Source organism: Plecotus auritus, assembly GCF_963455305.1.
Source record: "Plecotus auritus genome assembly, chromosome: 7".
Classification (NCBI taxonomy): Eukaryota; Metazoa; Chordata; class Mammalia; order Chiroptera; family Vespertilionidae; genus Plecotus; species Plecotus auritus.
The window spans coordinates 14,394,407-14,455,354 of record NC_137774.1 but is presented as its reverse complement, the minus strand read 5'-3'; the positions used below and the strand labels follow the sequence as shown (position 1 = coordinate 14,455,354).

Below are 60,948 nucleotides of genomic sequence, written 5' to 3'. Positions count from 1 at the left end.
TCTCAGAGAACAGGAAAAGATGGGTCTGAGCAGGAAGAAGTGGTCCCAAGTGGGGAGGTTTATGTAGGATTACTCATAGTATTCACTTATAGATAATTATCCACAAAAAAAGAAGGGAGCAAAGGTAATACTTAAAGGTCTTAGTATAAGATAACTATTACAACAAAAATATAAACATTTCTAAATACAAAACATATAGTAAGAGAGAGACAAAGGCAGACAGATTACACCAATAAAATAGGTTACACAGTGAAAAATCATCTAGCTAATAAAGAGGAAATAATATGATAAATCACAATTAAAAGCAGTTCTTATCTTTTGAAGATACATACAGAAATAATCTATAATAATAAAAGTGTAATATGCTAATTAGACCGGATGTCCTTCCGGACGACCTTCCGGATGAAGCCAGAGCTGCGATGGAAGCCCGTGTCCCCGGTGCCAGAGGGAAGCTGGTGCTGGCAGCCAGGGAAGGAAGGCCTACTCTTGCACGAATTTTGTGCATCAGGCCTCTAGTATGTAATACAATAATGTCTGCAATTTTCTTCAAAATAGCATGAGATGAGGGGAAATGAATGGGACTATGAAAGAAGAATGATTACACATTAACAGTGGTTGAAGCTCGGTGATGGGCATGTGGTGTATCATTATACTATTCTGTCTGCTTTGTATGTGTTTACATTTTCCCATAATAAAAAGTTTAAAAATAAACCATTTGTCCTTACAAACAAAGCTCTATTAATTAATCTTGGATTAAAATAGAACGTGTCAAATTTCTCCCAGGTCCCGCCCTGACAGGTTTGGCTCAGTGGATAGAGTGTCGGCCTGCGGACTGAAAGGTCCCAGGTTCGATTCCGGTCAAGGGCATGTACCTTGGTTGTGGGCACATCCCCAGTAGGGGGTGTGCAGGAGGCAGCTGATCGATGTTTCTCTCTCATCGATGTTTCTAACTCTCTATCCCTCTCCCTTCCTCTCTGTAAAAAATCAATAAAATATATTTTAAAAAAAAAAATTCTCCCAGGTCCGGAAGGGACTGTGCCCCAGAGTGTGTACCTCAGTGAGAAAGTCCTCGTGAAATAAAATAGTACATTTCCCAACTCCTTAGCCAACATTCCCATTCTGATCTACTCACAATTTCCACACAGCCTGTCCAAACAGCTCGTGCTGCACCTATGCCTCACACACTGAGATTTGGTTAAATGATTATTTGGAGGAAGAAGGTGGAAATAAGCTAACCTTCTGTGTAAACTGGGCTGGGAGAGTTGTTAAGTGCAAGAGTGGACTGGTTTTTATTGGCTTATTAGTGCTATGGGTATCATTTTTTGTTTTCTCAATCATTTTGCAAGGAGTGCATATGAGTTCCAAGAGAATGAGGCTTTTGGTTCTTTTCACCGAAAGGCCCTTTGTGGGATCTGTGATTTTTTCCCTCAAAGTCAAGGGCTCATTTGGGATTAAGAAATAAACTTTGGCCTGATCAGCATGGCTCAGATATTGAGCATCAACCTATGAACCAGGAAGTCATGGCTTGATTCCTATAGGGGCACTTGCCCAGGTTGTGGGCTCAGTCCCCGTGGAGGGCATGCGGGAGGCAACCCATCAATGGTTCTCACTCATCATTGATGTTTCTATCTCTCTCTCCCTTGCCCCTCCTAGCTCTGAAATAAATAAAACTATATATTTTTAAAAAGAGTGTAACATTGGGCAAGTCATTTAGCTACTTGGACCCTCTGTCTCTTAATCTGTAAAATTTATAAAAAATTCTGCTACTGAGATGATATTATAGAGTTGTGGTGAGTGTAAAGTGAGCTACTACGTGTGCAAGGGCCTGTGCATGGTGAGTGTTAATTATCCTCCCCTAACATATGTCTCCAAAATCTGGGTGTCCACAGAGTCTGACAAGTCTGTATGCCTACAGAACCTCTATAGACTTCAGGACTAACTAAAGGGCAGAAACGTAAGTGGACGTTGTGGGATGCCATCCTCAAGTATCTTTGCAGGGGAAGGTCCTACCTTGGCATTCAGAATGGCAGATAGTAGGTGAAATTGTTTGAGAACATGTTATGGGTGTGCTCATGAACCCCCATAAATGACCAAGAGAGACATAAGCATGGTGGGATTTGGGATATGGATGACCAGCCAGTAAAAGAAGGTATCAAAGCTAACATGCCCTCATTCCAATGCACAGGCTGGTGAGGCCATGGGCCACTGGGGTTAGAAGGCTAAGTGGGGTGATCCAGGTGGAAAAGTGACAGAGAGCGCTGGGTGATGGAGCTTGTAGGGTCAGCCCAGACCACCATTTTTCTCAGGGCTTCTTTGAAAGACCGAGGCTTATCCTCCCCCTCAGGAAAACTCTGAATCAAAGACTCCACCCACAGAGCCTATGTCCCAACTTATCCTAACTCCTAGTCACTCCAGGGCAGCAGCCGGTACATCCCAGCACACGCCACTCAAAGCCCCACATCCCAAGGGCCAGGTTTGCTCTCCTAGTGGTAGGCATCCAGTCCTGCTACATGTCGGTGTGTTGCCTTAGAATAGGGTATCTTCACAGGTGTTTCTGCTCCTTCTCCTTCTGAGTCTTGCCCTAATGAAGGCTGCTACTATAGGCCTGCTATGTGCTAGAAGGTCATTTTTTCCTTGACCAAAATCATATTCACAGAATGCTTGAGAAAATATTGTCATGCCCTTTGCCCTGTTTAGAGACATGGACATGGAAGGAGGAAAGAAACTAGCTGGCACACCTTGCCTCTCATCTCTCCTGAGTGCCTTGTATTCATGGACTCGGTACAGGGCACAGAGTCCGTTCTGTTCATCCACAGAGGGTCCACTAGAAAGAATGTCTAAATGGGAAGAATGACACAGTCTCAATAATGCCACAGATAAGTTTTATTTTGGACACAAGCTCTTTAGAATCGGCCACTCCATCACTTTAGATCTTCATCTTCTGGGACTGCACATCAAAAAATAAACACCTGCCAGGAATGGTTTGTTAAAGAGTGTTGTTATGCCAAGCATTGGATTCATGAGAAATCTTCTGGGGCTAGTCTCCAGGCTCGATTACACCCCCCATTCTTCTTCCGCATGGTCATCAACATGGTGATCAACATCATCCTTTTAAAATAGAAATTTGGTCATGACATTTCCTCTGCTCAGAAACCCCCAGCAGTCTACCAAACTCTTTGGCAGGCAGCCCATTCCTTTCTGGACCCTGGCTTGGATGATCCTCTACTGAGATGAACTTCTACTGAGCACAATCTCAATCGCTTTCCTAGCTCCAGCGTAGGGCCCACATTTCCCATCATCTGTACTGCCCTTCCTTACTGTGGCAAACTTTATGCCTCCTTTAAGCTCTCCCTTAAATGTTCTCTACTCTCTGACAACCTTCCCAACCCCCACTGATCCACCCACCCAGGCAAAACCAACAACTCTCTCCTGTGCTTCCACAGACCTTAGTAGAAATGTGTACAAAGCTGTGGTCACCCTGCGTTGTAATTATTTACATAGTTCTGTCCCTGAGCTAGCTGCGTTTATCTTTTTATCTCAACTTCAGCACAATGCCTGACTGACACAGGAGATACTCCAGAATTGGGGTTGTCTTTCCTTTCCCTCTGCCTCCCAAGATCACCCATTTTCCAGGAAGAGTTAAGCCCTCTTGGTGGGGAAGGGGAAGGAGTGTGACAAACCCTGGGTCAATAATGACCTGTGAATCTAGGATCGTGGTTACTTGTCTCAACTGAGAGCCCCCTCAGGAACAGAGACAGGGATAGGGCTTCTCTTTGAGGAGAGGGTCTTAGATAATGCAGCCAGGTGTCCTTCTGCTATTCACTTCCAGCCTCTTTCTCTTGGAGTTACCCAGACTTCTGTGTGCAGTGGACATGTGAACATCCATCGGCCCCAGGAAAGTCCACTGGGGAGTTGTTAACACCCTTGTCAGCTCTTGACTGATTTAGACTCACCACATGGATAGCACGTAGGCATTCATGGCCACATCCATTGCTGCAGCATTTCATTCCCTTGGGACATGAGTTATCTCCTGAGCACATTTCAGAACAAATCCCAGAGGTATGTTTGGGCACCCTGGGGCAGTGTCCAGGTCTGTTGCCCCCTGAAAGATACAATGGTGTTTGTGGAGTCTGGAATAGTCACTAAACAGGTGTAAAAACTGCTGTTAGAGGTCGACGGGCTCACTGCTGGCAGGACTCCCACCTCTTCCATTCTTCCTTTGTACTCCTGGACGCCTCCCTCAGCCTTGGCAGCTACACCCTCACACTGAAGCCCACATTTTCACAGTCAGGCCCTTAGGAGAATGTTCTCCCTGCTGCAAAGGCTGCCCTGTCCCGCAGGCAAGAAACCTGCACTGTCATAATCCTCTTCTTTCCACATTAGAAGATATTAGAAAAATCTCTGATCCCAGACATCCGTCTTCCAACCTCGCACATACCCCATGTTCATCCCGGGGCTACTCCCTGTTAGAGCCCTACATCCAAGGCACACCTAGAGAGAGCCCCAACTTTTCATAAGGCCCAACCTGATCTGATAAGAAGAATGGGGCCCTGGCTGGTGTGGATCTGTTGGTTAGAGCATCGCCCCATATACTGAAAGTTTGCAGGTTCAATCCCCTCTCAGGGCACGTAGGTAGGTACCCAATCGATGTTCTCTTTCACCTCTCGCTTTGTCTCTCTCTCTAATCAATAAGCATATCCTCAGGTGAGGAAAGAAGGAGAAGGAGAAGGAGAAGGAGAAGGAGAAGGAGAAGGAGAAGGAGAAGGAGAAGGAGAAAGAAAATGAGTAGGAGGAGGAGGAGGAGGAGGCGAAGAACAAGAAGAAGAAGAAGAAGAAGAAGAAGAAGAAGAAGAAGAAGAAGAAGAAGAAGAAGAAGAAGAAGAAGAAGAAGAAGAAGGAGGAATGAAGAAGAAGAAGAAGTAGAAGATGAAGGAGAAGAAGAAGGAGAAGAAGAAGAAGAAGAAGAAGAAGAAGAAGAAGAAGAAGAAGAAGAAGAAGAAGAAGAAGAAGAAGAAATGAAGAAGAAGAAGAAGGCGTGGAAGATGAAGGTGAAGAAGAAGAAGAAGAAGAAGAAGAAGAAGAAGAAGAAGAAGAAGAAGAAGAAGGAGAAGGAGAAGGAGAAGGAGAAGGAGAAGGAGAAGGAGAAGGAGAAGGAGAAGGAGAAGGAGAAGGAGAAGGAGAAGGAGAAGGAGAAGGAGAAGGAGAAGGAGAAGGAGAAGGAGAAGGAGAAGGAGAAGGAGAAGGAGAAGGAGAAGGAATAGGAGAAGGAATAGGAGAAGGAGAAGGAGAAGGAGAAGGAGAAGGAGAAGGAGAAGGAGAAGGAGAAGGAGAAGGAGAAGGAGAAGGAGAAAGGAATAATGCAGGTTGATCACTCCTGAAGGTTAAAGAAAGTGGGTCTGATCAATGCCAAATCTCCACTCTGCAGCCTGTTTTTGTGCCACACATCCCAGGTAAGAAGCTGGGCTCTGAGCCTCCTCTGCTCTCAGGTAGGACTGCCTCAGCACCCTTACCTCCATGATGATGTCTCTGAGCGAAGGCCATCTCCATCCCCAAGATGATGAAAGCCACTAGGACAAAGACTGTACTTGTCTTCATGTTGGCCTTTGATGTGAATGCCAACACTGAGCACAGCTCCAATTTATACCCTCAGTGTGACCAGAGAGGAGTGTGGGGTGAGGCAGTAGAACAGGAAATGTACAACATGATCTATTTCATAACTGATGTCTCTCTAACTAGGTTAAGTTTTCTTGTAGATGCAAATCCAAACAGGATTGTTCATTGCTACTTCACAACTTGGCACTGGTTTCCCTGGTGTCATTAGAAAAAGTGACCAAAGGAAAGAATTTTCTGTGTATAACTTAGAATTGCAGAGTAAGAGCTTAAACTACAAGGCTAGGTGTTATCCCATCTGGTGCCTCCTGGAGGTGCTGTTCCAGGAGGACTCAATGTGCTTCTGGGAGAGATGGTGAACGGGTTGTGCTTTGGAGCCATCCCAGGGCTGAGATCCCTAAGTAGGGGTGGAATGAGGACCACCCTTAATCACAAAGGTGGGTAGTAAGGTCGCTCATCTGAGGAGATGGATGTTCAAAGATCACAAGCAGGCAGGGCCCTTGGGGATTGAGAGACAGGGTCACTCTTTTTTTTTTTTTTTTTTAAATACATTTTATTGATTTTTTACAGAGAGGAAGGGAGCGGGATAGAGAGTTAGAAACATCAATGAGAGATAAACATCGATCAGCTGCCTCCTGCACACTCCCCACTGGGGATGTGCTCACAACCAAGGTACATGCCCTTGACCGGAATCAAACCTGGGACCCTTCAGTCCCCAGGCCGATGCTCTATCCACTAAGCCAAACCGGTTAGGGCCAGGGTCCACTCTTGATGGCTGGTGGTCTCTAAGTCTACCCTGCTCCATACTAAGAGGTCCCTAGAGAGAGGCCTGTGTGGGTGAGCTACAATGATCTGAACTACTGGAAAGGAACGTTAACAGTTGCACAGAGACCTGAGTAAGAAGCCCGCCCTCTTTCTTATCCCAATTAGAGAATTTCAGAGAAGGGGGTATAGAGGTAAAACTCCAATGACTATAGGAATGAAGAAAGCCTGCTTTGTCCTTGGTGGTCAGATCTGGGACAAGCACCTCATGAGCGCCTATGGGGAGGCCTGGAGAAGGCACTCTAAGAGCACAGGAACACTAAGCGAGCTAAGAGAGGAGGACTCAGACCAGCCATCCCAGGTAGTTAGCTCACACCCAGCATTTCAGACTCTTTGGATGTTCAAAGGGTACAGCACCCAAGACCCCTCAGTCTGAAGGAGGGACCAGAGTACATGGCAGCCCAGTCCAGGGTGGAGATCAATTGCCCAAGGAGCACAGAGCACAACAAAGAGCAAGCCCAAATGCAGATCTGAGGTGTCTGGCCAAGTGCCAGACTGCTGAGTAGCATGGCCTTGGTGAGTGGGGCCAAGGTGGACAGCCCCAAAGAACTTGCAGGAGAACCTTCCAGAGCCCTGTGGGCAAGGGGAGGACTCCCTAATCCATCTCTAAAAGTGACTTAGACAGGACTACTATCACTTAATTAACAAAAACTTTAAAATTTTTTTCTCATGTGTTTGGTATGTATTTTTCTAAGTCCTTTCCTATACTTTACATACACACATATGTATATGCAAATGTGTATCTTTGCTGCGGAAATGAAGTTATATTGTACAGTATTGTTTTGCTTTATTCACTTAACATTGTGTCTTTTTTAAATATATTTTTTATTGACTGAGGAAGGGAGAGGGAGTGATAGACAGATACATCAATGATGAGAGAGAATCATGGATCAGCTGCCTCCTGCACGCTCCCTACTGGGATTGAGCTGGCAAACTGGGCATGTGCCCTGACTGGGAATTGAACCAGGACCTCTTGGTTCATAGGTCGATGCTCAACCACTGAGCCACCCTGGCTGGGCTCAACATTATGTCTTGGAGAGATTTCCATGTTAGTATCGCCCCTTTTAAAACAACCGCTATCTAATATTCTATTATATAAATGATTCATAATTTATTTAAACATATTTCAATTGCTGAACATTTAGGTGGTTTCTGTATCATTAGCAATTTGCTGTTATATGCATAATACACTTTGTATATGCTTCTTTGTTTATATATGCCAGTATTTCTCCCTGAGTAGATGCCTAAACATGGAAACACAAAGGATATGTTTACTGTAGAGTTGGATGATAATTGCCAAATTGTCCTCCAAAAAGGCTGCACCCATTTACACTTCCTCCTTCAGTGATTTCCCACACATTGACCTGATGCATTTGCAATCTTGCTTTCCCAAGTTAAATTTTTGATGCAATATTTCAAGGTGTATATTCCCATATTCCCCTTGGGATGTAACCCAGTTGGGAATGCAGGGAAAAGAACTCCCATGACAGTTATGAAAAAAATCTAATGAGTGGAAATTACATATGAAAATATAGTCTGGGATTTGCCACTCTAGCACTTGGAGTTTCCAGTATGAAGCAAGGGTAGTTATGGCCCATAATGGTTTCGCTGAAGTCTGCATTTCAAGAATGGGAGCTGCAAGGTTGCAAAGGAGGCCTCCCTTCCATAACAATGATACTTGACTTTCATTAAGCATGCGATTATACATCAGCACCTGGGTCTGTACTTCACACCTGTCATCTCACCCAAGCCTCATAAGCTGTGGGGTCGCTTCCATTGGCAACCACATGTCACAGATGAAGGGACTGAGACATGAAGGAAGTCCATGTTTTGCAAACTCTTCGACCCCATCTCAGACCCACCAATGGGGAACTGCTAATGGTGAAGTTCAGAAAAGCTCCTCAAATGTTTTCACGTACATGGAAGTGAGGAACACTTCACCTACCTGATAAAACCTTTATTTCTGTGAAGCGCTAAACAAAATGTCTCCTTAAATAGTTGATTTCTAGTGACATTCACAACATTGGAAGTCTGGCAAGTTCTCATGACATATTATTACTTGATAATATCCAGGTGTCTGCAGCAACCATCAGACATATATAAAAAAATTAAGTGAGGAACAATAGAGAGGTTCCTCAAAAAATTAAATATAGAATTACCACATAATCCAGCAATTCCACTTCTGGGTATATACCCCAAAGATTTGGAAGCAGGATCTCAAAGACCTATTTGTACACTCATGTTTATAGCAGCATTATTCATAAGCTAAACCTGGAAACAACCCAAGTGTCCATTGACCAATAAATGCATAAGCAACATGTAGTATATAAATATAAGGGAATATTATTTAGCCTCAAAAAGGAAGGACATTCTCCAATATGCCACAACATGGGTGAACCTTAAGGACATCATGTTAAGTGAAATCAGCCAGTCACAAAAAAGACAAATACTGTGTGGTTCCACTTATACGAGGTACTTAGAGAGGTTAAATCATAGAGACAGAAAGTATAAAGGTGGTTGCTGGGAGCTGGAGGGGAGGAGAGAATGGGGAGTTGTTGTTTAATAGGTATAGAGTTTCAGATTTATAAGATGAAAAGGGTCATGGGGATGGGTGGTGGTGATGGCTATACAACAACATGAATGAATTTAATACCACTGAACTATAGGCTTAAAAATGAATATGATGGGCCCAGGTTGCAGGCATGATTCCCAGTAGGGGGTGTGCAGGAAGCAGCCAATCAATGATTCTCTCTCATCATTGATGTTTCTATCTCTCTCTCCTTCTCCCTTCCTCTCTCAAATCAAGAAAAATATATATTTAAAAAAATAAATAAATAAGAATGGTTATGATAGTAAATTTTGTTATGTGTATTTTAACAGAATAAAAAACACATTAGCTCGAGAAACCAAGATGGCGGCATAGGTAAGCACCTAAACTGCTGCCTCGCACAACAATTTCAAAACTACAACTAAAAGACAGAATGGACATCATCCAGAACCACAGGAAGGCTGGCTGAGTAGAAATTCTACAACTAGAAGGAAAGAGGAAAGCTCACGGAGAATCAGAGGAGCAGCAAAGGAGGGCTGAGGTACGGAGACGCGTGCAGAGAGGAAGGGCGGCTGAGTGCCTGGCTGACTTTCTCTGGCGAGAGGGGGAAGGAAGCCCCCAACTGCACTGAACCCCAGTTCTGACTGCACTGAAACCCAGTTCCGGGCAAAACCCCGTGGACCCAGGCTCATACAGGGGGAGTCTGGACTGTCAGGTGGAAAGAAAGGCACACGGAGACTTGGAGACCCGGGGGTCTGGAGGCTTGCGTGCGCGCGCACACGTGAGTGCTCGCAGAGAAAGCTGAATGCGGAGGTTGCCACAGGCATTCCCTAGCGGAAGGGAGTCGGAAGCTCCTGACTGCACTGAACCCTAGTTACAACTGCACTGAACCCCAGTTCCGGGCGAGCCCCTGGGGACCCACACTCTTACAGGGGGAATCTGGACTGTCAGGCGGAAACTCAGGGGAGTCGCGGAAGGCAGAGGTCTGGGGGCGCGCACACAAGGGCAGGGCTGACGGGAAGCCAAGACTGTCTGCTCCACCCTGAGACTCCGCCCCATCCAAGCTGAGCACAAAGGCTTTTGCAATTTTGCAAGTCTAATCCTATAAGGTTGTCTCCAGCACCGAACTTCTCCCAGCGTGGACACAGCTGATCCTCACAGCCAACTGGCCTGGAGGTCTATTCCTCCCAGTGATACCAACAACAATCAAGACTTAACTACAACAAGGCTGTACACACAGTCCACAAAGGGGTGCACCAAGAGTGTCCACCTCAGGTTAACTGGGGAGGCCGACCCACTGGGCCATATAGGAAACGTAGCACACAAAGCTACCCTACCAACTCAGGGAAGAAGCAAAAATGTGGAGGCAAAGAAACAGATCACAAACGAAAGAAATGGAGGAAAACAAACGACTGGATATAGAGTTCAAAACCATGGTTATAAGGCTTTTCAAGAATATCCTAGAAAAGGCCGATAAATTTAGCAAGACCCTCGAGGATATGAAAAAGAACCAACTAGAAATTAAACATACACTGACTGAAATAAAAAGTATTATACAGAGACCCAACAGCAGACTAGAGGAACGCAAGAATCAAGTCAAAGATTTGAAAAACAAAGAAGCAAAAAACACTCAACCAGAAAAGCAAAAAGAAAAAAGAATCCAAAAAGTTGATGACAGTGTAAGAAGCCTCTGGGACAACTTCAAGCGTACCAACATCCCAATTATGGGAGTGCCAGAAGAAGACAGAGAGCAAGATACCGAAAACCTATTTGAAGAAATAATGACTGAAAACTTCCCCTACCTGGTGAAAGAAATAGACTTACAAGTTCAGGAAGTGCACAGAACCCCAAACAAGAGGAATCCAAAGAGGACCACACCAAGACACATCATAATTAAAATGCCAAGGGTAAAAGACAAAGAGAGAATATTAGAAACAGCAAGAGAATAACAGTTAATTACCTACAAGGGAGCACCCATACGATTGTCAGCTGATTTCTCAACAGAAACTATGCAGGCCAGACAGGAGTGGCAAGAAATATTCCAAGTGATGAAAAGCAAGAACCTACAACCAAGATTACTCTACCCAGCAAAGTTATCATTCAGAATGGAAGGTCAGATAAAGAGCTTAACAGATAAGAAAAAGCTAAAGGAGTTCATCACCACCAAACCAGTATTATATGAAATGCTGAAATGTATTCTTGAAGAAGAGGAAGAAGAAAAAAGTAAAGATAAAAATTATGAACAACAAATACATATCTATCAACAAGTGAACCTAAAAATCAAGTGAATCAAAAATCTGAGGAACAAAATAAACTGGTGAATATAATAGAATTAGGGGCATAGAAAGGGAATGGACTGATAATTCTCAGGGGGAAAGGGTATGGGGGGTGCAGGAAGAGACTGGACAAAAATCGTACACCTATGGATGAGGACAGTGTGGGGTAGGTAAGGGCAGAGGGTGGGGTGGGAACCGGGTGGAGGGGAGCTATGGGGGGGGGGGGGGGAAAGGAGAAACAATTGTAATAATCTGAACAATTAAGATTTATTAAATTAAGGAAGACGACTGAGTCTAGACATTGGAAATCCCTACATGACCTCAGCCTACAAAACCTACCCTTCACACATGCAGCCATTGAGCTTCTTTTCCTTTTTAATCAGGCTAGCCTGTGCGACCTTGAGGGTGCAGCAGCTTCTGTGTTTGGACTCCTAAGTGTGCTAGAATTCCATTTTTTCCTGGAATTTCATATTCCAAAGAGTCATTTTCTATCCTTGCCAAGTCATTCAAACACCTAACTGGCTGCTCAGTTCACCAGTCCCAGACAACATATTTTGAAGATAGGAACTCCAGGAAGGGGTGAGCAATTATCAGAGAAGGATGACCCTTAAGATAAGTCTTCATCTGAGAAATGGACAAAAACTTATACATTAGACCTGCTGTTTTGGGGACTGGAATGCACTTATATACTACATGTTGCTTATCCATTTTTACTGATTTCCAGTTCTGGTAATCAGTAAGCACTTGCAAGGAGCCAGCAAGGCAAAGACTATCCCAAGGATTGTGGGTGGATGGGACAAATAATAGATTATGAACACAAATGGGTTATTTTTAAGTTAAATGTTGATGCTGTTGTATTTAATGTAACTTAATTAATTAAAACAATTTTTTCCCGAGAGAGGGAGAGAAACATTGACGTGAGAGAGACACATTGATTTGTTGCCTCTGGCACACGCCCTCACTGGGGCTGGAGATCAAACCCATTCTGGTGATCAGTAGTGAGCCTGGCATCCCTGTGGCTTTGGGAAACTGGGCCAATGTGGGCACCAGCTCACCCCCAGTGAGCCAGGCTGTGAGACCTGGGGTTAGGTTCTGGTATGAGGCTCCCAGGACTGATGGGACAAGATCAGACTCCAGCTTTCCTGCTCCCAACTCTTGGATAGAGGATGCTATAACCCTGAATGCACTTATTCTCTGATCTGGAGAGACTGCGAAGTCAATGGGCTCATCTCCTATGTGATTCCAAAGCTTTTCTTAGCTTTCGGGAGGAGAGGAACTGATACTCTCTGCTACAGCTTTGCACAAACACTGACTTCCTGAAGCGTCTGTTTCTGCTCCAGTGGAGTTTCCTTGTTTGAAAGGGGGAGTTTCTTAAAGTAATTTGGGCGTAGAGGCTGATCCACAGCAAACAGTATCTGATCTGAGTGTCTGATCTGCTCCTTTCCAGTTTTTGTTTCTTTCTTCTTCAGGGCGACATGAATGAAATCAGCTTCATTTAGTGGGGGAATACGGGAGAGGAGGAGTTGCTCATCCCCTGTCCCATGAGTTCAGCCGCAGAGCAGCGCAGGCAATGACAATAATTGGTTTTCTGAGCACTTATGCTAACTGAGGAGTGTCTTAATGTTTATGACATTTTAAAAGCGTCCTTATGAGCCAGTAGGAAATATGAATCTAAAGCCTTAGAAATAGGCTTACAAAAGACTACAGGCCTTACAGAGAGAACACACAAGGTCACCAAATGGCCCACAGCCAAGAAGTGGCAAAGCTTAAAGCCAAAAGGATGTTTGCTTGCCCCCAGGCCTTAAGATCTCCACCTCCACAGATGCCAGTGCTCCCTACTGACCCAGGGAACTCAGGGAAGATGCATATCTAGCACCAACACCTCACCTATTTCTTGGCTACCATTTACTGAGCACTTGTTATGTGCCAGGCACTGGGTTGAGTGCTTAACACAATCTCACTTAATCCTTAGAAAACACTGTGAGGCAGGAACTATCACCCCCCGCTTTTTACTATTCCCATTTTTGAATGAGACTCTGAGGTTGTTGGAGTTGGCACAAAACCACAGATCTAGGAAAAGGAGGGGCCAGGGTTTCAATCGGGTCTTTGTGACTTTAAACTTCATTCTGGCCCAGCTGTGGTTCAGTGGTCTACCTATGAACCAGGAGGTCACAGTTCAATTCCAGGTCAGGGCATATGCCTGGGTTGTGGGTTTGATCTCCAGTGTGGTGCATGCAGTAGGCAGCAAATTGATGATTCTTTCTCATCATTGATATTTCTCTCTCTCTCTCTGAAATCAAACCTATATAATAAAAGAGTAATATGCAAATTGACCGTCACTCCAACACACAAGATGGCTGCCCCCATGGGGACACAAGATGGCTGCCACAAGATGGCCAGCAGGGGAGGACAGTTGGGAGGGACCAGGCCTGCAAGGGAGGGCAGTTGGGGGTGATCAATTTTGCAGGGGAGGGCAGTTAGGGGTGACCAGGCTGGCAGAGGAGGGAAGTTGGGGGTGACTGGGCCTTCAGGGAAAGGAAGTTGGGGGGGACCCAGGCCTGCAGGGGAGGGCAGTTAGGGGTGACCAGGCCTACAGGGGAGAGCAGTTAGGGGCAATCAGGCTGGCAGGAGAGCAGTTAGGAATCAATCAGGCTGGCAGGGGAGTGGTTAAGGGGTGATCAGGCTGGCAGGCAGAAGCAGTTAGGGGCAATCAGGAAGGCAGGCAGGCGAGCAGTTGGGAGCCAGCAGTCCTGGATTGTGAGAGCGATGTCCAACTGGGATCAGGCCTAAACGGGCAGTCGGACATCCCTCGAGGGGTATCAGATTGGAGAGGGTGCAGGCTGGGCTGAGGGACACACCCCCCCATGCACAAATTTCATGCACTGGCCCTCTAGTAAAATATACTGAAAAACAAAACCAAAGAACTCATTCTGCTGCCCAGTCTCTGTGGAACTAGCAGCCATGTCCACCCATGAACCAGGGCAATGATGAGAGCCCCAGGAATAGCTGTCCCCAGTCAGAAGCCCCGTGGCCTCCAGTCTCAGGGCCTCAGGATGGGGCTCTGTGAGTCCTGACTAGGGGAAAGGAAGGAGGTTTGGGAGGAAACTTCATTAGGATAGAGCTTACTTGCTCCCATTGGGCCTCTCAGAGAACAGGAAAAGATGGGTCTGAGCAGGAAGAAGTGGTCCCCAGTGGGGAGGTTTATGTAGGATTACTCATAGTATTCACTTATAGATAATTATCCACAAAAAAAGAAGGGAGCAAAGGTAATACTTAAAGGTCTTAGTATAAGATAACTATTACAACAAAAATATAAACATTTCTAAATACAAAACATATAGTAAGGAGAGAGACAAAGGGAGACAGATTACACCAATAAAAGAGGTTACACAGTGAAAAATCATCTAGCTAATAAAGAGGAAATAATATGATAAATCACAATTAAAAGCAGTTCTTATCTTTTGAAGATACATACAGAAATAATCTATAATAATAAAAGCGTAATATGCTAATTAGACCGGATGTCCTTCCGGACGACCTTCCGGATGAAGCCAGAGCTGCGATGGAAGCCCGTGTCCCCGGTGCCAGAGGGAAGCTGGTGCTGGCAGCCAGGGAAGGAAGGCCTACTCTTGCACGAATTTTGTGCATCAGGCCTCTAGTATGTAATACAATAATGTCTGCAATTTTCTTCAAAATAGCATGAGATGAGGGGAAATGAATGGGATTATGAAAGAAGAATGACTACACATTAACAGTGGCTGAAGCTGGGTGATGGGCATGTGGTGTATCATTATACTATTCTGTCTGCTTTGTATGTGTTTACATTTTCCCATAATAAAAAGTTTAAAAATAAACCATTTGTCCTTACAAACAAAGCTCTATTAATTAATCTTGGATTAAAATAGAACGTGTCAAATTTCTCCCAGGTCCGTCCCTTACCGGTTTGGCTCAGTGGATAGAGTGTCGGCCTGCGGACTGAAAGGTCCCAGGTTCGATTCCGGTCAAGGGCATGTACCTTGGTTGCGGGCACATCCCCAGTAGGGGGTGTGCAGGAGGCAGCTGATCGATGTTTCTCTCTCATCGATGTTTCTAACTTTCTATCCCTCCCCCTTCCTCTCTGTAAAAAATCAAAAAAATATTTTTTAAAAAAAAAATTTCTCCCAGGTCCAGATGGGACTGTGCCCCAGAGTGTGTACCTCAGTGAGAAAGTCCTCGTGAAATAAAATAGTACCTTTCCCAACTCCTTAGCCAACATTCCCATTCTGATCTACTCACAATTTCCACACAGCCTGTCCAAACAGCTCGTGCTGCACCTATGCCTCACACACTGAGATTTGGTTAAATGATTATTTGGAGGAAGAAGGTGGAAATAAGCTAACCTTCTGTGTAAACTGGGCTGGGAGAGTTGTTAAGTGCAAGAGTGGACTGGTTTTTATTGGCTTATTAGTGCTATGGGTATCATTTTTTGTTTTCTCAATCATTTTGCAAGGAGTGCATATGAGTTCCAAGAGAATGAGGCTTTTGGTTCTTTTCACCGAAAGGCCCTTTGTGGGATCTGTGATTTTTTTCCTCAAAGTCAAGGGCTCATTTGGGATTAAGAAATAAACTTTGGCCTGATCAGCATGGCTGAGATATTGAGCATCAACCTATGAACCAGGAAGTCATGGCTTGATTCCTATAGGGGCACTTGCCCAGGTTGTGGGCTCAGTCCCCGTGGAGGGCATGCGGGAGGCAACCCATCAATGGTTCTCACTCATCATTGATGTTTCTATCTCTCTCTCCCTTGCCCCTCCTAGCTCTGAAATAAATAAAACTATATATTTTTAAAAAGAGTGTAACATTGGGCAAGTCATTTAGCTACTTGGACCCTCTGTCTCTTCATCGGTAAAATTTATAAAAAATTCTGCTACTGAGATGATATTATAGAGTTGTGGTGAGTGTAAAGTGAGCTACTACGTGTGCAAGGGCCTGTGCATGGTGAGTGTTAATTATCCTCCCCTAACATATGTCTCCAAAATCTGGGTGTCCACAGAGTCTGACAAGTCTGTATGCCTACAGAACCTCTATAGACTTCAGGACTAACTTAAGGGCAGAAACGTAAGTGGACGTTGTAGGATGCCATCCTCAAGTATCTTTGCAGGGGAAGGTCCTACCTTGGCATTCAGAATGGCAGATAGTAGGTGAAATTGTTTGAGAACATGTTATGGGTGTGCTCATGAACCCCCATAAATGACCAAGAGAGACATAAGCATGGTGGGATTTGGGATGTGGATGACCAGCCAGTAAAAGAAGGTATCAAAGCTAACATGCCCTCATTCCAATGCACAGGCTGGTGAGGCCATGGGCCACTGGGGTTATAAGATGTGCTAGGTGGCAAGGACAAGCAGGCATGGCAGACCATGGCAGAAGGCTAAGTGGGGCGATCCAGGTGTAAAAGTGAACAGAGAGCGCTGGGTGATGGAGCTTGTAGGGTCAGCCCAGACCATCATTTTTCTCAGGGCTTCTTTGAGAGACCGAGGCTCATCCTCCCCCTCAGGAAAACTCTGAATCAAAGACTCCACCCACAGAGCCTATGTCCCAACTTATCCTAACTCCTAGTCACTCCAGGGCAGCAGCCGGTACATCCCAGCACACGCCACTCAAAGCCCCACATCCCAAGGGCCAGGTTTGCTCTCCTAGTGGTAGGCATCCAGTCCTGCTACATGTCGGTGTGTTGCCTTAGAATAGGGTATCTTCACAGGTGTTTCTGCTCCTTCTCCTTCTGAGTCTTGCCCTAATGAAGGCTGCTACTATAGGCCTGCTATGTGCTAGAAGGTCATTTTTTCCTTGACCAAAATCATATTCACAGAATGCTTGAGAAAATATTGTCATGCCCTTTGTCTTCTTTAGAGACATGGACATGGAAGGAGGAAAGAAACTAGCTGGCACACCTTGCCTCTCATCTCTCCTGAGTGCCTTGTATTCATGGACTCAGTACAGGGCACAGAGTCCGTTCTGTTAATCCACAGAGGGTCCACTAGAAAGAATGTCTAAATGGGAAGAATGACACAGTCTCAATAATGCCACAGATAAGTTTTATTTTGGACACAAGCTCTTTAGAGTCGGCTACTCCATCACTTTAGATCTTCATCTTCTGGGACTGCACATCAAAAAATAAACACCTGCCAGGAATGGTTTGTTAAAGAGTGTTGTTATGCCAAGCATTGGATTCATGAGAAATCTTCTGGGGCTGGTCTCCAGGCTCGATTACACCCCCCATTCTTCTTCCGCATGGTCATCAACATGGTGATCAACATCATCCTTTTAAAATATAAATTTGGTCATGACATTTCCTCTGCTCAGAAACCCCCAGCAGTCTACCAAACTCTTTGGCAGGCAGCCCATTCCTTTCTGGACCCTGGCTTGGATGATCCTCTACTGAGATGAACTTCTACTGAGCACAATCTCAATCACTTTCCCAGCTCCAGCGTAGGGCCCACATTTCCCATCATCTGTACTGCCCTTCCTTACTGTGACAAACTTTATGCCTCCTTTAAGCTCTCCCTTAAATGTTCTCTACTCTCTGACAACCTTCCCAACCCCCACTGATCCACCCACCCAGGCAAAACCATAACTCTTCCCTGTGCTTCCACAGACCTTAGTAGAAATGTGTACAAAGCTGTGGTCACCCTGCGTTGTAATTATTTACATAGTTCTGTCCCTGAGCTAGCTGCGTTTATCTTTTTATCTCAACTTCAGCACAATGCCTGACTGACACAGGAGATACTCCAGAATTGGGGTTGTCTTTCCTTTCCCTCTGCCTCCCAAGATCACCTATTTTCCAGGAAGAGTTAAGCCCTCTTGGTGGGAAAGGGGAAGGAGGGTGACAAACCCTGGGTCAATAATGACCTGTGAATCTAGGATTGTGGTTACTTGTCTCAACTGAGAGCCCCCTCAGGGACAGAGACAGGGATAGGGCTTCTCTTCGAGGAGAGGGTCTTAGATAATGCAGCCAGGTGTCCTTCTGCCATTCACTTCCAACCTCTTTCTCTTGGAGTTACCCAGACTTCTGTGTGCAGTGGACATGTGAACATCCATCGGCCCCAGGAAAGTCCACTGGGGAGTAGTTAACACACTTGTCTGCTCTTGACTGATTTATTTATTTATTTTCATACAAGGCTTTTATTGTACATCTTTATAGTTTCACAAACAAGTGTGACAAATCATTCGGCATCTCAGTGTTTCTATAGCTGGACAACTTAGATCTTATTCATCAGCCTGTTGAACTGTTCCGTTTTCAGAAACATAGATACCATCCAAAAATTTTCTAATATCCTTGTTTTTAACTGTTGTGGCTTGCTGAATCAAATCAGTTGAATTTGATACAAGTTCAATGTCATTTCCTTCAAGAATTAACTCATCTTTCTGGGCTTGAGATACTGAACAAGCAACGCCTGACCTCATCTGAACACTGTGGATGTGTTTTTCGCCCAAGAAATTTCTAATTTCAACAAGAGAACCATTCTCCTGAATAACAACGTTGATGGGGACGTGAGCATACACAGATCTCATCTTGTAATGGAAGCCCAGTGTAACACCCTTGATCATGTTCTGTACATGACTGCAGATAGTGCGAACTGTGGCCAGTTCCTTTCTATTTCCCCACCATTTGTCAACCCGGAGCCTCTTCTTTTTCTTTCCGAGGAGACTGAGCTCTACATTGATGTGGTTGAAGTCCCTCCGCAAGGTGCCTCTGGGGCCCTTCACAATAACTGTGCGTCCCTTCAGAGCGATGTCCACATTTTCTGGGATGTCCACAGTCTGATGGCTGAGAATGGTCTTCATCCTTGCAGTAGATGGGGCAAAGAGCTCTCTTGACTGATTTAGACTCACCACTTAGTCAGCAGGTAGGCATTCACGGCCACATCCATTGAAGCAGCATCTCATTTCCCTGGGACATGAGTAATCTCCTGAGCACATTATACCACAAAACCCAAAGGCTCCATATTCCACCTTGGGGCAGCGCCCTGAAACATACAATGGTGTTTGTGGAGTCTGGGATAGTCACTAAACAGGTATGAAAACTGCTCTGAGAGGTCGACGGGCTCACTGCTGGCAGGACTCCTACCTCTTCCATTCTTCCTTTGTACTCCTGGACCCCTCCCTCAGCCTCGGCAGCTCCACCCTCACACTGAAGCCCACATTTTCACAGTCGGGCCCTTAGGAGAATGTTCTCCCTGCTGCAAAGGCTGCCCGGTCCCACAGGCAAGAAACCTGCTCTGTCATAAGCCTCCTCTTTCCACCTTAGAAGATATTAGAAAAATCTCTGATCCCAGACATCCGTCTTCCCACCTCGCACATACCCCATGTTCATCCTGGGGCTACTTCCTGTTAGAGTCCTACATCCAAGGCACATCTAGAGAGAGCCCCAACTTTTAATAAGGCCCAACCTGATGGGATAAGAAGAATGGGGCCCTGGCTGGTATGGATGAGTTGGTTGGAGCATCGCCCCATATACTGAAAGTTTGCAGGTCCAATCCCCACTCGGGGCACATATGGTAGGCACCCAATCGATGTTCTCTCTCATCTCTCTCTCTGTCTCTGTCTCTCTCTCTCTCTCTCTCTGTCTCTCTCTCTCTCTCTGTCTCTCTCTCTCTCAAATCAATAAGCATATCCTCGGGTGCAGATTAAAAAAAAAGAAAAAGAAGAATGGGAAACGCAGGGTGATCACTCCTGAAGGTTAAAGAAAGTGGGTCTGATCAATGCCAACTCTCCACTCCGCAGCCTGTTTCTGTGCCACACCATCCCAGGTAAGAAGCTGGGCTCTGAGCCTCCTCTGCTCTCAGGTAGGACTGCCTCAGCACCCTTGCCTCCATGAGGACGTCTCTGAGCGCAGGCCATCTCCATCCCCAGGATGATGAAAGCCACTAGGACAAAGACTGTGCCTGTCTTCATGCTGGCCTTTGATGTGAATGTACACACTGAGCCCAGCCCCAACTTATACCCTCAGTGTCACCAGAGAGGCGTGTGGGATGGGACAACAGAACAGTAAATGTGTAACATGACCTAGTTACTTTGCTCTATTTCATAACTGATGTCTCTCTAACTAGGTTAAGTTTTCTTGTAGATGCAAATCCAAACAGGATTGTTTATTGCTACTTCACAACTTGGCACTGGTTTCCCTGGTGTCATTAGAAAAAGTGGCCAAAGAAAAGAATTTTCTGTGTATAACTTAGAATTGCAGAGTAAGAGCTTAAACTATGCAGCTAGGTGTTATTCCATCTGGTGCCTCCTGGAGGTGCTGTTCCAGGAAGATTCAATGTGCTTCTGGGAGAGATGGTGAATGGGTTGTGCTTTGGAGCCATCCCAGGGCTGAGATCCCTAAGTAGGGGTGGAATGAGGACCACCCTTAATCACAAAGGTGGGTAGTAAGGTCGCTCATCTGAGGAGATGGATGTTCAAAGATCACAAGCTGGCAGGGCCCTTGGGGATTGAGAGACAGGGTCCACTCTTGATGGCTGGTGGTCTCTGAGCCTACCCTGCTCCATACTGAGAGGTCCCTAGAGAGAGGCCTGTGTGGGTGAGCTACAATGAGCTGAACTACTGTAAAGGAATGTTAACAGTTGCACAGGGGCCTGAGTAAGAAGCCCGCCCTCTTTCTTATCCCAATTACAGAATTTCAGAGAAGGGGGTATAGAGGTAAAACTCCAAGGACTATAGGAATGAAGAAAGCCTGCTTTGTCCTTGGTGGTCAGATCTGGGACAAGCACCTCATGAGCACCTATGGGGAGGCCTGGAGAAGGCACTCTAAGAGCACAGGAACACTAAGCGAGCTAAGAGAGGAGGACTCAGACCGACCATCCCAGGTAGTTAGCTCACACCCAGCATTTCAGACTCTTTGGATGTTCAAAGGGTACAGCACCCAAGACCCCTCAGTCTGAAGGAGGGACCAGAGTACCTGAATAAGACATGGCAGCCCAGTCCAGCAGTGGTTCTCAACCTTCCTAATGCCGCGACCCTTTAATACAGTTCCTCATGTTGTGGTGACCCCAACCATAAAATGATTTTCGTTGCTACTTCATAACTGTAATTTTGCTACTGTTATGAATCGTAATGTAAATATTTGTGTTTTCCAATGGTCTTAGGCGACCCCTGTGAAAGGGTCATTCGACCCCCAAAGGGGTCACGACCCACAGGTTGAGAACCGCTGCAGTCCAAGGTAGAGATCAATCTGTGCCCAAGGAGCACAGAGCCCAAATGCAAATCCGAGGTGTCTAGCCAGATGCCAGACTGCTGAGTCGCATGGCCTTGGTGAGTGAGTGGGGCCAAGGTGGACAGCCCCAAAGAACTTGCAGGAGAACCTTCCAGAGCACTGTGGGCAAGGGGAGGACTCCCTAATCCCTCTCTACAAGTGACATGACCACTATCACTTAATTAGCATCATCTTCAAAAGGTGATTTTTTTTTTGCATTTTTTTCATGTGTTTGGTATGTGTGGGAGCACTCGCCCCTCAAAACCGGACCTACTTCTGAATCCTGCTCACAGCACCAAGTATTAGAGCAAGTTCCTCCTCGAACCCTGCTCACTGTACTAACTGCTGGCAGTACAGGTCCTGATCCTGCCTTACTACTCCAACTGTCAGGTCCAAGCCTCTCTGCTAGGGCTAGACCTTCTTAGACACTGGGTGGTAGATGGAGAAGCCATGAGAAGTTGAGTAAAGGGAAGAGAAGGTAGTATTTTGCAATGCTTCAGGAACCTAATGTCAGAATTAAATTTGTCCCCGAGTACAATTAGCAAGAACTTTGTAAATGTAGACATTCAGAAGGAGAGGTTTAAAGCACCCTTAGGGTAAAGCCTGGGACCCTAAGGCCCTGATGGTTTGGGCATTCCTTGTTTTGGCTTTTGTTGTTCCATTTCCTGACACTTTTAAAAGGTTATTGAATCTCTGAATGAACTCATAAAAGAATGGTAGCAGCCTTCATTGCTTCCAGAGAAGAGAACTAGATACTTGAGTGTAGAGCTAGGAGGGAGATTTATCTTTTGTTGGATATGTTTTGAAATTTTACACAATATCTACTGTTACCTATTCAAAAATTATTAATTTAAAGATCATTGAGTGCATGATAACAAAACTATTGGGGGTGGGGAGGAGTTCTCCACCTCCTGTTAGTATCAAGCCTGTCTTTCCCTAAGGGAAAAAAAAATAGTAACTGCCTCTTTTCTTTAAATAATGTATGTTACACAATTATCAAATATCTAAAATGAAACTACTGTCAACGTAAGAAACGTGTACATCTGTAGATAATTAAAAAAAATATTTTTATTGATTTCAGAGAGGAAAGGAGAGGGAGAGAAATAGAAACATCACTGATGAGAGAATCATTGATCAGCTGCCTCCTGCTTGCCCTACACTGGGGATCAAACCCGTAACCCGAGTGTATGGCCTGACTGGGAATTGAACCATGACCTCCTGGTCCATAGGTCGACACTCAACCACTGAGCCATGTGGCCAGCCTCCTGTAGATAATTTTTGTGACTCCATTTGAGCCAAACTGATGCCAATTGTCGGGAAGCAGAATCTCAACAGATTGAGAAAATGCTCCTGAGAATGGCACTTTTGCAGCTTATTTTATACATTGGAATGAAAGGAGGAGCTGTAAGGAGTATTACATGAGATTCACTGGCAGTAGGATAAGGGGGCAGGAGAGAGCAAAGTGGGGAAATCTCTGAGGTTAGATAAAAAGCAAAACGGTGGGTACAGGATAGTTCCCACTTATAGCACAGAGAGACTGTATTTGGGCCATAAGCCAACAACGTGCTCTCCTGCTCTGGTTGTGCGACTGTACCTTAGCGGAGTCTGGAAAAGAGAATTACTCTGCCATTTCCAAGGTCTATTGTCTTCGTTGTACTAAGACAATAGACAGGCTCACTTAAAGGTGAAGATTAATCTTTGCCAGGGAAGCTACAGGCCTAGGATGTGACCACCAGCCATGACCCACTTTGAGTTAGGAATTTTAATGTTCAGACCATCCTATGTGGTTACGTTCAGTCTCTGGGTTTGTAAGTCCTGTCATGCAGGCCTCCCTTGCACTTGTCAGCTTTAATATGTGGGCCCCTTTTTGTCCACACTATTTAAAAAGTAGAAAAACGCAGTCACCATTTTTTCTCAATTTCTCTACCTTTTCCCATTTTCAGTCTGCTTAGACGCCGTGGAACCCAATAGAATAGGTGTTAAGAAGGGAGCACAGGTGGAGACAACTAGAAAAGAGAGAGAGAGAGGACAAGTCCCTTGGGTCTGGGAAGGGTGAGTATGGAAAGGAGCTCAGGACAGCCATGTGGCCGCTGAGCTCAGCCATCAAGAAGAACTGTGGTTCCTTTCATCATCCCCAGCTCAACCTGCATCCTTGGTCCCTGCTTCTGCTTGCTCAGCTCCTGGCCTCCTGGGAGGAAGATGCCTGGCATGGGATTGTTCCTGAAGATTCTGGATGGGGGTGAGCTAGGGAGAGGACAAGAGTTTGCATAAACCAGAACATGAGGAAACAGACTCCCTCCTATAGGGAAAGAGGACTTGGGGAGGCAGACACCGCAAGAGAAGAGAAAAACACAGGCCTGACTTCCAGCAGCTGCTCCACCAACAGTAGCCTCTGCCCCTGTTCTGGCTCTGGCCTCCTCCCAGAAACCCAGAGAAACCTCAACTGAAACGTCAAGTAAGGAGATACTAGCTCCCCGGCCTCAGGGTAAGAAAAGGAAGTTTAATGAAAAGAAGACAAAGGGAAAAAACAAAGTCTCATATTGTGCAACAGGTGAAGTCCCACATTGCCCTACCCAGAGGACTCCACGCTTTTGTTTATAATTCCCGGATGATTTGCCGAAACCGGTTTGGCTCAGTGGATAGAGCGTCGGCCTGCGGACTGAAGGGTCCTGGGTTCGATTCCGGTCAAGGGCATGTACCTTGGTTGCGGGCACATCCCCAGTGGGAGGTGTGCAGGAGGCAGCTGATCGATGTTTCTCTCTCATCGATGTTTCTAGCTCTCTATCCTCCTCCCTTCCTCTCTCTGTAAAATATCAATAAAAAAATATATATTTATAATTCCCGGATGAAGCGTTTCTTTAAGAGAGTAACCAGGTCTCCTGCAGCTTCTGGGGGATTGAGTTCCCCCCTTATAATTTGCTCAGGAGCAGGGCGGTGTCGAGGAAAAAGATTCCACTGTGAGGGAGAGACCCAGAGGGTGCCCTAACCCTGCCCCCTCTCTAATAATAAAGCCAGAGACAGGCCACAGCTCTGATCTAGACTTCCTATGACAAACGAGAGGGTACAATCTTCCAGGCAGGAATTCAAGGTCTCCCCACCCCCATCCTCAGAGCGTCACAGGAGTCTCAAGAAGAGGCAGGCCTCCTCTTAACTTGGCTGATGGGTTTTGTGACCTTCATAAAGCCTCAGTCTTCATTTCCAGCTGCTGATGCAGACCCTCCTCTTGAGAGATCTCATCCCATTATAGTACATCATCTTGGAATGTGTCCACTTCATCCTGGGTTTCTCTTTCAGGGTATTTTGTCTCACTTTCTAGAATGTTCCATAACCTTCCACACTGAGCCGGAGGGAGCCACTGGAAGTGACTCTTTAGTTGGTGATTGTATTAACTTCCTATTGCTGCTGTAAAAAAAAAAAAATTCTACAAACTTGATGTCCTAAAACAGCACACATTTGATTCTCTTTAAGTTCTGGAGGTCAGAAATCCAAAATGTTTCACTGAGCTGAAATCAAGGTGTCAACAGGACTGCCTTCCCTCTGGGGCTTTGGGGAAGAGACCATTTTTCCCACTGCATTCTTGCATTTCTTGGCTCCTGGCCTCTTCCTCCATCTTCCAAGCCAGCAGCGTAGCATCTTGCTTCAATTGTCACACTGCCTTCTTGCCTTCTGTCATCAAATCTTTCTCGGCCCCCTCACTTAAGGACACTTATGACTACATTTAGGGTCCAAACAGATAATCTAGGATAATCTCTCAAAATACTTAACTTGATCACATCTGCAAAGTCCTTTTTGTCATATCTATATATATAAAACCCTAATATGCAAATAGAACTATGATGTGCACCGACCACCAGGGGCACATGCGGAACAATGGCGGGCATCGGCCGCAGCGGGATGGTGGAGCAGGTGAGCTGAGGCGCCAGACCAAAGCAGGGCGCTGGTCACTGTCATCAAGGAGATCCCCTGGTGGTTACTGAAAATTCTTTGCTCTTGCGTGCCACGGTCCTGCCCGGCGCTTGCACCCGCTGCCAGCACTGGTCCCACTTGCACCGGCTGCCAGCCTCGATCACTTGGCGCCATCAGCGGGTGCGAGTGGAGGCTGTCAGCCCCGATCGCCTCTGAGGGCTTCTCCATCTCCCCCTGCTCCTGAGGGGCAACTGGGGCAGCAGCTGCCACATGCACCTGTTGCTGGCACCAGACCCAATCACTCTGTGCTGTCCGTGGGTACGAGCAGGGCCGGCACCATCAGAATGTGGGAGCAGCGGTGGCAGGAGCAGGGCTGCTGGCAGATAGGGCACCAGAGGCCAGGCGGGAGGGGCCAGGTGGAAGTGTGGAAGATGGGTCGAGACCCGCTCCAGTGCCCACCGCAGCCTCGCGGCCCACAGTTCCTTTCAAGGTGTACGAATTCGTGCACTGGGCCCCTAGTACTAGTATAAGGTACTATTCACAGGTTCTGGGGATTAGGATGTGGACATTTGGGTGGCCTGCCTAGTGATCTATACCTTGTCTCAGGCTTGGGGGTCACCCACTCAACCACTTCCCTCAAAATAGAGTTGAGTATCTTTAGCCAAAGACTACATATACCATAACCTTTCAAGCCACCCCACCTTCCTCCATTCATTCCCTTTAGGCCCTAGGACAGTGCCATTCAATGGGATTTTCTGCCATGATGGAAATGTTCTATATTTTTGCTGTCCAGCAGGGATCCAGCCACTAGCCACATGTGGCCAGGAAGTACTTGAAATATGACTAGTGCAACTGAATTATAAACTTAATTGACATGTAAATAGCCACTTATGGCGAGTGGTTAATATATGGAATAGCTCAGATCTAGGCAGATGGAAAGCAGAAGCCAAGACCAGTCAGGCTCTTTGTTTGCAAGCCTCTTCTCACACCATTTCGGATCAGCTCCGCCCCCAACCTCCTTCTCTCAGTCCCTGTGGAATCTAAAGGAGGTTTCTAGTAGGGCTCTGGGATGTGGATGGCTGAGGGCAGGGCAAAGAAGGGAACTGTGTCTGCTTGGCCCCAGAGAGGCAGAGTCCCAATTCTGCTTTTGCATTGGACTAAACACTCTCAAATGTTTTACAAGGTTGCCCTCTTTACCCTCCTTTCACAGTGAGTTGTCCTTTTTGGCACCACAGAGGCATGTCACAGGGAGCACAGAAAAGGGCACTAACCTGGGACGTGGTCCTGGCTGGAGTTCTGCTCTGTCACCCATTTGCTGGGTGGCCTTTAGCAACTCTCTTCTCAGTCCTTGGCCCTCAGTTTTCATAATATGAGAGGGTTGGATGAGACCGTCTGAGAGGTTCCTCCCAGCTTTAATAGACTACAATTCTGTGTTTTGTAGATCAAAGCTTGATTGTGCACGTAATTCAATCTCAGAGCCCTGTTCTGACTCATGTAATCGTTCTGATTGAAGGGTTATTGAAGGTTACTCCCACCATGCTCCAGAACCAAATCTGACTTCTTCTGTCCTCATGATAACACTCCACCTTGGCTTTGGGTTGAGAGAGCTGATCCACTAACTAATCTAATCCACATCATGGCACTAGGAAGACAGACACAATGCCCATTGTAAGTGAAAAAGCTAGGCTCGGAGAGGGAAAGAGAGAATCTTCCTGATGTCAGACCCTGTGATGGGTGCTTTACAATCTACTTATATAAAAGCCTAAGCAACCATCTTACCGGTCGACTGACCAAAATCCAACTGGTAGCAATGATGCACAATGACCACCAGGGGGCAGACGCTCCAACTAGTAGCTATGACGCCCACTGACCACCAGGGGGCAGATGCTCCACGCAGGAGCTGCCGTGCTGAAGTGACTTGGCAACTGCGGTTCTCCAGTGACACACCCGGAACCAGAGCGGAGGGAGCCCAATTCCAGGGTCATCACCCGAGAACTGCCCTCTCACAATCCGGGACCCTTAGGGCAGTGGTTCTCAACCTTCCTAATCCCGCGACCCTTTAATACAGTTCCTCATGTTGTGGTGACCCCCAACCATAAAATTATTTTCGTTGCTACTTCACAACTGTAATTTTGCTACTGTTATGAATCGTAATGTAAATATCTGTGTTTTCTGATGGTCTTAGGTGACCCTGCTAGCGGTTCTCAACCTGTGGGTCGACCCACAGGTTGAAAACCGCTGCTGTAGAGCATTGGGCCTCTAATAACCTCACAATAGTCCTTCCAAGTGTATAATATTGCCCCCACTTTACAGATGTAAAAATTGAGGCCCAGTAAGGCAAGATGACTTTCTTAGTGATATGCTGATAATAAATGATGGGGGCCCATTATTATAACTCTGAACTACCTCATCTTGCCTCTATATTGTAGTGCTGCTATTTACAACTTCTCTACCAGATGTTGAGATGATAACCCTTAGCATCACAGCTGTCCAAGTCACATCACCTCTGTGCCTCTGTTTTCTCGTCTGTGAAGTTGGAGATAAGAGTCCCAAATTCATAAGGGTGTTAAAATCCTTGGTGAAAGTATTAAGTGAGATCATGTCTTTAGAGCATTTAGCCCATATGAAATCCTCAGTAACTGCTCATTCTTATAATGTTTGGAAATGGTAGTTTGTCCCTATTAATAACACCAGGCAATTCCCTTTGCACCAGACCAAATTAAAACACAAAGAAACTATCGGTATATATTTTTTAAGTTTTATTATGAAAACACATGGAATCAACTGCATTACCCATGTATCCGCAATAGCAGAGAAAATGATGGTGGACCATCCCCATGGGGGACAAGTGTCCTTTGGCAAAACCAACATAAATTATGAAAATAACACAAAATACAAGAACAGCACATAATAAAGATTAAATTGAGAGATGGGACAGGGACTACTGAGAGAAGTAGTGAAGGTGGAGAAGGTGGGTCTCACGGAGAAGCATCAGGCTCAGGTGACCTTCCCTAGAGACTTGCCCCTGTGCCTGGAGCGGCTCAGTTCAGTTCCAGGTCATTTATGTACTCCTGGACCCAGGGCTCACTGGGGTTGGCGCAGATCTGTCTCCCCTTTTTGGTTTGAAATCTGCGGAAGGAGGAATGGATAGATTAGAACCGAATGGGATCTTGTCTGTGGTAGGTATCTCCCTCTGCGTGACCACAGTTCATGTTGGACAGCTCTAGTGGGTAGAAAGACCCTTCTGGGGTGGCTCTGGAAATAGACTCCTTGTAACTTCCACCCTGGATTTAGCTGTGGCCTCAGCTAATTTGGTTCCCAGATTAGGAACCAATGAGTTTTATAATCAACATGACTATATCTCCCCATTCATTCCCTAGTGCCCCTAGCAATAACTTTTCTATGTGTGTTTCTAAGCATGGCTTAAGAATCAGCCTACATTCCTGGGGTATTTTTTACTTTCCCTAGTTTTCTAGCATCGGGCTAATTTCCTCCCCAGAAATGTCCTCCCCCTGAATCTTGTCCCTTGATTCCCTCCCAGCCCCCTCCAGACTCAACAGGTAACTTCATGACCTTGTTCCTTATTCCTTTCTGGGAGGGCTTCAGCCCTCAGGCCTGTCTCCCTCCTGTTTGATCCTCTCCCTGCCCTACCCTTGCTTTCCAGAGAAGCCCAGAAGTTGATACTCACACCACAGCGGGCTGGGAGCAAAGGCTGCTGGTCTCATAGTAATCCATCACAAAGTTCCGAGGAAGTTTCCGCAGGATGTAGGAGAAGCAGCAGGCCGTGGGAGGGTCGGAACCCACTGGAAAGGAAGGCCGAGGTGAGATCAGAGCTCTACAAGATGCTGCTCCTTTGGCTTTTAGTTATGGATATTCAAAGGGCATTTCTGTGGAGCTATTCGAGCCCAAATATGGTACCTTGTCTAATCCCATCCACCCTGAGTAGGAGTCTCTTTCTGAACATAGTATCCTCAGAGAAGATAATGGAGCTGGATTGGGTCTCAGAGCACACATCTAACTCCATTTAACAGATGAGAAACCAAGACACAGAGAGAGAGACGGGGACTTTCTTGAACAAGTCTACTGGTTACTGTTTCTTAAGAAAACAGAAACTTGAATATTACCGAATGTCTAGTAGACACTACATTTAACAGCAGACTACTTAAAAATCTCCCCTTTGTCCCATCCCCAGATGCCACTGTTGGACCAGCCCCAACTAGAAAAGTGGGCTCTAGAAGCAGTAGCTGGAATAACAGACTTACTTGGTGCTGAGAGCGCTGGAGAGCAGAAGGCAGCCGCTAGCACGAGGAGAGAGAGGACAGTCACACAGAGCTTCATGGTCTTGGCAGAGAAGAGGCTTTCCTGGAGGTGAGACTGAAGAGCCCAGAACCTTCAGAACCCGACTGTGTTCTGTGCTGATGCTGAGCTGGGATCCCCTCTTTATAGGAACTCTGAGGACTGATTCAGAGGTGGGAGCACAGGAGGGCAAGTGGAATTTCCAGGGTAGAGATGATGTCATGGTGCTGATAAGGAAACTGAAGCTAGCTGAGAGTGAGGAGCTCTGCACAGCTTCTCTTCCCCGGGCGATGTCATCATGGTGGAAAGAAGGGGGAGGGGGAGGGGAAAAGTGGGCTGCACCCTCGAGGGAAGTGGTACACCAACAGCAGTGACCAAGACCAAGAAGAGAATGGTAAACCCGAGAGGAAGGGTGCAGCATTCACACCTGCGAGAAGGGACTTGTAGACAAGACAACCATGCTGTTCTTGGTGGTTGTCACCCCCAGAAGCTTCATGTCAGTCTTTCCAGAGTTGCCATAAGCCTGGCCCCAAAAGGGAAAGGGGAACTAGAACTCCATGTCAGATTCTTGGACCTCCTGCAGGGCTGAGTGACCGTATATGCTTCTTTGGGCATAAAGAGTCCAGCACTGAATGTGCAAAGGGCCTAGCAAGACACTGACCTATTTATTGAACAGGCACTACGTGCCAGACACTGGACAAGCTGCCTTATACACATAACATCAAAACCTACCTTGACCTTGAGCAGGGGTGTGATTATTCCCAGAGGCAATAAAGATCGAAGAACAGAGGAAAGTTCACTGATAATTTCAAGGCCACAATCTTAAGTGGCAGTGCCAAGATTGAAATGAGATTCTTCTGACTCTAAAATCCATTTTACTTTTCACCCTGTTGTCCCAAATATTGAATGTGAACACAAAGGGAGAAGTTATTGCCCACCAGGGACTATGGTACACACAAAGAACCATCTTATTAGGGCTGAATTCATCTTATTAGGGCTGAGTTCAGGACAAGAGTTTGGGTCAGTCTGTCCTAGAACAAAGAGGGGACAGAAGGAAAAAGAAGCAAAGGTTCCAGTATGTTCACTTGGACCCATATAGGAAAGGAAAGAAATAAATAAGAATCAAGTTTGGAAAACCCAGATAAAGAATGTTCCTCCATAATTTATGAAGTGATCACCCCAATAAGTCTAGCACCCACTTGAGACATGTATAGTTATTACAATATTATTGACTAATTCTCCATGCTATACTTTATATCCCCGTGACTATTTTGTAACTGCCAATTTGTACTTTTTAATCCCTTCATCTTTTTTTTACTTTTGTAAATTATATATATATAAGTATATATAATTAGACACATATATATATGTCTAACCACTATGCTGTACATCTGAAATTAATATGAGATAATATTGAATGTCAACTGAAACTGAAAAAGAAAAAATAATGTTCCTCTAATATATAAATGGGATTGGATGTACCCAGCAATGAATTTATCTATGTTATGGATAAAACATGTAATCTAAGCATGTGGTATTTTCCAGCCATCCATAGGGAATTCCTTATGTTCATATAAGGCCCTGCCTGGTCCTCCAGGTGCTTTCTGGGAGGGCTGCAGTCCTGAGGCCTGAAGCTGACCTGAAGGTGATTAGGTGAAGTTCACAAAGGCCAGGAATACAGTAGTACATGCAGAGGGCAAGTGAGGGCAGTTAGGACGACTGGATCAATATCTCTATTTACCTTCCAAGCACTCTGACCCACCTGCTCACCCCAGCTCCACATTGCTACCTGCCTCTGCTCCGAGAAAGAAGAATGAAGAGTGAAAACAGGAAACCAGGCCCCTGGGTGCTGTAGAGGTATGGGATAGGCGGAGGGCAGAGCAGCATCTTGGGGTACTTCAGGGTCACTAAATAAAGCACAATGTCATCGACCTGGCATCACTGCCTCCACCATCACCTACACACACCACAACGCACACACATACAAACTGTACCTCTTTCCTCCACTTTTTGTCCTCACCCTTTTCTTTGTGCAAGTCTTGCTTCAAATGTTCTGATCTTTACCAAGACCCCTACCCCCAGCTCTAATGTTCTGTAATCCCTCATATCACCTATGCCAGTATCTCTCATGGTCTCTCCTGATTGGTGGGGTTTCATCTTCATGTATCAAGGACATTACTTTAAGGGAAAGAGGGTGTGTCTTATGTTCCCTGGGATCTACACAGACTTTATTATCTATTCCATTTCCATCCAACCCAGTTTAGAAGTCATCTGCTTTTTGTCAGGGAAGGCAGAGCAGAATGAAGTCCCATCCCTCCCCGCAAAGAGCTCTTAGTCTAGTGATGGTGTTGACAGTGACAGAAATAACTATCCCATGAGATGGAATAAAGTAAGTGTCACATCAGAGGTAGAAACAAAATGTCAGAGCTTCCCTTGGTTATAGACGCATAGTTCCAAACCAAGTCCAAATCCCACTGTGTGCTGAGGAGGAGCCCTTGCTGTGGAGACCTCTGTCTAAATGAGTGGGGTGTGCTGATCTTCAAGCTGTGGAGGGACCTTGAAGATACCTGCTCTGCGGCACTAGGAGAATGATGATAGACAAGAATGGGTGATGAGTCTGCATGGAGCCACACAATGAGTTTGTTGACCTTTGCTTCTTAGCCTTGATTTGACCTTTGGCTCATGGAGGAAAAATGTTTTGTTCATGAAGGTCCCAACAATAATGTTGTGTTCACACTAGAGAAATTCAACACCAAGAGCACGAAGGTTTTGTATTAATATGTTTAGCTAAATCAATATGGCCACCAAGATTTATCCATTGAGGCCATTTCTAAGCAATAGGTGATTGAGAATGATAGCAAATGCCTCTCCGATACACAACAGGAAAGGGCTCATCTTCTCTAGAGAGCCTTCCCTGACCTCTCCTCCAAATGAATTCTGCACCTCCCTCTGTGCTCCTACAGCTCCTGAGGTACCACCATCATATCACCTGAAACATCTCTTTGATCGCCTCCCCCACTGGAGAGTGAGCTCCTTGGTGCAGAATATGTGTTATGCCTATCTCTGTGTACTCAATAGGTGTTCAATAAATACTTGTTTAATAAATGTCCAGAGGCAGCCCAAACTACCAGTTTTAATGGGAGGGGGTGTGATAGGTAACATGGACTCAGGATGTGAACTCCATTTATCTAAATGAAGTAAGAATGAAGTGGGCATTCTACTCAAAATGTGATTCCCCAGCCTTGATGGGGTGGTAATTTCCCTTCTTCCCCTGCCTGCCCTCAACCCACATACCCAGTGGTGCTATTTAAGGGATACTATTTTAGAACTCACTCTTTCCACAGCTCAGGGGTGTGAGAAATGATAGCAGGAGTCAATCATGGCTCTAGGGAGCTCCAAATGCATTCAGGGGGTCACCCACTCTCTTGTTGCAGGGAAACCTTTCACTTCCCCTCACTTATGGGAACATAGAGCTTTCTCCTTCTGTAAACTTAACTGGCACTGTGCTCATAGCTCCATTCTGGGCACTTTCACATCAGTTCTGTCATTTGCCCTCCCAGTCTCTGTTAGCTGCAGGCAGGACTGGCAACCCCAACAGAAATATGACCTTTCAAAGGCCCTGGTACTTTGCATTTCCCCCAGCATATCCATGTCCATGGTCTTATCAGATACCAATCTAGATAACAAAACCTAAAGCAGTTAAAAGACTGGATCAAGGTCACACAGGATGTGTGGTAGGACCACAGGTCCATAGAGGACCAACTTCCTGTACAGGTGTGACCCTCTGAGATGGCACAGGTAGGGAACCTCTGAAGGTATCAGCTTCTCAGAAGAGACTGCAAAGCTGCTGAGGAGCAGGAAACAGAGGTGACAATCTTGACGATCTGTGTTCTCCTAGAAAGAGAGTGCTGAGATGCATGAGTGTTGGGGAGACCATTGAGTGTTGGGGCCAACAGCACTAGTCACAGGAGGTGGAATGCCTAGAACTAGAGAATCCCCTGCAAGCAACTCATGAGACTGGAAATCCATAGCAAGATGGAATACATGGTCATTTTGCCAACATAATAAACAAAGGAGAAGTAAATTCTTTGGTTTTGCCAATACGGTTGCCAAGTCACTTGGGGGAAATGGGATTGTAGAAACAAGGACACCATTATCCAAAGTGCAGGGCTCAAGATGGGGTCTGGAGGAGAGTAAACTAGATGAAGCAATTCATCAGGGCGGCCACACTCCACCCCTCAGCCAGCCAGCCAGCCCCACTCTTCTTAAAGTGGAAAGGGCCTTCGACACCCACCACAGCCTGCTCTTGTGCAGTCAAGAGTGACAGGTTCAAAAAAACCTTCAGTATTCTTTATGAAGAATCTTACTTCCCTCAAACAATGCTTTTTATGCCTGTTTCTATCTCTTTCCAGGCTGGAACATCCAGCAAGAGAGGAAAGTAAATTAGTAGCGTTTTATTGAGTACCTGCTATGTGACAGGCCCTACGTCAGGCACAAGCAAGCACTTTACATCCCTTCCCATTTGGAAAGTGGTGAAGTGTTAAAAAAGGCTTCCCCAAAATGTCATGTAAAAATCTGTATTCGTTTGCTTTGTTTTCAATAGCAAATATACAAAACTGTACAAAATTTAGAAAATATAGAAAATCATAACAAAGCAAAAATTACCCAGCATTCTGTATGTAGTTTTGCATTTTATGAATGATACTTAATAGTCTTTCTTGAGTTAATATATTTTAATATTGTTACTTTATATTCTTCCCTGTCATTAAAAACTTAAATTCCTGGAAATCAAGACTCAGCCCTCTGAATGCCATGTAATTCCTTAAAAGTGCAGGTCTCGCCCTGACCGGTTTGGCTCAGTGGATAGAGCATCGGCCTGCAAACTGAAGGGTCCCAGGTTCGATTCCAGTCAGGGGCATGTGCCTTGGTTGCGGGCACGTCCCCGGTGGGAGGTGTACAGGAGGCAGCTGATCGATGTTTCTCTCCCATTGATGTTTCTAACTCTCTATTCCTCTCCCTTCCTCTCTGTAAAAAATCAATAAAATATATTTAAAAAAAAAAAAGTGCAGGTCTCTTTTCTGCTTTTTAAGAATGAGGTGTCAACATGGAGTGATTCCAAATTAGCATGCATGAGATTTCATTGCATGATATACCAAAATTTTATGCCAAAATTTATCTTTAACCGTTATGTTACTTAGGTCAGTCCATTCAGATTGTTCTAACTTTTCTCTATTATATATTGGGCTGAAACTTGAAGGATAATTAGCCAGGAAAAGAGGGGGGAGGGATTATTCAGGCAAAGAACAAGAGGCCTGCACTTTTTAAAATGTATAAAATAGATTAACTGAAATATTCAGAAGTAATGATACTAGCAACTAATACATACTACTTATTCTCTAATTCTCTTACAGATGCTGATGCATTTGGTCCTATTAGAATTATCTGCTGTCACACTTTAGGAAACTGAAGCACAGACAGGTAAGTGATCTACGAAAGAACACACAGCTAATCATGATAGATTTGGAAATGACCCAGAAGAGGTCTGGCTCAAGAGCATAAGTAAATCAGAAAAGGAAAATGTGCTTATTACAAATTTATGTTAAAAGCTGAACACCTGCCTGGCCACAGTGGTTCAGTGGTTGAGTGTTGACCTATGAACCAGGAGGTCATGGTTTGATTCCCAGTCTGGGCCCATGCCTGAGTTTCGGGCTCGATCCCCAGTGAGGGGCATGCGGGGGGGCAGCTGATCAACGATTCTTTCTCATCATTGATGTTTCTATCTCTCTCTCCCTTCCTCTCTGAAATCAATAAAAATACTTATTTTTTAAAAAGCTTAATAGCTAAAGTTTTGTAATTATGATGTAAAATGTCTTTCAGTTTTACATGTTACATGTCTTTTAAACAGTGGAATCCATGGCTTTTTCTCTTTTCCTTAGAAAGTTAAGGGAATTAAATAGTGGTTTTCCTTATTTGTTCTAAATATTAATCTCTGCAGCTGTCGCAGGATGCACCCATATTTACATTACTCATTCTGTCCTGTGATTTACAAGAAGGGGAAATTATGCTGTGCCAAGTTGACACCTCATTCCTAAAAAGCAGAAAGGAGACCTGCACTTTTAAGGAATTGCATGGCATTCGGAGGGCTGAGTCTTCATTTCCAGGAAGTTTGAAGGTGGCAAGCAATGTGGCCAAAGAGGGAGGCAGAGGTCAGGTCATGAAGAAGCTTCCGTTTCATGCTGGAAACAACTCAAGAGTATTTGAAGGATTTTCAACAGAGAGAGACAGAGGCTGATTTGCACTTTAGCAAAGTCACTTTGGATGCTGTGTGATGATGGGACAGCTTTGAGAGGCAAACTGGAAGAACACCCAGTTGACAGGACACTCTTACAGCTGTCCCGGGGAGAAATGAGGAGGGCCTGACCTAAGACAGTGGCCGTGGGGATGGTGAGAAGCAGATACACTTAATTTCAAAATCCAATAGAGTCAGTGAATGAATACAGTAGCCCCCCTTATCTCACGGGACATATTCCAAGTCCCACAATGGATGCCTAAAGCCTCAGGCAATACTACCCTACATATACTTAGTCTAGTTGTTCATATGGATAAATCCTATATAATAAAAGTCTAATATGCTAAGTGTCTGATGGTTTGTTCAACTGTTGGACCAGTCGCTATGACATGCACTGACCACCAGGGGGCAGATGCTCCAACTGGTAGGTTAGCTTGCTGCTGGGGTCCCGCCAATCAGGACTGGGCAAGACGAGCTGGACATGCCCTGGAGCCCTCCCACGGTTCCTCCCCGGCCCCGACTGGGCACCAGTGGGGTCCCTCAGCCTGGTCTGCGCCCTCTCACAATCGGGGACCCCTTGGGGGATGTCAGAGAGATGGTTTCAGCCCGATCCCCACAGGCCAGGCCGAGGGACCTCACCAGCGCACGAATCCATGCACCGGGCCTCTAGTACATAATATAAGAATAAACTGTGTTTCGTGTCCTCACAACTGTAAACCTCCTTTTGCCAGCCCCTGTGTGATTTTGCCTACACTACATGAATACTTTTTCACTTAAAGGAAGCACTTTACAGCTTCTCTTTGGCATAACCCAATTGCCAGCGTCATTACTCTTGCACTTTGGAGCCAACATTAAGCAAAATAAGTGTTAGTTGAACACAAGCACACTGATACCAACAATCACTCTGATAACTGAGATGGCTACCAAGTGACTAATGGCAGGCAGTGTATACAGTGTGGATTCAAATCCCCAGTGGGATGGAGCAGGACAGTGTACAGTTGCAAACTCATGAATTTTTTGTCATTGCATTTTTCATTTAATATTTTGGAACATGATTGACCATGATTAACTGAAACCAAGGAAAGTGAAACCACAGATAAGGAGCTGTGGGGAGGGACCATTGTAGGTGAAGGAGATAAAGGTGGGAGACTAGCCAAAAGTGACTCCCAGGTTTCTGGCTTGGGAGCTGGGTAGGAGGGAATGCCTTTTACTGAGTAGAGAATGCAGAGGAGAAGTAGGGACAGGGAGAAGGATCTAATCCAATGCCCAGATGTATGCCTTGATCTATTGCACACATACAAAACAATGGCCAGAGGAGCGTGACAAGGACTCGAGACAGAAAAGCAGAGGGAGGGGGCTACATAGAGACATCGTCCCTCTGGGATGCTAGAAAGGGGCCCAGGGCACTGTTTCTACCTACAGGAAAGGTGGAGCCACGCCTGCTGCCACCTGACTCCGGGCCACACCTGAGAAGAGGAGGCTGAGGCTGGGCCAAACAGGAGCATCAGTATTAGTGAACCCATCCATGGAGCCCCCAGTGTCAAAGGGAGAGAGCTGGGATTGACACCCGGGGAAGTGCAACTGCAGGGCCAGGGCTTGGGAAGCAATGAGGACAAGGCAGTGATGTTGCAGAACACGAATTGCTCAGCCAGAATTCCCTGTACTCAAGGCTGGGGTGCTCCGCTGGACTGAGAGGGGGCCTCACAGAGCTGGAATGAGCCAGGAATCTAGGGCGCAAATCAAGCCCCTCTGTGCTGAGGATCCACCGTGTTGGCGGCTGGCTGCTTTCTGCCACCACTGCCTAAGAGACCTTGGTTGATCCCCAAAGATCAAGACCTTGACTCCATGGCTTTTCTGACCTTTCCTTCTTGTTAGTATTTCAACTCCATAGTGGGACTAGGACATAACACATACTGTTAATTAAATCAGCGACTTGTTCATTCGTTCACCAAATTTTTATTAAGCTCCATTATGTGCCAGGCGTTGTGGTTATCACTGGAGATACATTGCTAAATGATGCAGACAGTGAAATATAAAACTGGCCAATTCTATCTGTGTGATCTCGGGCTAATCATTTCACCCGGGAAAATCAATTTTCCACCTAGGAAATTTCTAAGACCCTTCACAACCAATTCAACCATCCTAAGGCTCCCTCACATTATTCATTCAACACATGCAGAGTAAGTACACACTTTGCATACAAGTATGTTATTTTCCAATTTGAGTAAAAAAAAAATAGGACAAAGGGCTATTTCCTGGTTTTAGGACTGATAGGGAAAAATCTTACACATATAATTACTAAGACAGAATTTTATATTCAAAAATCACCTTTATTAAAATAAAATTATAAGAAATAGATACTATGTCAGAAAATTCATCATGTTATAATTATCATGTGCTAGGATTTGGTTTAAATCCACTAATGAGACATGGTATGAATTTGGTTTGAAGTCAACAGGACATGGTCTAAATTTTTTGAAGAGAAAATTACATAAATAATGCATATAATGCAACGTGGTAAGTGCTGTAATCATGGAGTAGGTAATAGAGTCCATTATCAGAAAGTGGCTGATTCAGCACTTTCCATTTCCTTTTTCTTGCCCTGCCCAACTCATAGAAGCCAGCTCTCACTCACTGAATCACGAGTATGAAGGGGGTTTCCCCCAAGAAGTAAAGGAGGGAACACAATTCAGAATATCAACTGAGGGTATCAACTGGGCAGAGGAGGTGGGGTGAGGAGGAGGCACTGTCTGTGATCTAGAGTTTCCTATGAAACAAGGGACAGACTCAATTTTCCGGAACTGACAGTAACAAGGGATGACACCTGATGCTCAAGCCTCAGTGAAGCCGGCCGTTGTCCTGATCTTGTCTTTGCTTCACCTCCCTCAAGACCAGCATTAGCCATCACCGGGATGGGAGAGAAACACAGCCCACATGTTTTCAGAGAAGGAACTCTACAGACACAGGAGGGACAGAATTCCTAAGGTGTGGTCTCACTTTGCTTATGTCTGTTTCCTCCATTGTTCTAGCCCCTTTGGGGGGAATTCTAAGCCCTCTGACATGGCCCCAATTTAGCTCCATCATCCATATTTGCTCCACCAGTGTGCAGCGACACTGACGGCTCTCTCCTTCTGAGCCAGCGATTTTACACCTGTGACTGCATGAGCTGGACCCCTGCCTACCCCATCCATGTATGTTCAAATCCTGTGTAGCTTTCAAGACCCAACCAAAATTCCATCCCTTTCAAGAAGCCTTCCTCAGCCCTCCCAAGGGAGGTCATTGCTTCTTCCTCCTTTCATTTATTTCCCCCAGGAATCTTAGCACTTTCTTCTAAGTGCTGTGGTTACCTGTTTATATATATGCTACCCACTTCCCAGTAGACCAAGGGCATCTACAGAACAAAGACCATTAAGAAGAACTAAATCTGTTTCTCACTATAAAATGTCATTTATGCCTTTTCATTATGTAACAGTAAAATAATAAAGAATGGAGAAGGAAAAACCGTACAGACCTGACTGACAAAGTAGGCCCTTTCACACCACTGACATTATGAATCAAAAAGAGTAAGAAAAGAAAACTGCTTTGAATCTGGCATTATTTATGTAAATATTGTACATGTTCCTTAACATAGTACGGAGACATGGAAATCAAGACTTCATTTTATTCTAGTATCACATGATCTCACTCATCTAGGGGAAATAATGAACAACATAAACTGATGAACAAAAACAGACCTGGAGACAGGGAAGCATCGATCAGACTGTCAAACCTCAGAGGGAAGGTGGGGGGGGGGGGGGCGGTAAGGGAGAGAGATCAACCAAAGGACTTGTATGCATGCATATGGGCCTAACCAGTGGTCACAGACAACAGGGGGGTGGGGGCATGTGTGGGGAGGGGTTTGGGATGGGAATGGGGAATGAGGACAAATATGTGATATCTTAATCAATAAAGAATTTTTTTAAAAAAAGACTTCGTTTTAGCAAAGGCCATTGGACAGAAACTTGGTATATTTCTCTCAAATTAAAATTAAACCATTGACAACAACCTACTTTCCAACCAGTGTTGCTATAAATGCTTTAAAACAAAATGTGTTTGTAAATTTGTGAGCCAACTAGGAAGGTAAAACATGTTCTTGTTAAAAAACTGAGAAAATGCCCAGCTGGTGTGGCTCAGTGGTTGAGTGTCGATCTATGAGCCAGGAGATCACGGTTCAATTCCCAGTCAGGGCACATGCCTGGGTTGTGGGCTCAGTTCCCAGTGTGGGGCCTGCAGGAGGCAGCTGATCAATGACTCTCTTTCATCATTGATGTTTTTATCTCTCTCTCCCTCTCCCTTCTTCTCTGAAATCAATAAAAATATTTTTTTTAAAAAATGAGGAAACTGCAGAAAAATAAGAAAAATACTCATCAATAGATCCTTGATACATATATATAAGTACTATTGCAGCATTGGGACATTTAAATCCAATGCTTTTTATTTTTTCTATGCCTAGCATATGCATGTATATGGTTATAATATTTGTCATATGTGTGTATATATTTGTATAATTCTTCATCTTGTACAATTTGTATAATTTTTCATCTTACATTTCTCCCCTCCCCCATCTTACACTTTTAAATATATTTTTATTTATTTCAGAGAGGAAAGAAGAGGGAGAGAGAGATAGAAACATCAATGATGAGAGAAAATCATTGATCAGCTGCCTCTTGCACGCTCCACACTGGGGATCGAGCCTGCAACCCAGGTATGTGTCTTTGATTGGAATTGAACCCAGGACCCTTTAGTCCACAGGCCTATGCTCTTTCCACTGAGCTAAACCAGCCAGGGCTCAGCTTACATTTTTGTAATTGATATTATTCTACTACACTCCATTCAGATTAAGAGCTTAATAATAAACAAGCCAGTGGATATACCATATTTTACTTTATCATTTCTGATAGAGGAACATTTGGGTCTCCTTATTTTGAAGCTATAAATGATGCTGGGTCAGATATATGTTCATGTTTGAAGATGCTTCCATATTTGGGTTGGTTTCTTTAGAACTGTTTCCTAGAAATGTGTTCTTCAAGTTACCAGGTATAAATATTTTTAGGCTCCTGACATATTAACACCCACATCTAATGTTTCTTTATGATCCTCAACTAGTATTTAACCCTCTGACCCTAGTCATTCAATGACTCTTAGATGACTGGACAAATGACAGAACCATGACCTCATCCTTCCTAGTCCTCTAGCAGGGACTCCTTATTTCAGTTTCTTGCATCCAAGCGAGGCTGTGCCACCCTCCACAACATCATCACATCTACCCCATCTGAGTGGCTGAGCAGCTGAGGAAGCACAGACGTTTCAGCCCTGTGGGTTGGACGGGGCTGGAGAGTTCATGTATAGCTTCTATGGAAAGGGACCAGCTAAGAATAGCGCGGAGTGAAGACACTCTTCTCTCCTCCTGCTCTCGGGGAAAAACATTTCCTCACAAGAAACCAGAACAAGTCATGAGTTGCGGGCTCCGACTTACAGCTCAGAGAAGCTATTCTTGGATATCCTGAACCCCTGTGGTCACCCAGGACCCTGAGTTGTGCAACACTCAGCCTATGCTTAAAAATTTCCCACCTCACCCCGGATTCCATTTCCCCATTCACAGGGCTGCCTATAAAAGAGCAGGGGAGATGGCTTCGCAAAGCGGAAGGACGCAGCCAGCAGCGAGTGCCTGCTCCCGTCTCTGCTCTCCTGACAAGCGAGCCCACAGTCCATCTGCTCAGCATCATGAAGGTCTCTGGGGCTGCCCTGGCCGTCCTCCTCTGCACCATGGCCCTCTGCAGCCAGGTCTTCTCTGCACCGGGTGAGTCTGTGCTGTTGCAGTGGGTATCCCTGCTCTCTGGCCACGGTCAGACCACAACCATCTTTTTTTTGTGGTCTTGAGAGCCTCTGAGAGAAAATAGAAAACTTCTTAAAGGGCCATAAAGCATCTTTGTTTTTTTTTCTGTAAGACTTGTATTTTCATGAAAGGGGTGTTAACTAGCCTAGTCCCTATATCTGAGAGCCAGGGTGGGGTAGAGAAACAATAGTCCCATCTTACAGATGGCAAAGTAGAGACCTAAGCAAGTGAGTTCACCAGAGACAGAATCCAAGTCTTGTTACTGCCCGGTGGTGTTATCCTGCAACTAACTCATTCTAGGTACCCCAAGAGCTCTTTCCTTGGATGTCATAGGAGCTGTGTCCAAGGTTTTTCTCTTGCTGGGGTATGGCTTCTTGAATCAGACAAAATTGCCTGAAGGGAAATGAGATTATAGAACAGTCTGCTTGGATGTCTGGATCACAAAAAGAAAGACAGTACCCACGATGAAGATCAAAGAGAAAGAGGGTACAATCAGAAGCAAGGACAGAGACAGGGATTTTTCTAAACAAAAATGCCCAGAGCTTTCTAGTGCCCTTGTCTCCCAGGCCCACGCCTGAGCAAGGCTGTCTTCCTCACCCTCTCAGGGATTAGCTCTCAGATCTTGCCTTTTCACCTGAACTGTGACTCAGGCTCATTCTGTCCCTTCCTCTACAGTTGGTGCTGACACCCCGACCGCCTGCTGCTTCACCTATGCGCCTCGGCAGATTCCACGTAAATTCATCGTCGACTATTTTGAGACCAGCAGCCAGTGTTCCAAGCCTGGTGTCATGTAAGTGCCAGTTTCCCTGCCCATCCCTGGGGCGATAGAGAGGATGTGGAGTAGGGTCCGTGCCCAGGGGCACAGAAGGGCCCTGTCCTCCAGGAGGTCCTATCAACTGTGCAGGACCCAGGTCTCTGAGGCGTGGCCTGACCTGGCCAGGGGCTTGCAGGGTCAGGGCAGGGGCTGGCCCAGCCCAGAGGGAAGGGAGGGGAAGGAGGAGGCTGCAGCAGGATCATCTGAGGGGCTCCCTGAGTCAGTGAGAACCGCTCTCTGGATTGAGATAGGTGGAGGGTCCCTGAGAGAGCGAGGAGGCCCTCAGCTGCCCAGCACAGAGTGGGGTGGAGGGCCACGGCGGGCCCAGGGTGCCCCTGCTGGACTCCCCAATGTGTAACCCTTCCATTTCTCTCCACAGCTTCCAAACCAAAAGAGGCCGGCAGGTCTGTGCGGACCCCAGTGAGGACTGGGTCCAGGAATACATCGCCGACCTGGAGCTGAACGCCTGAGTGGCCTGGCAGCTTCGAGGAACCCAGTGACCTCAGTGGACCAACAGGAGGCAGGGGCCTGAGCCTTGGAAACACCCCGTCACCTCCACAGCTACCTCTCCTGTGGGCTGGTTGTTGCCAACACCCACACGCTGGGACTCTTCCTAACTTAAATTTCAGCTTATTTATACTATTTAATTTTTGTAATTTATTTTGAACGTCATGTTGTGTTTGGGACTATTTGCTCCAAGGTATCTCAGGATGCCGTCTTCACCACCCTCCCCGCCCCCTTCACTTGCCCTGTGATTGGTAACAACTGAGTGACTGTCATCAGGTTGTTCTGGGCGGAGGTGGTGCCAAAGCCACCAGACTGACATATTATGTGTATTAAATGTTTCTGCTCGGTGCTGTGTTCAGCCTGGAGGAATAATAAAGATGCTCTTTTAAAAAAGTAAACTGGCACTGAGTTTGGTTTTGTTTATCTGGCAAATCAGAACCACTAGGTGAAAGGAATAATAGGCAAAGAATAGGAAGATGTGGAAGGGGGCTACCACAGTCACTGCTTGACACTGAAGCCACGTTTCCGGAACATTGAAATTATGAGTATCTTATAAATAAATTCATACTGTACTTGCTCTAGGAGAATTCACACTCGAATGGATACCATTAGGAAGGGTATTAATAGTATGTACTTATGATAAATCAAACTTTCTTAATAATTACTAACATATTTGAGACTTACTCTAGGCTTAGTACTTTCATTGCAGTGTCAATTCAATCTTCACAATGAGATAACATAGCTTACTGACAGAAGAGTAAACTGGGGCTAGGGCTCAGAGAAGTCAAGCAACTTGGCCAAGATCACACAGCAAATGGTACAATTGAGTTCCCAATTGACTTTGCTGTAACTACAAACTATGTTCTTAACCAGTAGCCAAGTTATTTCCCAAATGCAATCCACCTATATTCACATCATAAGCAATGATTGTGTTTTTTTAATCTTTATTGTTCAAGGTAGTACATATGTTCCCTTTTTCCCCCCATTGACCCCCTCCAGCCCACCCCTGCCACCTGCCCCAGGCCTTCTCCACCCTATTGTCTGTGTCCAAGGGTTGTGCATATTTGCATACAAGGTCTTTGGTTGATTACCTCCCACGCATCTACCCTCCCACCTTCCCTCCAAGATCCCACACTCTGTTCCATGAACAATGACTGTTTAAACCACTCATATCAGAATTTTTAGATGGACCTGAAAATGTGTATTTCTACCAAGCTTATCAGGCTTTCCTCATGCATGTTAACAGCTGAGAATCACTGAAATAGTCAAATAGGATTTACCACTCTTCCAAATGTGGTGCATATCTGCATATGGTAACAGGTATAGCGTACCTTATTTTATTTCAATTCATGCTCCACAAAATGAATGGCTAATGTTAAAGGGAAAGCTAGCCAGTCTACATGTGGAGCAGAATTCTGCTTCTATGTTTACTGAGAAAGCTGAGTTATTTAACAGATGGATTGCCCGAGTTATAACTATAAGAAATATACACTGAGCTAGGGTCCTTTTTGCCAAAGAAGGAGAAATCCAAAAGACTTGTGGGAAAACAAACACGTATTAATTTTTATGAGCCATGATTATTTCATTTTGTTTAAAATAATCTAATTTTAATACCCCAAATTAGTTTAGAATTTTAGTGGTCAAACTCTTTAGAGTACAATTAAACACTCCTATTAAGCAAACATTAAAATGCACATACTATCTGACATAGATATCATTGGCCCTGAATCCATCTCTAAGAATCTATTTTGTAGCAATGTTATCAAAGGATAGGAATATATAGGCACAAGGATATTCTTTGCAGCATGCTTCATAAACAGCAAGCAAATGGAAACATCCATCAGTGAAGGGTTAAGGCAGCAGAGGATTGAGATGCCCACCAATGGAATACTTGCAGTCAGTAAGAAGGATCACACACATTTATACCTATGGCAGGTGTCCATAATAGTATGTACAAAAGGTATATATGTTTACGTCTAATATATGCGTACACACTCTACATATATGCTACAAGAGTGTATGTATAAAATGCTATTATTGTATTTTTAAAGCCATATCTACATATATATTTGCAAAGGCAAATATTTGGAAAGATACATTTCCATTAGCTAACCGATTTCTTAGAGGAAATGGGATTAACACATATTTTTAGGAACGGGTATTTTTCCTTTTTATTTTCTGCACTTTTCTTTAGTTTTATTTATTTTTCAGTGAGCATGTATTGCTTACTCCTCTGGTCTCATCTTACCCCACGCTTTGATGGGTGATGTTCTATCCATCGGAACCACTTTCTGGTTGGGAGTCTGCGCGGACACAGAGAAGACAGAGCTTGGCCAGTCCTAACAGTGTGTATGCCATAATGGCTTTTATATAATAGAGACAATGCAACGGAGGAGTCCTTTTGGCCAAGACTTCCACATCATACACATACTCACAGAGGGCCCTCCAGGCACCATTTTACAACCCCCTCCCGTTACGAGGGCCCCGTTCCCCTAACACCATCACCATCCACACAACCTTGGTCTCCAAAGAAACAGTGAAGGTGTCCCCATTTTTTGTTGACTTCCAGCACCGTGGGACGGACAAAACCTGCTCATTTACACTAAACTGTTTCTCAAGGTCCAGCAACCCAAAGCCAAACGAGAAGCGTCACCAGCTCAACATTCCTAAGTACAAGTGTTGTGAACAGAGGAACAGAACAAAGAGCCCTGGGAGGAAAAGGGAGAATGGGGACTGCATCGTTAGGCAGTGTCGAGAGGCTTTCGGAGTCCGAGATGTGACTGAGATCCTTGGTCAGCCTCCTGGTTGACCTCCCTGGGGAATGCCCACCATGGACACACGCATGTGCTGGGGAAGAGCCCTTCTCTGGGGGCTGCCCACCTCCTGTCCACGTGAGGTAGGAGCCCGGGGTTTGCCCGCAGTGTTGAGCAATCAGTGGCCATTTGGGGCTGGTCTTGCGGTTTCTTTGGCAATGCAACACCCTTCTAATAATAGCAGGTTTCTGGGTTTTGTTTCTGTCAATTCTATGGGCTAAACAACCAGAAACAAAGAGCTTGTCCCATTATACATCTTGTATTTTAACTGGGGTTGGGAATGTGTGCTTCCTAGCATAGGCCTCAATACTACAGTCACCCCTACACCCCTACCTCCAAGGCCTCTGGTGAGAGACCTCCGCTTCCATCTTGGCCCCTGCACAGGTGGGGCAATGTGCAGAAGTGATCATCCTCACCCGAGGATATTTTTCCCATTGATTTTAGAGTGAGAGTGGAAGGGGTTGGTGGGGGGGGGAGAGACAGAGAGAGAAACATCAATGTGAGAGAGACACATCATCTGGTTGCCTCCCGCACAGGCCCAACTAGGGCCTGGGATCAAGCCTGCAACTAAGGTATGTGCCCTTGACTGGAATAGAACCTGGGACCCTTCAGCCAATGCGCTAATGTCTGAGCCAAACCGGCTAGGGCCCAGCACAAATATTTATGTACCTTCACAAGAAGGGAAGACAAATATTTCCTTTGAGAGGGCGGGAGGGGGAGTTAGGGCCACAGTTGGACTGTTGTTGTTTCCCCCACCCCCACCCCCACTTTACATATCTCACCTCCCACTCTGCTTGCCCTACCTTTAGCTTGCAGTAGAAATTTCTGCATATGTAGCCCTTCTAGACTCCAGATGACTGGCGACGGTCAACAGGTTGGGAAGGCCTTTCTTGGCAAAGCTGTTTTTCCTTTCCCGATTTCAGATGAGCCCATTTCAATGTAGCCTCCACCTTCCTGGTGGATGCAAGAAGTAGCTATTATATTCCAATATACAGAATCTTACCTATCAAATTCTTTAATGTTGCAGCCTTAGTGTTTGGCACAGGGCCTTAGCACCCACCACATGACAGACCACAGTTCAACCAGCAGCAGCGATATCACGATATCACGTGAGAGCGATTCACCAAGGTGGTGCCCAGACCACAGCATGAGCAGCAAGCGGCGCCTGAGAACTCGTTAGAAATGCAAATTCCCAGCCCTCCTCTGGAAGGGGAGCACAGCAATCTGGGTTTTAACACATCTCCAGGTAATTCCCATGCACAACAAAGTTTAAAACCCACTTCCATTTAACAAGGTGCTCACCAAATTCCCTCCTACTTTTTCTGATCAGCCACTCCCACACTTCAGTCTGGGCTGTTACTTTTTTATTTTATTTTTTTTATTGATTTCAGAGAGGAAGAGAGAAGGAGGGAGAGATAGAAACCTCAATGATGAGAGAGAATCATTGATCGGCTGCCTCCTGCATGCCCCCCACTGGGGATCAAGCCCGCAACCCAGGCATGTGCCCTTGGCCAGTATGGAACCCGGGCCCTTCAGTCTGCAGGCTGATGCTCTATCCACTGAGCCAAACCAGCTAGGGCTGAGCTATTACTTTTAACAGACCCTGTATCTCCACACAGATACAGGACTCTATTTCTCAGGATGCTGAAGTTTCAAGGAGGAAAACAAACCTAACTCAAAGAGGCTTGAATATATGAACCCATTCTGTGGCTCCAAGACTGAAGGGTACAGGCAAGGCCCACAGGCCCTGTTTTCTTCTCTTTGTGACCCACCCCCCTTCCACATGAGAATCCAGGGGCTTCCCGTACCTACCAGGGCTCCATGAGTCCTTGTTCATTTTCTTCAGGGAACAGGGAGGCTGTGCCCCATGGAAAAATATCACTAGGTTCTCTTGGATTTGACTGACTTAAGGTCAGAATCCCAATTCCTAACCCATCACTGCGGCTGTGGGGATGGGTTTCACTGATTTGCTTAAGCGAATCAAGGCACATTTTCCTGGATTGTGGGTTGGATGAATTTCATACAAACTTAAAGTCTGAGGATTATGGGGAAGAGTGGCTTCTCAAAGAACTATGGGTTTGTGGCATCAGGAAGGATGTAGAATAGATGCTGGTCCGGACATACCAATGAGGGCAGGACTGGCACCGCCACAGCACCACCTAACCACTTCATACAAGCAGAAGGCCGGGGACGGGGGAAATGGAAGAACTCTCGAAATAATGAGTCATCATTACTGAGTTCCATCATTATTGAGGAAGAATGGGAAGTCCTTTAACATTGGTGGCCAAAGGGGTAGGTGAGAGAGGACACCTCCCCCTTGCTATTTCTATTCTCCTTCTTTCCTGGGACGAGCATCCACAAAAAAATATTATATGGACTTGACCACATCCCCAGACACTGGGTGGGCCCTGATTAAAAGAAGCTAATTTTGGGGGTGGCAGGGGTGTGGCTTCCGTGGGGTGTGGCATCGCCAGCTCAGCAGCCACGTTGCCTGTGCTCGGCCTGTGGGCTGCCCCCCACCCCCACCGACCTCTGACAAGGTGGTCTTTTCTCCTCCTCCAGCAAGCTTTACTCACTGTGCTCCCTCAACGTGGCCTCCAGGTGGCTGAAGCTGGGAGGCTGTACATGGGCCTGGAGAACAGAGCTGCCGGAGAGAAAGCCCTGTGGAAGGTGCCATGGCGATCATGGAAGTGGCTCACGGCAAAGATCACCCATACATTTCTGAGATCAAACAGGAAATTGAAAGCCACTGAAACAATGCCAAAGTGGCAGTTTTTATTTAAGTGCTCATGCAGAAACCTTCAAGGATTTGAATATTTAAATCATATACATCACGCCTGCACTTCTGTAAAAATCATCGCCATGAAAACACTATGTGCACTTAAACCTTACATATGGCTTACTGGGAATTGGTCTTAATTTTAACCTTAAGATCACAGTCATTTTTTAATGCTTTTCCCCCTAAAAGATGATGGCATGATTTCATGTATGATACTGTGGACAGGTTGAGTTTTGAAAAACGTGATTATTTTTTCCCTTCATGCCTATTATTAAAATGTGAACAAACCTGAATGATGAAAGAGAAAAAAAAAAGGGAATAGTAAAAAAAAAAAAAAAAAAAAAAAAGAAGCAGCTAATTTTTATTAGGAACACACTCATTGACACAGAGAACAGATTAACAGCTGTTAGAGGGGAGGGGTGGAGGGACAGGTAAAAAAGGTGAAGGGATTAAGCAAAAATTAATTCATAGATACAGAAAAAAGTATGGTGGTTACCAGAGGGAAAGGGTGGGTGGGGGACGTAGAAGAGAGTAAGCGGGGGATAAATGGTGATGGAAGGAGATATGACTTTGGGTGGTGACATACAACACAATATATAAATGATGTATTATAGAATTATACACCTGAAACCTATATAATTTTATTAACCAATGTCACCCCAGTAAATTCAATTAAAAATAAATAATTTAAAAATACTGTATCAGCAACACCTAAAAATACGCAAATAAATAAATAAACAAAAATAAAATAAGCCAATTTGCATCTTGGATTTTTTTAAACTTATAACATAAGCCCTTCCCATGTCATTGCATTGTTTGTAAAGGCTCCCTTAACAGTCAACCCAGTCAAGATGCCATCATTTTCTTCACCACTTCCATGTTGTAGATGATTTAAACTGGGTCTAATTTTAAATTGCTATCAATGTGCTGTGGACCAAATATTCTTATGCATAAACCTTTCTCCCATATTTGAAGTTACTTAATTAGGAAATAGAGTCCTAAACAGGGATTATCTTGGTCAAGGCTACGAGTATCTTAAGTTCCTTATGCACATGAGCACCCATATTATCTAACACGTCTTCGTGCCCTGTGTGTATATCGGAGCCCTGGTTGGATATCTCTTGAATGAGCAGGTGTCTGAAAGGCTGCCTGCACTCCTGACTCCTGAAGCCCAGGCTCTGCTAACACAGCTCTGTCCCTGGACGTGGTTTCAGTTGGGTTGTGCTGCTCAGGACTCATGGCATCCTTGCACATGTCACATGTATGCGGTTCGAACAGCTGTGGAATAACAGAGAAGTTTCTGCTCTGCTGAGGGAAACTATGACTAGAGAGCTCTAGTGAGAAGAAACCAGCTAAGTGTCGTCCCAGGGTGACATCAACTTCTCACCTCCTCTTGCTGTGGAAACCACTTCCCCATTAAACAGCCCCAGACAAGTGAGTACTTGGAACTATTATTGCAAATACCCTGAGGCCTGTGGTTACCCAAGACCCCTCTTGCATGTACAAGTCAACAGGCACCACTACACTTAAAAACTTCCTTTCTCAACACCCCCCGTTTCCATCTCCCTGGGGTTCCGGGGACATAGCGTGGACCCCAGAAGGAGGCTGGCATCAGCGAGTTGTGGGCCCGCACTGTCCTCCTCACCATGGCCCTCTGTTCCCAGGCCTCCTCTGACTAGTGTCCCCCTGCTGCCATTTGCTGCTGTCCCCCACTTTCTGGCTCGGGTCAGACCATATCACCAAAGTCCTATAGATAGCGGCACCCAAGTGAAATCAAGAACTTCTTGAAAGGTTTTCAGAATTCCCTGTGCTATCATTCAGCGAGCTTTTCTTTCCCAAGGAGTTTTAGCTTTCTGTTCTAAACACCTGGGAGGCAGGGTGGGGCATGTCTTTCCTGGGGAATGGTTACATTCGTGGGTTTTCAACAAGAGGTACAATTCAGCTTCACCTGCTTCGCAGGGATCAGCTCAGTAATAAACTCACCTCATTGCCACTCTGTAGGCGATTTACACAGTCTCTTGCAGGAAAAACCTCTTCCCAGGCTAGATTAGGTTTCCCAAACAGAACTGGAACAAGAGGCAACTATTCATTTATCAGCGCTCCCTGCAAGGAAAGATGGAAACCAAAGCTAAGGTCAGAGCAAAAATGAGAGAGAGGAGGAGGCAGTCCACGATGGCCACATACTAGTAAAAAGAGCCGGAATTTACCTCCTCCCACAGACACACCGGATCTACAGCTGCATGTGGAACAATTTCCTCAGAAAAAAAACACCCCCACCAAAAACCCCCACAAAACCCTGGAAACTAGCGGAGCAGGTGCTTTGCATCTGCAAACGAGAAAAAAGCCACACGGAGGTGGTTAGGAGAGGCTGAGACACAGTTCCATAATCCATAATCACGAGGGAATCGCAAACCCAGAGCTTCTCCCTGGGGAGAGAAGGGTGGGTGCCCCACATCAGGCACCTGAGAGACAAGCTCCCCAAACATCCGGCTTAGACCACCAACGGGCTGTGTCCGGGCCCAGCGCAGAAGCAGCCTCTGAAAGCGCCCAGGTTTTCCATCAGAGAGATTCACCTGCTGATCTCGGAGCCTTGGCCTTGGCCCTAGGGGACAGGCCTGCAGGGAAACTCCGGGGACAGAGGCACTGGGGAGCCATGGTCACGCTCTCCCTCTGCCTTACTGCAGCTGGCAGGCGCCGTTTTTTCTTTCTTTCTGTGTTTTTTTTCCCTTCCTTTTTTTACTCTAGACATTTTTCTTCTCTCTCTCAGCAGGTGCCATTTTTACCCTCCACTGGCAAGCACCGTCTTTGCACTCTCCCTCTGCCACGCTCCACAGCATCTCCCAGAGGGGCACTTTACCAGGTCTGGTGCGCTGGTCTTTGAAGCTGCCACCCAGGGGTGCCCCCTGATTACCTGGCTCCGGTGGCTGGGGGAGGGTGGGGACTTGAGTTCCTGAGTCTCAGGGAACCATAACCATCAGAGGGATGGCAACAAGGGGCTCCCGCACTGTACAAGCAGCAGACAGAAACACACCGCATCTCTCTGTGAAAGGGGCCTGTTCGCCTGCCCTGGTGCTTTGGCCTGAGGGGCAGGCTTCAGGCTTGGCACACACCTGGGGGCCACAGGTGCTCACAAGGAACATAAGCCAGGGCACACTATCTTTGCCCTCTCCCTCTGCCTCGCTACATTGGCCATTACCCAGGGCACACCTTCAGATCGCCTGGCCTGGTGGCCAGCAGGGCTTACACTTTTGGGCCCATTGGAATGTGTATATTTATATTCTTTAAAAACTGCTGCCTGAGGGTCTGATTTCCAATCAGCCTGAATCTAGGTGCTGACTGAGACACCGCCCCCACCACCTTTTGGCACCCTGACAGGTATTAGCTCCTCCTGAACAACTGGGAGCTATTAAAAATAAATGAGCCCGGCCGGTGTGGCTCAGTGGTTGAGCATCAACCTACGAACCAGGAGGTCACAGCTCAATTTCCGGTAAGGGCACATGCCCGGGTTGTGGACTCGATCCCCAGTTGGGGTGTGCAGGAGGCAGCCAATCAATGATTCTCTCTCATCATTGATGTTTCTATCTCTCTCTCCCTTTCCCTTCCTCTCTGAAATCAATAAAAATATGTATTTTTGAAAGATAAATGAGGGCAGGAGTGGGGTGGAAAGGGTTAGTGGGAGGCAAAAAAAAAGGGGCATCTGTAATGCTTTCAACAATAAAGATAAATTTTTAAAAATAAACGAGGCTGCTTACACAATCACAAAGGTTCAAGAGGCAACCAAGAGCCAGGGCAGATTAAAGGACAAGGTTTATCTCCTACCCAATAGCTTGCGATCCCAAGCTATCCCAAGACTGGGAGAGGTGGCTGTTTTACCTAATACATAGAAACCAACACAGACAAAATGAGAAAGCAAAGGAATGTGTTCCAAAGGAAAGAACAAGATAAAACTTCTGGTAAAAAAAAAAAAAAAAAGAAAAGAAAAAGGAAACAATTGGTGAAAATAAATCCCCAACTTCCTTCCAGCTCTCCTCATCCCTCAATCCTTACTACCTAAAATGCCATCTCCATCTTTCTTCTGACTTCATCACTGGGCAGAAGGCGCTGGCTCACTTGAAAAAAAGCTGCCCCTTCCCCCAACATGGGCACAGGCCCCTGAGCATCTACTGCTTTTTCCCAGTCTCCCCAGCAGATCTCTAGCAAAATGACAGATGGGTATTATGAGACCAGCAGCCAGAGCCAGGTAAGGGCTGGTCCTCTTGCCGATCTCTGGGGAGAGGCAGGACATACAGGATGGAGCCAGCCGGACTTGGAGCAGGGAGCAGCCTGCTAAGGTATGAGCAGGTGAATGGGGGCCATCCTGGCAAACCCAGAGCTTTGAAGGTCTGACCTGATGGCAGGAGACAGGGAGAGGCCATGGAGGTGTTCTGTACCCTGGCCTGGGGCCTGGGAGCCAGGGGGAGCTGCCCTAGACAGAAGAAATGGGGGAGGAAATGATAATAGGGGGAGGCTGCTGAGGAGACCTTCTACGTCGTTGAGGAAAAGGCTAGGTATCTGAGCTTGGAGAAATGGTCCTGAGAAAGTGGGCTGACCCTGTGCTTCCCTAGGTGGAAGGGGGACAATGTGAGACCAGAATTCCCCTGCTGATTCCTCCATCTTTATAATTCTATCCCTCTTCAGAGCTTCCAAACCAAAGGGGCCAGCAGGTCTGTGCCAACCCACTGGGTCCTGGTGTCAAGTACACCATTGACCTTGGAGCTGAATCCCCGATTGACCTAGAATCAACAAGAAACCAGCTACATTTGAGGGCAGATTAGGGAGCAGGGGCCTGAGCCCAAGAAATGTTCCTTCAACTCCCAAAGCTACCTCTCCTATGGGCTGGTTGCCAAGCAACCACATTCTTAATGTAAGTTTTAATTTATTTTAGACTATTTATATTTTGTAATGTATTTCCATGTGTTCTTGCCTGCTTACTGGGAGAGACCTCACAACATCACCCCTCCTCAGGCCCTCTGATCACACAGTGGTTGACACATACTCATTGTGTAGGTGAGTGGTTACATTTAGCTTGTTCTTCTCAGGGAAATTGTTCCAAAACCATCAACCAGCAATTATTTATAGAATGTTAATGGCCACTTCTGTATTCAATTGTGTGAAATAATGGAATTTAAAAAAATAAACCATTCTTAATTGTTTTATTTGATCAAAATATGTTATAGAATCATCAATAGTAATTTTATTGGCTTTGTTTTGTGACAAAGTCAGGATCTCTGGTGGGGAAAAAAATGATGGGGGCAAAGATTAGGAAAATCTGAAAAGGGGAAGTGAGCAGAAAGGAAATAACAATAATACCTGTATATTCCCAAAAGTTAAAAATAAAACATTATTTTTCAAAACAATGATTATTTTACAGACTATTATGTACCTAGTCTTGAAGAGCAAGACACAATTTCTTTTTTTCTTTTAAAATATATTTTTATTGCTATCAGAGAGGAAGAGAGAGGGAGAGCTAGATAGAAACATCAATGATGAGAGTGAATTATTGATCAGCTGCCTCCTGCACACCCCCTACTGGGGATAAAGCCCACCACCCAGGCTTGTGCCCTGACCGGGAATCGAACCGTGATTTCCTAGTTCCTAGGTTTATGGTCAACCACTGAGCCACACCAGCTGGGCAAAGACAGTTTCTTAGCAAATTTTATAATTTACATACTCTTCAATCTAGCTACCTTATTTCTAGGAATGTATTTCAAGAAACTTTACCTAAAGACACAAAGGTATAGGCACATGGATATTCTTTGTAGGCTTGCTTGTAAAAGCAATGAAAGAGAAACAAATTCATCAAAATAGGAACAGTTTTAAACATCATAGTATAGCCACATAATAAATATGAAACCATTGAACAGGATGAAGTACTTATAGATAATATTCATGTGAAACTATGTATATAAAATATGTATAACATATTTCATATATATATCAACAATCATACCAATATCTATATCTTATCTAATAAGAGAAACATGCAAATTGACCATACCTCTGCTATGCCCCCGCCACGCCCCCCGCCAATCAGGAGTGAGTATGCAAATTAACCCACCCAAGATGGCGGATAATTTGCATATCCAGGCGCAGAGCGAAGACTGAAGACAGCATAGAAGGAAGCCAAGCGCTGCAGAAGAGAGCGAAGCTGCGGAGAAGCAAGCGGGACATCGGAAAAGGGAGGAAAGCAGGCGGGGTGGCAGAGGAGGGAAGCAGGTGGGGCGGCAGAGACGGCCGCAGGAAGCCCTATTCTTGCAGGAATCTTCCTGCAACGGGTCTCTAGTTATTATATATTTGTTAGCCTGAGCACTTTAAGAAAAGACATCTTCTTGGAGCACCCAGCCCTGTGCCAGGTGCAAGAATTTACACGTAAAGTGTAAACTGGATTCAGCACCCTTTGCCCACACAGCCAGGGATCTCTGTGGACATCAGCCCTGAGACCATCCCACCAGCTCCTGCTGGCAGAGTCCCTCCAAGCAGCGGTCTATTGGTAGGATGAGCCCATTTTTGAGAGGCAAGGGGGATACTATTAGTAATTATGCTGCCACACCTGATATAAACTAGGTTTTCCCTAGGCAAGGAGGAATACGTGACTCCCCAATCTATGTGCAGTGCCATTGGGAAGAAGGCTCAAGCCCAGCTACCTCCCACGGGGTCACCAATGGGACCTCACTCCCTGTGGTGGGAGTAAAACAAATCAAGTTCACGCCAGATAGATAGGCAGATGGTAGATACAAACAAACAAAAGAGAGTGGCCAGCCTAGTGGGTTTCTCCTTTGTGGAGGGAAGGTCATGACTTCTCCTCCTCTAGAAACCCACTGAGGGGTCTCAAGAGGGTAGTTTGTAAAGCCCAAGTGATTTGCTTCACAGCTGATGTCATAGGATGAAGGACCAACTGAAGGGAGATCAGAGATTCAGAAAGATCATGGTTTATAGTGATACTTAAGGCTCACCGATCAAGCTCTGCCTGAAGCTAATGCTACTTCTTGAAGTTTCCGTTATGTGAGCAAAGAGTTCCCTTTATTGTTTACACCACATTGAGTCAGCTTTTCTGATACTAAAACTCAAACCACCCTAACGGAGCCTGAAAAAATGCACTTGGCTGGGGCAGGAGGTGAGGTCGAAGTCAGTGAGGACACCTCTAGCTAGCACAGCAGCTGGTTACCCCCCATGGCCTGTAATAGATTCTTACCAAGGCCAGCTGCCAGCCACGGTTGCATCAAAAAGGGAAATTCAAGATGTTGGAGACTGGTTACTTCTTGCACAAATCCGTAAAACCTGTTAAGAAAGAGATTAGCTTACTTTGAAGTTGGCTCCTCTGTTAGCAGAGAAGGAAAAAAGTTTGTAAGAGGCCGTTTCTACTCACTGCCTGCAAACCCAGCTGGTTGAGAATCAGTAATCTGGAAAAGCAGAATTTTCCACTCCAAGCTAATGTTGGTATAAGCAGAAATGGGAAGATGGGAGACTAGGAAGGGGTGCATAAACAACCTGATCCTCCCCCCCTTCTTTTAAATATTTATCTTGTGAACAAGATGAACAATCACGTTCTTTGTGAAGGCATAGTTGGGATGCAGGCAGAGGCAGGGAGTGAATTGTGGTGACCTCCATGCTGTGGCACTGTTTCATCAGCAGAGGGCAGTGTGGAGGTAGAAGTCAGTGAAAATGGGGAGGGATGTGGCAGTGAAAGGGATGACTAGAGCTCCCAGAGGTGAGCTTGAGAGGCTTTCTGAAACCCAGTTCTAGGAGTGACCCTGGCTGACAGATTTTTGGATTCTAATTAAACATCCAGTAGAATTGACCAAAAACAGACCAGAAGCTCTGAAAAGCTGAAAGGGAGTTGTATTGCCTCTGAAACTCTAAGGCTGGCCCCAAACAGCCTACGACTGCACCCCAACAGTGGTTCTGTGCATTGACATCACCTCGGGAGTTTTTAAATCACTGATGCCCCGCCCCACCTAACTCTAATTAAAGTGGTAACTCTGGAGTGAGGTCCTGGTATTGGGAATTTTTTAAACTCTACCAGTGATTCTAAAGTGAACTCCATCTCCCACAGGAAATAGACCGACTTTATAAGGGGTATTCACCTCCAACAAAATACAGGATTCCCAATTAAATTTGAATTTCAGATACACAACGAATAATTTTTGTATAAGTATGTCCCAAATATTGCATGGGACATACTTTTACTGAAAAAATTATTCATACTCTATTTTTATTTGCTCACTCTAGCCATTCTAGCCTCCAAGCCTCACCTCAGCTATGACTATTAAGAATATTCTCCCAGCCCTGGCCAGGTGGCTCAGTTGGTTGGAGTGTCATCCAGTACACCAAAATGTTGCTGGTTCGATTCCTGGTCAGGGCACATACCCAGGTTGCAGGGTTCAATCCCTGGTTAGGGCATGTACAGGAGGCAACCAATAGATATTTCTCTCTCTCCCTTCTCTCTCTTTTTACTGAGAGTTGAAAGGGAGGTATTATTGTAGTCACAATACGGAAAAATTTTTTGTATTTTTCTTATTTATACTTGACATAAGACTTTTCCAAATCATTCCAGTATTTTTAAGAGCTGCCTAATTTATTCAATCATCATCCTAGTGCATTAATGTTATCATGCATTATTGCAGCACACACATTTGGACTGGTTCCAATTTTTTATTGTTATAAACTGTACCAAACATTTATATGCATAAAACTTTCTCCACAAATGATGTTATTTCCCTAATATATTTTCCGAGCTATAGACTTTCTGGGTCAAAAAATAAGGACATGTAAGGCTTCTAATCCATATTGACACTCCATACCGAATGCATGTTTATTTCCTTTCCCTACCGTTGAACCCAGTGATGGCATATTGTAGGGCCTTGTGAATGTCAGATGAAGGAAACAGTGATTTTAAAAAAGCTGACCCCATCACTCCTGTCATGCCTGTACCCCAAGCTTCCCCAATTCCACTCTGCCCATCTGGGTCTGGATCAAACATGGCTCAGGCTACTTAAGACTTTGTTGTGGGATCCCTTAACACGACCCGCGTGGTTCAGGGCCCACTCAGGGTCCGGTTTCTGGAGGAGGCCGCACACTAAAATGAAGAGAGAGAGACTAAAAAAGAGTTAATTTGGGAAAATGGGGGGCCAGGCGGGAGTCAACCTCTAGTGGGAAGACTACCGCTATGCTCTGGCCTTGCTATCCCTTTTATTGAGGCTATGGGATACACCCATTACCCTTAAGCAGCTTTGGGAAACACCCATAGCCCTTAAGCAGGTAATAAGCGGATTATCATATCAGTAAGGATTTACATGATTACAAGATGGGGAAGTTGCCTCAGTTACCATTGTCTCAATTAGATAGGGAGTGGTTGGCTCTGACCTTTCAGAGCTTTAAGGTTGACCAGCCTTTTTCTATTAGTGAGACAATGATTGGTTTCCAGCATTTGTGACATCATGACCTATGTCACACCTGAGAAGAACATAAGTCTGTGCTCTGTGGAAGGGAAAGGGGAATGGTACCATTCCTAGATAGATCTGTTAATGGTCGAAGGAACCAGCTAAGCTTGGTACCCTGGTGATAACAACTAATGGCATCCCCCTCACTGGTTAGTCATTTCCTTCGAAGCTCCAACCAATGTGATGTTATGGTCGTTTTCACCCAGAGTGTGGTTTAAGTGTGACTTGTGTGCCCAGGATGCTGTGGCATCATCACAGATGTCACCCTAGATGGTCAGAAGACCTGTAGCAAGTGTCATATCTGCCCTGTGGAAGGAATCACTAACCTGTAGATCTCTCCATGAACTTACAGCTGACACTAACATCACCTGACCTCTCACTGTCCAAAATATTTCCACACAATCTGCCCCAACAAGTGAGCAATTGAGCTATTCTTGTGTACCCGGAACCTCCATGTGACCGAGGTACATCAGCATGTGCACCTCGTGACATGACACCATCCCCAGCCTCCTGTTCCTCACGGTCTAGAGTTGCCTATAAATAGGCAGCACATGGCTTGGGACACGGAATGGATGTAGGCAGCAGCGAGTGTCCAGTCCCACCTTGGCTTTGCCCACACTCCTCCGCCTGGCCAATATCGTTGAAGTTTCAAAGCTGCTTTTGTTAACATCTCCTCACCACGGCCCTCAGTTCACAAGTCTCATCTGTATCACAAGATTCTCTCAACACTCATCCTTGCTTCCTTTTAGAGTTGTGTCCCAACGCTCTGGGATGTCTGAACCATATCACTTAAGTCCTATGGCTTGAGGTTCCCTAAGTAAAAGCAAAGAACTTCACAGGAGGTTTCAAAATATCCTGGGCTGTTTCCCAATGACTTTTATGTATCCTCATCTCTGGACATGAAAGACAGAGGAGGGCAAATGCCAGGTCCCACTGGTTCCTACGATGAGCCAAATGGCAGATTCCCCTCAGATCCTCCCTTTGAGTGATTTTCAGAACCATCTGTGGACCAGATGAAGTTCCCCCAAAGAGATGGAACAAGGGCCAACTGTTCCAATAGCTATATTCCCTGAAGAGGGAGCAAGACAAGGGCAGAGATTCAAAACAAAAATTCAAGGTAAAGAAGAAATGCTTAGCTTCCTTAGTTCCCTTTGTGCCCTACTCTGAGGCCCTGACCAGTGACATCAGCTTTCTGCTGGTCCCCTCAGGGGGTGGAAGAAGTTGAGTTGGCTTTTCTCGGCTGATTTCTACTTCCTCACAGTTAGGGAAGACACCACACTGCCTCGCTTCTTCTCTCCAGACCGGTCATAAATGTGTTGATTGCAGTGACACTAACAGCCAGTGTGCTTACCGTTGTGTAAAGTCAGTACTTCTCCTCCTTCCTGGAGAGAAGCAGGGCTTGTGGAGGAGAGATAACCCATGAGACATGGGGTGTGGAGAAGACAGTCATAGATAGGGGGCTTTATTTCTTTCTGGTTTCTTTTTTCTCTTCCCAGGATTTTTGAAATAAAATTGCATATAAAATTTTGCATCTTGATTGTTAATATTAAAAATCAAGTATTGTCATGTCACTCTATCTGTTTAAGAGGCTGACTAATGGTCCATCAGTGGGTTAACTTTATCATTCCAATACTGTAAAATATGTAGTTTGCTGTCAATTATTTGATCATAAACTGCACCAAACAACATTGTCCCTAATATGCTCCACATTTGTGAGGTCATTTCCATAGGATAGATTATGAGAAATAGAGTTCCCAGTTCAAAGAGTATGGAGATTTTTAAGACTGCTGACCACATCCAGTATTGTATCTAGACATCATTGTATGTATCCACTGAGTGGCCAGATTATTATGATCTCTGAACGCATAATAATCTGGCCACTCAGTGTACTTCTCTTAAGTACCTCATTTATTTGATATCAAAGATACTATAAATCATGCACCTGATCAGTTTTCCCCTTTGTACTGGCTGATAGAAAGCTCAGGGCCAATAGGTGGTTGATCTCCAGCAAAAGTCTAGAATACTTTTGGTACCCATTTGAGATACAAATACACTGAGTGGCCAGATTATTATGCATTCAGAGATCATAATAATCTGGCCACTCAGTGTATGGTGAATGTTTGATAAATAGACAATTACTGGAAGGTTAATTCTTACTTTCACCATTCTTGTACCTCTAGAATCCCAATTCTGTATTTTCCATCTACAGCGTGGCTCCCTTGGCTTATGCTGCCTGAGACTCGGTGGCATTATTATTCATGTCACATTTAAGTGGACAGAACAATTGAGGAAGTGCACCAGAGCACTGCTCTATGGAAGGAGGTGGTGACCCCGCACTTCTGAGAGATCTGTCACGTGAAAAGGAAACAGCTAAGCATGATCCCTGGGTGGTGCCAATTCCTGGTCACCCATCTGGAGAAACAACTTCCTCATAAGCATCCCAATCACATTAGCAATTGAACCATTCTTGTGTGTACCCTTAACCTCCGTAGTAACCTTAGGCAATCCCGGTTGTACAACCCACGTGATACCACTATACGTAAAATTTCTTGCTTAGGCACCTCCAATTCCTATGTTCCCGCTGCCCTGGGCCGCCTATAAAAGGAGGGAAGATAGTGCAGATCCCAGAAGGAGGCCAGCAGTAGTGATTTCCGAAGCTCCGTCTCAGTTCTGCCTACACTCCTTTGCCTGCCCAGGATCATG

The 60,948-nt window shown here is 45.5% G+C and overlaps 4 protein-coding genes across 5 annotated transcripts in view; 2 read left to right on the top strand and 2 right to left on the bottom strand.

Annotated features, from left to right (window-relative positions):
- Positions 1-18,501: 18,501 nt before the first annotated feature.
- LOC308253917 (large ribosomal subunit protein uL6-like) lies at positions 18,502-19,098 on the bottom strand (the record flags this gene model as incomplete). The annotated part of the gene is made up of 1 exon (XM_080679678.1): positions 18,502-19,098. The coding sequence occupies exon 1, from the start codon at positions 19,078-19,080 to the stop codon at positions 18,502-18,504; it is 579 nt and encodes a 192-aa protein (XP_080535804.1). The 5' UTR covers positions 19,081-19,098.
- Positions 19,099-28,147: 9,049 nt separating this feature from the next.
- Positions 28,148-29,807, bottom strand: LOC308253331 (C-C motif chemokine 4). Its single transcript, XM_080678710.1, has 3 exons — positions 29,656-29,807; positions 29,082-29,196; positions 28,148-28,522 (listed from the first exon to the last, which is right to left on the bottom strand). The coding sequence occupies exons 1-3, from the start codon at positions 29,729-29,731 to the stop codon at positions 28,435-28,437; spliced, it is 279 nt and encodes a 92-aa protein (XP_080534836.1). The 5' UTR covers positions 29,732-29,807; the 3' UTR covers positions 28,148-28,434.
- Positions 29,808-41,660: 11,853 nt separating this feature from the next.
- Positions 41,661-43,561, top strand: LOC308253329 (C-C motif chemokine 3). Its single transcript, XM_080678709.1, has 3 exons — positions 41,661-41,817; positions 42,529-42,643; positions 43,047-43,561. The coding sequence occupies exons 1-3, from the start codon at positions 41,742-41,744 to the stop codon at positions 43,135-43,137; spliced, it is 282 nt and encodes a 93-aa protein (XP_080534835.1). The 5' UTR covers positions 41,661-41,741; the 3' UTR covers positions 43,138-43,561.
- Positions 43,562-60,687: 17,126 nt separating this feature from the next.
- LOC308253328 (C-C motif chemokine 18-like) overlaps positions 60,688-60,948 on the top strand; it is a 2,035-nt gene continuing 1,774 nt past the window's right edge. Inside the window, exon 1 of one of the 2 annotated variants that reach the window (XM_080678708.1) lies at positions 60,688-60,948. This exon is cut by the window's right edge and continues 64 nt beyond it. In XM_080678708.1, coding sequence (XP_080534834.1) covers positions 60,946-60,948 — 3 coding nt within the window. In that variant the 5' untranslated portion in view covers positions 60,688-60,945. The other variant, XR_013961125.1, reaches the window with a different exon arrangement.

What these genes read in the sequence shown, in the direction of transcription:
- LOC308253331 (XM_080678710.1), bottom strand. Translation starts at nt 29,731, where the DNA reads ATGAAGCTCTGTGTGACTGTCCTCTCTCTCCTCGTGCTAGCGGCTGCC. An exon ending in TCCAGCGCTCTCAGCACCAA is followed by an intron (nt 29,197 to 29,655) that starts GTAAGTCTGTTA and finishes CTTCCTTTCCAG; the next exon opens with TGGGTTCCGACCCTCCCACG. An exon ending in TGCTCCCAGCCCGCTGTGGT is followed by an intron (nt 28,523 to 29,081) that starts GTGAGTATCAAC and finishes CTCCTTCCGCAG; the next exon opens with ATTTCAAACCAAAAAGGGGA.
- LOC308253329 (XM_080678709.1), top strand. Translation starts at nt 41,742, where the DNA reads ATGAAGGTCTCTGGGGCTGCCCTGGCCGTCCTCCTCTGCACCATGGCC. An exon ending in CCAGGTCTTCTCTGCACCGG is followed by an intron (nt 41,818 to 42,528) that starts GTGAGTCTGTGC and finishes CTTCCTCTACAG; the next exon opens with TTGGTGCTGACACCCCGACC. An exon ending in TGTTCCAAGCCTGGTGTCAT is followed by an intron (nt 42,644 to 43,046) that starts GTAAGTGCCAGT and finishes TTCTCTCCACAG; the next exon opens with CTTCCAAACCAAAAGAGGCC.